The sequence below is a fragment of the Neopelma chrysocephalum genome, unplaced genomic scaffold, assembly GCF_003984885.1.
Source record: "Neopelma chrysocephalum unplaced genomic scaffold, ASM398488v2 Primary Assembly neopelma1_76, whole genome shotgun sequence".
Lineage (NCBI taxonomy): Eukaryota > Metazoa > Chordata > Aves > Passeriformes > Pipridae > Neopelma > Neopelma chrysocephalum.
Genome location: NW_020897737.1, coordinates 9,331,618 through 9,403,706, shown reverse-complemented (window position 1 = coordinate 9,403,706; position 72,089 = coordinate 9,331,618). Strand labels below are relative to the sequence as shown.

General features: G+C 39.5%; 1 protein-coding gene across 1 annotated transcript; it reads left to right on the top strand.

The window, feature by feature from the left end:
- Positions 1–43,477: 43,477 nt before the first annotated feature.
- TMEM47 (transmembrane protein 47) lies at positions 43,478–67,783 on the top strand. The gene is made up of 3 exons (XM_027689047.1): positions 43,478–44,002; positions 57,678–57,818; positions 64,002–67,783. The coding sequence occupies exons 1-3, from the start codon at positions 43,777–43,779 to the stop codon at positions 64,178–64,180; spliced, it is 546 nt and encodes a 181-aa protein (XP_027544848.1). The 5' UTR covers positions 43,478–43,776; the 3' UTR covers positions 64,181–67,783.
- The last annotated feature ends 4,306 nt before the right edge of the window (positions 67,784–72,089 follow it).

Here is a 72,089-nt window from a genome sequence, read left to right as displayed (position 1 = left end):
GGAAAAGACTTCAGGACTCAGGGAAATGGAATTTTGATGAACTAGTCAAAATAATTTGATTAGTGTCCCTTATTTTACATTCAAAACACAAAGCACCAGTGGCTTAGGGCTAGGGGAGAATTGATGGTTTCAGAAACAAAAACAATACATGAAAAAGAGGAAGTTCTTAAGTGCCTTGAAGCTGGAAAAAACATGGGTTGGGTTCTGTTCTGCTTTACCTTCAAAGAATTAAAAGTCTTTTCCTACAATTATGAGACTGGAATTGAAAATGCACGTGTGTCACAAGCCCTGCTGTTACCTTCCACAGCCCAGCAGAGTGCTTTGAAGGAAGCTTAGTCTGCTCCTGCCTCTGAAGTACAGAGTTCCTTGAATAGATACTTCTCTTGAACAAAACATCCCTGTGAATTAATACTAGTTACACTCCATAAGCCAGCTTATAAAGAGCTTTCAGGGCATTTCCTCAAAAGGACCTCAGTGTGTGCTGTCATGATAAGCTCTGGTCCTCTGGGATCTTGCTCTTCCCTTAAGAATACTAAACAGTGAGCCACCTTATTGTCATTTCAGCTTTTATAGGCAAGCAAGCTAGCAGAGATGATTAAGTTTAGGATATATTCTGTCTCCCCCAAATGCTCAGCTTGTTAATGAAAATGGGTGTTTGAGGATCAATACCCTGAGAAGTCCTCACAGCCTGGTGCTGTGGGGAGGAGGATGGCAAGTGCTGTGTGAGACAGGTACTTGGTCCTCACCTGAGCCAGAGGGAGAAAAAGGGTTATTTTTATTTTGTTGTTGATTCTTTAAAACCCTTGTAATTGCTGCAATGGCTTAATTCTTCCAACACTGGATGCTCTCTTTTATTACTACATTATTAGAACATTAAGAAGCATGTTCAGAGTAAATGCCTATGGGCAGTGGAGAGGCAGATTACTGCAGGGGGCCAGATTCAACATACCTAAAGTTAATCTCTTGTTCCAAATCACCCTGTGAAGGAGCCTTCATTACTTTAGGCCTTAAAAGGAATACAGCAGACTTTCTTCCCAAGGCTAATGTTAACCTTTATGAATATCTTTCTTTGCTTCCCCAGGGAGACAACATTTTAGATCACTGTTTTAAACAGAGGTTGATTTTTTTTGTGTCTGTGAACGCAATGAATGAAACAACCAAGCATCTAACTGCAGGTTTTTTTCCACTCAATGTAAATATTTGCTTCCAAGTTATGCGTTTGTCAGTCAGATTTTAGTCTGAAGAAAATATCTGCAACCAAGATAGGAACTCTGAACATAAATAAGATTTATAATGGAAATAACAGTCCTTACTCTAATGCTATGATCACATACCTACATGAAAAGGTGTAGCCTTACTATTGTATAATCTACTATTGGTCTTGTTATGTGACCTAATTAAAACCCTACCTCAAGGATGTCCTTGTCATGCCTGCCAAAATATTAGGGTAATTTAGGAGCTCCCCAAGGAGGGATCTGTGAAACTGCAGACAGCAATCAAATGCCAGCTTTCACACAACAAGAGGACTTACTTGGAAGCTGTAAGAAGCTGATTTTCACAGTTCAGTGTAGGAACTACTCCTTTTTTCATCAAGTAAGTCAACTCATATCAGATGCTCTGTCGTGGTTTAACCCCTTCAGCAGCTAAGCCCCACAGAGCGACTCAGTCTCCCCTGGTAGGATGGGGGAGAGAACAGGGTGAACAAGATAAAGACAGTTTAACAGGTAAAACAGAAGTGCTGTGTGACAGCAAAGAAAGACAAGGCATTCCTTCACCACTTTCCATGGGCAGGCAGATGTTCCTCAGGACAGCAGGGCTCCATCACGTGTAATGCTGGCTTGGGAAGACCAACACCATCGCTCCAAACATCCCCTCTTCCCTCCCACAGCTCTATACACTGACTATGATGCCATATGATATAGAATATTCCTTTGGTCAGCTAGGGTCTGTTGTCCTGGCTGTGTCCCCTCCTAACTTCTTGTACACCCCAGACTGCTTGCTGGTGGGGTGGGGTGAGGGACAGAAAAGGCCTTGATGCTGTGCAAGCCCTGCTCAGTAGCAACAAAAACACCCCTGTGTTATCAATGCTGTTTCTAGCACACTCAATACACACAGCCCCATACAAGATGCCATGAAGAAAATTAACTCTATCCCAGCCAAAACCAGCCCATGCTTCCACAAAGGATTGTTGTTAGTAATTGACCTATATAATTAAGTTTGTCATAAAGTCTGGCATCACATAGTCAAATGTCCAGGAACCCAGATCCACCCTTTCCAGAATAAAACAGGAGCTGAATTCTGCTCATGGTATCTCTATGCCATAAAATTCCTGCCAGTAAACGGATGCAGGACCTGATAGGGAAGCATGATGGAAGTCCTGGGGACGCATCAGAAGTGCAAGTGGAGTAGTCAGGGATAGAGAGAGGCAGCAAAGGAGGAGAGAAAGAACCAGAGGAAGGTTAGGACTGAAGCAGGAGAAGGTGAAAGCAGTGACAGTATCCTCAAATCATGCTAGTTAAGTGCAATACAAATTCCATAATGCCACAAAGCACCCATTGTTTACCCTGAAGCACCCGCTGGAGCACTTTGCTCTGAGAAAGCAGGAGAAGCAATTTGTAAATACAAACTCCTATACATAAGTACTGTTTTAAAATTTGTCAGACAAACATTTCAGTGCTACTGATGGCTTCATCTTGTGCTCAAAAAAAAGTTTAGTTGGTGAGCCAGTTAAGGCTGCTACCTCACTAATTAAATAAATAATAAATAAGAGGGTACCAGAAGACATGCAGGTACATGACCCCGTGCTAATCATCTGTGTGCATGGAGTGGCTCAGATGAGGAGCTGGAAACGGGCCAGCTGTCAACCCTGTAGTCACTTAAACATCAGGGACAGTGATTTGTGAGTGACCGCTAACCCTTTAGTGGGAAAATCAAATTATAATTGAATTCATTCTTCAAGAAATGGTGGTCCTGAGCAGCTAAAGAGCTTCCCAGTTTCTGAAACATATTTACAGAAGGTATTTGTTGTCACCTTCAAAACCAAGTGAGTTCAGAAAGCTGAAGTTTGCTTATGGATAAGAAGCAAAAGTAGTTAATGTAAATGATCAACAGTAAATGTTCTGGATTGTTTTAAAATGTACTCATTTCTCTCCTTTCAGAAAATCTAAAGAATTGAAAACAACAAGTTTGTTGCAGGTAACCGGTAGATAACATGATGTCCTTAGTGTTGAATACAGAAAAGGTCAGACTGCAGTGAGGAGTTCCAGGGGAAAGAATTTCAGACTTCCCAAAGCTCAGCTGCTGCTTTTTTTTGCCAAAAGGAGTTTAAAATCAGTTTCACACTCCCCCAGAATTCTTTCAGGGAAGAGTAATGTAAAAATTAGGGTGGCAAAAGCAGCTTTGGGAAAAAAGAATCTAATAATTTGGCTTCCCATTCTTGAAAAGATACCATGGGAGTTCTAAATCCTTCAGCTGCTGCATCCTCAAAAGGTGACTGAGTCAATAATTTTTTGAAACTTATTTGCAGATTTAGATTTGTAACATTTTTGAAGTGCAAAATAGTGGTCAAGAAACCTTATCTGTGCAAATTGTGACATCAAATTCTCATCTAGGCTGCTGCCTAGATGCTGCTAACCCCCGGGATTGCAGCCTGCTGGGTTCCAGTTTGGGTTTTGTTCTTTATTATTTTGATGTGGCATCGCTAATGAGTTGTGAAATTTCTTGTGCTGAGCATTCAGTGCCTTTAGCACATTCCTGCATTTGGCAGTTGTGGAAGAGGGTTACAGCAGAACTGCATTTTGCCATCTGGATGGTTTCCTTTTCAGAGGCCCTGCAGGGACAGGGACATTGTAAATCTTTGCTTGGCATTTTCAAAGGGTTAACAAAGGAACTGAAAAGTTCCGTTAGCATCGGAGAAGGATGACAGCCACTGTGCTTACATAAACTGGAGTCTGAGACAATTTTGGCACTAAGGACTTCAGAGGCTGAGGTCAAATAAAATGTAGTACGTTTTTCAGGCAAAGATAGTTACCTTAATGAGTACATGGACAATATTTAAGGATTGGAGTACAGTACATGATTCTTGATAAAACAATCTGGATATGGGAGCAGAGAGGAGAGGTCAGGAGGAAGGAACTAGTTTATAACATTGTGCAGCAATGTTACAAAGTTGCTAACAATGAATTTTGCAGCTCTGATTTGAGTCTCATTATATAGTTTTTGAAGTGATAGATATTCATTGAAATCCCAATCTTATTTTAGACATTCGTAATTCCATGCTCAAGAGCCAGAGAAATTTAAACCATTACTGTGCACACAAACAACATTAAAAGAACGTTATTAAGCTTGTGGAGATGAATAATGTTCTTTAATGTATTTCTGTGCATGTGAGCAATTTACTTTGTGTTTTGTTTTTCAAAACTATTTTCATGTTGTGGATTCATATTGATATTATTTTAGGTCAGAAACAGATTGGGAACCATTAAAACAGCAGAATATGTCACTTAAGCTAATTAAGTAGTTACCACTGTCAGCAACATTTTGGTATGAGCCCACAATAGCTTTGCCAGTGCGTTTCATGAGCATTTATTGGACAGAAAAGAAAGCGTGAGCCTTAGGACTCTGAACTTCTTGTTCTGTCTCAACAAGGGGTGATATATTCCCAGGGACAGAGACTTCCTCATTACTGCTTTCCAAACCCTCACCCTCTAACCTGTCTTGATTGATCTTTCCTCCATCTGAGTCCTGAACCATCTCCTTGGTAGTCCATACTAGCAGGTGGGATTCATCTCACCTAATGTCATATCCTGCAATGCAAATATCTATGTCTTACCTGGTCTTCTAAGCACTTCATATTCAGGTGTAGGAGACTACGTTTGACTTATTTTAAACATCCATTTTAGGCTGAAAAGAACTGTGCTTTGCTAGAGTCTTATTTCTTGACCATGACTATAAAGGACCTACATGACTGGTTTAGTTGAAATAACTACCAGTTACCCCAATTCCAGAACAACTTTGCTACTTTTTAACTCTTTTCCTACTGCATCCTCTGCAAGCAGCAGTTCTTCAATGTCTCCTTGATTCAATTTCTGATCAGTCATAGCCTGAGATCCAACAGAATCATCTGATTTGTACCTGAACTTCCTCCTCTCCCTGCCTTCCTTCATCTGCCCTCATGTGGTTTTCTTTGCACGTCTTGCCCAGGCATCATCCAGAGATGACATTGCCTAAAAGCATCAAAAAGAGAAGATCCCAACTCAGAGACATCTCAGCCCTTTCCCAGAGTATACATTGTAAGTCATTACAGTCAGAGCATCCTCCTCACCTTGGGTATGGGGTGCAAGAGGAGCACTCACGCTCTGCCTGTGGGAAAAAGTATTGTGACAGCAAGTGAAGTGTGGGAAATATGTGCCTGTTCATTGAGGATGGGGATTCAGCTACTGGATCCTAAGGAGGTGTCCAATACTGCATAACCCATTTTGACTATGCCTACACCGCTAAATAAACGACCAGGGACTGATTTCTGGCCCCCAAGGTCTCAGTAGCATGGGCTGCCTTGTAGCCACAACATTTAGGACCACATCCCACTAGAGCAGATAGTTTGGGTCTCTAACCTGTCATGAGGCCCCACCACTCATGTGGTCCTAAAACAAAGCAATTATTTTGTGTATGGCTTTTTGCAGCCCAAAGGTTTGCAAGGAATTGGGTTCTGCTGCAGCTCATCAGGGAATTCTCTTTATAACATGTATTGGAGGAGATATATTGCATGCTGTGGGACATGACAAAAGGATATATAGGTGTGTTTAAGGACACAAAACCTGAAGAGATGTTAGAAGACTTTTTTAGGTGAACAAGACCAAACAGTGTAATCATATGTTTGATACTATCTTTTTGTATCAGTTCTTGGAACAAACAGTCTATCAGATTTTATGTCCTTGTTTGGGTTGTCAATTTGGAGGAGTGGGGTGCAATACTCAGCCTTTCTCCTCTTCTTTTATTTAGCAGTATGGAGATACCCACAGAAACCTCAAATTATTTCTAAATGTGCTAGCTCAAGCGTAAGAGACTGTGTAATTATTTAAGCATGGAACTGGGGCCTTACTAATTTGTTCTACTACTTGAATCAATGTTAGCTTTCCAGTCTATGGGGTTACAAAGCCAGTCTCTATTGGTCATGTGTGGGGAGTTATATTTTTATGTAGTTATCCCTATTTTAATATTTAATAGTAATATCCCTATTTAATATCCCTCTTTTAATATCTAGGCACATACCAGAGGCACAAAACAGCACCATCCATCCTCTGATGAATGTGAAAACCAAAAGCACAGGAACTCCAGATCTTCTTAAAAATCAGAATTTCCAGAAGAATTTTTAGATGCCAAACAACCTTTTCCTGCAGCTTCAATTAAAAGAATTAAAAGAAGCCACCTAAGAAGGTGGCCGTTCTGCTGGGCTAATCCCTGCCCAGTGCTCTCTAGCCCTGCTCAGGATCCCTAGAGCAACAAGTGTCTTCAGCAGAAGACAGTAGTTCAGTGCTCAGTAGGTGAGAGCATGGCACTGGTAAACATAAATCTGTACCAGGTGTTTGGGAAAGAATATACATCTCCTGCTAAGTTAAAAAAAAAATGCTTTGGTTATTCTCCCAAAGAAGGAAAACACTGGACTTGCTGGTATATTGAAACCAAACTGTGATCCAGTTCCCTAAATTGACCCCAGTAGCCTTTGATTGTCTCAGTTTAGTCAGATCAAGTACTGGAACACCAATGCTTGTAACACTGGAATTAGGCACCTGTCTCTAGCAGTTGCCAGTGCTTTGAAATCCAGAGTCTTTTTATGCAGCAAGAATAAAGGAGGAAAACTTTCCTGGAAGACCGTCCTGGAAAACTCTCTCAATAGTTCCCTTAAGCTTCAAACAAAAGTATGAAAAAAGTCTACTCTATGCTCTCAAGGACTATTTTTCACTCAGAATTTTTTTTAACATTTATTCCAGAGATTTTGAAATTTATGTTTTAAAATTTAGTATGTTGCAATAATAAATCAGAACCCTATGGAAACAAATTATGAGACATAGTTGTACGTCAAAAAGATAAATCAGAACTTAATGGCTGGGATAGAAGATATTTTCTAATCACTCAACTAGAGAACTAATTAATGTTGTAATTTGTAAACCAAGCAAAGAAATGCAGCCATGTTCTTAGTTGGAATGCATAAATCTGATGGCAAAATTAACACTTATCATTTGGATCATTTTGTCTAATGTTTATAAATCACTCTGTTAAATAAGATTTGAGCAAGATCTATAAATTAACACACTAAATTAAAACTGTGTGGTTTCTGATGATAAATAAGGACTTACAAGTGTCAGAGGTAACCAAATAGACCACAAATTCACATTCCTTGATTAGATGATGGTTAACCGTTATAAATCAAAGCTGCAAATAACATTTATCTCCTCAGATGTTCATGTTTCAGAAAGCCCATTTTAAAGAAAAAAAGAAAAGCTCTGAATTTAAATTCAGTCTCCTCTTTAGCATACAAATAGAGTACGTAGTAAAGACTGAGAGAAGCATGAGTAGATTCTCCTATTTAAACTGCCACAATACTAGCTTTTGTTCTGCTCTGTTTCCAAGCTTTGCAGCAGGAGATAAACTGTTATATGACTTGCTGTAAGACTGTGGTTCATACTATTAAGCACATCTGCAAATTGGAGAATGACTGTTTTTCTCCCCAAAATGAACATGACCTGACAAGACGGAAGAGTATCAGACTTCCCTCTGTGGATTTTCATCCTTCCCCTCCCCTGCTTTGACTGTCTGTGCAAACAATGGGAAGCTGAATACATCTCATGCCAGAAGGCAGCAGGTTACTAAAATACCCATGACATATTTATGCAAGAAACATGCTGTAGAACATATGGTCCTTGGGAGCCTTTCCCACCTTCTGTCTCTGTGTATTTTTTTCAGCTGTGAGAAGGCCTGATGAAGAGATTCACTTAATTGGGAAAATGAATTTTAGGGCAGAATAAGAGAACAAAGCAATCAAAATGGGTGACTGTAGATATGAGCCTGGACTTCAAGGCACTTTACTAGTTCTAGTAAAATAATTTTTGCAAATATGAAGTCAAATGCCTAAGCATAATCCTGAGTTAACAGGTGGAGAAACCTCAGCCTTCAGGAGGCTAGAGCCAAAACATTCAGCAGGAGCCACCAATTTTGAGTGCTTCACTGGACAAATATATGCAGGGCTTCAAGCTGAACATGAGAACATAGCAGCAACATAAATCAATGATTTCTTTTGAAAATTAGGTCATAAATTGAGGAAGGCTGGAAAAGCAGTAGTGTCAAAACTAGAGGTCAGTCACCTCTGACTCCTGGTGTACTGCTGAAACCTTATTTTCTAAAGACCTTGTCTCAAAAACCTCCACTTAGCATGAGAACTTTAGGGTTGTAAAGAATCGCAGAATGTTGGAAGGAACTACAGTGGGTCATCTGGTCCAACCTCCCTGCTCAAGCAGGGTCATCCCAGAGCACATTGCACACAATTGTGTCCAGTTGGTTTTGGAATATCTCCAGTGAAGGAGACTCCAGAACCTCTCTGGGCAATGTGTTCCACTGTGCGGGCACCCAGACAGCACAGAAGTTCCTCCGCGTGTTCAAGTGGAACTACCTGTGTATCAGTTTCGACCTGTTCCTCTTCTCCTGTTGCTTGGCACCACAGAGCAGAGCCTGGTCCATTCTCTTAACAGCCTCCCTTAGGATGCTGATAGACATTGATGAGGTCCCCTCTCAGTTGTCTCTTCTCGAGGCTGAACAGGCCCAGCTCCTTTAACCTTCCCTCATAAGAGAGATGCTCCATTCCCTTAATCACCTTTGTCACCCTCTGCTGGACTAAGTCCAAGAGCTCCATGTCTTTCTTGTACTGAGGACTCAGAAGTCTGGACACAGCACTCCAGATGCAGCCTCAGCAAGGCTGAGCAGAGGGGCAGGATCCCATCCTTTTATCTTCCTAGACCACCCCAGGATACCACTGGCCTTCTTGGCCCCCAGGACACACTACTGGCTCATGGACAACTTGTTGTCCACCAGGACCCCCAGGTCCTTCTCCTTAGAGCTCCTTTCCTTTATTGGTACCTGGGGTTATTCCTCCCCAGGTGCAGGACCCTGCATTTACCTTTGTTGAATTTCAGACAGTCCTTCTCTACCCATCTCTCCAACCTGTCAATGTCCTTCCAAAGGGCTGCACAGCCCTCTGGGGTATGGGCCTCTCCTCCCAGTTCTGTGTCATCAGCAAACTTGCTGAGGAGGCATCTGCCCCTTCATCCCAGTAATTGATGAATAAATTAAATAATGCTGGGCCCAGTATTGAATCTTGGGGGACACCACTCGTGACAAGCCTCCAACTAGACCTCATGTCACTGATTACAACACTTTTTATGGGGTTGTAAAACAACCCTGATTACAAACCCCAGTTTCCTGCAAATTTTTAGCCTATGAAAAGTTAGAAGCTCTTCCTTGGATACTTGGCATGGGATCAGTTGCTGTCATACAGAAGACCAAGCGCAATAGATGAATATCTGAACAGGGTTGGTAAGAAATTCAACTGTAGCAAAGTGAAAGTTTCAATTTTGCCCAAACTTTTGCTTCTTTTACTCCTTTGCTGTATCTTAACCAACAGATAGGGTCTCCATCTCCTAAATTAGGATTTCATGTCTTTAATAGGATAGAGTGTAAAATGCCAACCCTTATTATCAGGTTTCATAGATGCCAGTCCTACAATATCACACTCTGGTATCAGTCAGTTCATTTGGGGTTTGCATGAGCACAGTTAGCATAAGACAAATTAACCTAATCACTAAAAGTAGTCTCAGTAAGTAATTTTGAACACAAACTTCAACAATTTGTTGGACACATGGGAATTGAGCCTTGAAAAAAAAAGGACTGTACATACGCAGAGAATTATCCACTAGAAACAGAAAAATAGCTAAGTGTATTTTATTTTTAATATTTATTTTTATTTTATTGTTTAGATGCTAACATTGTGTATTACTATTATTGGTTAGATTGTGGTAAACTAAAAAGATTATCCATAAATGGGTGTTTTTTCTTTCCTCTTTGGAGCTGAATGTGTTACCATCAGTGTCTGGATTTCACCTATGAAACTGGATAGTGTACTTAATTTAAAGGTTTCTGAGTAGCCATGTGTGAGAAAACACATTGGAAAAGTTACCATTTACATTTATGCAATCAGCACACATGGATAAGTGTCCCTATTCAGGCAGCAGGAGATGTACTCTCTACAAACGGGGTAGCCTCGCTTCACTGGGAGAGCCATTCGTTCCTAATTTAGCAAGCTGATGGCAGCTTTATAATCCTTACTTCTCTCAGTGAAGGGGGCAACCAAGGTGACTGGTGAAAAAGTATCTCTTATTGGTGATGTTAAGTCTGTAGTGAGTCTGTCAGCATCTAAGCCTTTATGAAACTTCCTTAATTCCTTGATAATCCAAGCAAAAAGACAGCTTTTAGAGGAATACATGGTCTCTGTCTTTCTGGATCCCATGTGGAAGGGTCAGGAGTGAAAAGGGTAGTGAAGAAAAGTAACAATCACAATATTGACACTACGCAGTTCAACATTTAAAGTAAAATATTAAAAAAATTAATGAAGAAAGAATGAGGAGAAGAGAAGAGGACAGTGAACCTTACTCAGAGCAATCTGCCAAACAGTCGACAGATTTGCGCTTGGGTAATTGCTATCTGACAAAACAGGTTGGTTGATGCACTTGTGATGGACTTTTAGCTCAGCTCTTCTCCAGCAGAGATTGGGAAAACACTCTGTTAGATACCAGGAAAAAACAGGAGTTAATACTGCAATAGCAACACAACTAATGTACTGCTTCAAATCCCTGAAGTCAAACCATGAATCTTACAACATCATGTAAATTTCTGAAGCAGTAATTATGTCAGCTTTAATGCAAGTAAGGCACTGTTATCTTCAAGGCTGAACCTTTGGCTTTCTGCATTGGGTCACAGTATAGCTGCTTCAGTGAGAGGTGAAATATTGTGCCCAGTGTGTTTCCGTTTATTCTTTGGTTTTTGCAACAGAGAAGATGACATGGCCAAGCTCATAAGGAGCAAATATTTATCACCAGCTTGAGGTAGTGCTGTTGATTTCCATCAGAACAATACGACATATATAGAGATATCTGCTTAAAATCAAACATTGTCCTCAGAGCCAGGGATTTGAATCGCCGTAGGTGTGGCTGAGAGTCCCTTCAACTCCCCTCTCGGTTCTCAAGGCCAGGCACAGTGCTGGGCTACACGGTGTCACATCCCATTAAGTCACTTCACATATGACACGATGCAACCTGACATAACATGTTTGGAGGGTTGAAAGAACGTTATCTCTGTGTCCACAGGCGCTGAACGCCAAGCTACTAAGCCTATGCACGCAGGCAGTGATTCAGGGAATCAGTGAATAGGGCTTTTCTTTTCTTTTGGGGAGATTACATTAAGGCATAGTCATGAATCATTTTTCACTTACTTTACATAAGTTATGCTAGGAGTCTTAAAATTCAGATTTTATGCCTTTTGATATATTTTTGCACCTCACAAGAATCAGCAATCGTGCAGAGAACTTGAGCAAACCCCAGGACTCCAACGCCAGTACAGAATGTCTGGGTTTGGAAAAACACTCCTTTTGGCATTAGATTTATGAAATCTGGAGTTGGTGGATTTCTAATTTATATTTTTTACTTATGTTAGAAACTGGTTTATGTTCATCTAGTATAGGCCCATGCACAGGCATAGACCTGTTTGTATGATGAGTGAGGAGGGCACAAGGGACTGAGTGGAGTGGTGACCTACTAAAGTTAATAAATGTAGATTCTGTTTCCATCTTTGTCTGTCACTGAGTATATGATACCTATCACCTGATTTTTCTCTCTGGGCTACAAATGGTCGAATAGTATCATAAAACAAGATCACTAGATGTCTACTGATTTAAAATATAAGAATCCTGCAGTCATATTTTCTCTTCATTGATTTAATTCTCACTATAAATAAACTTCAAAATAAAAGATAATTTTATTTTGAATTAACTCAATTTTTTTTTCCTTTTCAGAAAATGACAATTCAATATACTTTGACAGCTTTGACATTTTTACCAAATGGAAATTACATTAAATCAACCCTCTCAACTGATGTATTCTGATCAAAAAGACAAGAAAACTAAAAGTAACGTTCCTGGTCAAGTTAACCTGCTAAATAGCTTGTAATGATTTATTTTTCTCCAATGAAGGCAGTTAGTTTTACTGACTGTTGAACATATGCCACATTTGAAATTTAGTTGCTTAAATACGTTTGCATTGAAGCCCCATGCAGAGACTAGATTAGGAATGTACGCATCAGCTTCCCACCCCCATCCTCCCAAATTTCTTTCTCGATAGACAGGCACATAAAGAGCAGTTTCCAGCATGGCAATCACTATGTCTAATCCTGTTTGGGGTGGGTCTAGTTCTGTGGCTCCAGCTCAGAGGGACAAGTAAATTCCACATGGGACACAGGTGTCAGGTGAAGGAGGTCTTGTCCAAGCAATGCCCGCTGGATGCAGCACTGTCCTGGGTGACTTTGCCAAGAGCTCCTCCAAGATGCCCTGAGGCACAGCAGCCCCAGAGGAAGACAAGGAGCTGGAGGGAAAGAGAGGGGCTGGTGTGAGGCTTGGCTGCCCTCATGTCCGGCGTGCTGTTATCCCTTCTCTGTACACAATGGCATCGTAAAGCAATGTCCCTCCCACTCTGTTCGCTCTGCTTTGTCTGGGCCATCTGCCTCAACACTGGTCACAGCACCCTAATTCCTCCGGTAATCTCTATTTGCAATAAGCCTAAATGCTTCCATACTACCTGCAAGCAAGCTACACAGAAGAAGTGAGCAGGCTGCCTCACAGCCAGGGGAGCCATGGTGAAAACTAACCAATTCCTTACCACAGGAGAACAGAACCATGATTGCAGTGCTGTGAAGCCATGGGGTGCAACAAGTGTCACTCCTGCTCTCCAAAACCCTTGTTTGTGAAGTTGTTGAGTTCAGGTGTGAATTCAGAGGTTTTGAGAACCAGGCAGATTCCCTGTTTGATTCACCTCTCTCCCTTCTTGTGTAACATCCATGTCTTTTCTACTTACAGTGGTGTACGTGCTGAGAAGCATTCCTGACTTAGAGTGAGATGTTTCAGTCCAGAGCCTCCAGAAACTCACAACAGATTTCGTTTGCTATTTGCTGTTACATGATTCCTGACTCTTTGATCAGTCGCTGTCACAAGCTCCTGTGTGAATCTTCTTGACTGAGCAAGTGAGCGAACGTGCCTCAAGAGACAGCTGGTTTTAGGAGAAGGTTGCGATTCCAGCTGAGTCAGACCAAATTTACTGTCACCTTTTATCAAAGGCAGAAATCAAAATTTATGAAGGAAACACAGGTAAGCCACACGATGCTGAAAGCATTCTTTTATATACATGGGCACATTTGCTACATGTGAAATACAGATATACCTACACATCAGCTTATCATAATATGTAGGCATGAAATATAGGGGGTTTAACTAGTTAGTTCAATTCATGATTTAACGACAGTTATATATTCATGAGGTCATTAATTTAACAGGTTAACTGGAAGAGAAAAATTATTCTAATTTCCTCTAATCACAAATAGTTCCTGACTACCCATCTAGTGACAAGAAAGGAATTGCATTATTTTCTTTTAAAGATGAGGGATTCAATGTACTCTGACAAAACATGGCTTGTATTGTCACACTGAAATCGTCATTACTGTATATTCTTCGAGCCTGCATTTTCACAACCGACAGCTCCGAGACAGCCCATGTAAAGAGCACCATAAATAATAGCCCCAGTAAGGGTCTATACGACCTATCACTGTCTCTTGTTAGTGGAGCATTTACATTTTGCGATTCAGTAGAATAAAATACTTTTAACAGTTGACTGAAGGCTCAATATTTCTTAGAAGTGCCAAGATTTCATCATGTCTGTGAAAGCCAGCTGCACGTGCTTTGCACTTCTGTAATGCCTTTACTGTGCTTTCCAAGCAGTTAAAAAGACAGAGGGAAGAAACGGAGACGAGTTCCCATGTACTGAGCTTCCTGTCATCTGCCTGGCTGAAAAGGTACACTGATAGATGGTGAAATATAGCTCTCATAAATTTTTTAACATGGAAGGCAGAAGATGCAATAGCTTTTAGACTACACTTTAACCTAACTTAGAGGCAAAATGAATAGCACATAACTGAAGCAGTACAGGGAAAGAAAATGCAAATCCCCCAAGCCCCTGGATAATTAGTAACTCATCCAGCTCTGCACTCTTTCTAAATGTTGCATTAAATAAGTGCATGAAATTCTGATTAACTGTTAGATTGCTGCCTACATTTTTCTCCATTTGACTGGCGTTGGATAGATTTCTGCCATGGAAAAAATGTTTCAAATACCAAAGATCAGTCTCTGCTACTGCAATTTTCTGCAATTATTCTAAAGTCAATGACTTTAAACTGATTTTGCTACCTAAAAAAATATGACCTCAAAGTGAGCCTAATGGTATTTTGATAGCAGGAAAACATAAAAATTAGAAATACAAGTAACCAACTTTACATTGTAAAGGAAGTTGAGCAAGTCCCACCTTTTGTGTTTGGGAAATCAATCAATTTGCCAAGGGAGCTGCTCCAGACATACCGACATTGTTTTTGGTTTGTTGCTGGTTTTTTTTTATTTTTAATATGGTATTGATTTTCTCAAGAGATGAGTATGTTTTATAATAGCAATAATTTGCATGAAGCCAGCCGTTACACAGGATAACACCTAATTGATAGAATGCTAGCTTTTCCCTCTAGTAGTTAACTGAGAAACTAGATTTAAAGGGGGGCTGATAGTTTTTCTTTGTCTATTTTGCTATTTGTAATGACTGACATAAAGGCGAACACTACTTGAATACTTTCATGTGCTTTTGGAATGGGGGGAAAATATAAATGATCAACTGTCCTTTTCTGTTTTTTTTAAGGAATTAACTGGCGAGTAGTTTTGCAACTGGATCACATACAGGCTGCATTTCATCAACTTATTTAAGCATGTGTTTATTCCCTATCAGAAATTGCATGCACTGAAAGATAAACATGCATTTAAGGGCTTTGGCTGAATTAGGTTGTTCAAAAGAGAATTGGTTCCTAAATGAGATGGGGCAAAGGCTTATTTGTATATATCCTGAGTCAAAAAATTCGAACCTGGTCTTCATGTTTTCCCCTAAAGCAAGTAGAATACTGGCCAATTTATCATGTGCATTAGATGTGAATACTTTGGGGTTGTATTCAATTCTGATACTATTAAGAAGCCTTGATATATGAATGTTAAAACTATAAAATACATAAATTATTACAAAAGCATATTGCAAATGTACCTCACTGCAGGCTTTTGCTGTCATCTTCTCATGCACTGATATCTGCCCTGCAGCACTATTTACTGAACCCACCTCTTTCTCTATTTTATATATTTTGTTACCTTCTTTTTAATAAGCATATTGCTTTCTAACACATTTAGCATGCAAGTTTAGTGAAAAGATCAGGTTAGTTATTGACGCTTGCAGTTAATGTATTTTTATTCATCTTGTTACAGAGAGTGAAAGTCAAAAATTTTTAATCCTGTAACCACAAAACTATTTATGCTATGGTGTCATCTCTACTACTGCGTCCTAACCCATTTCCAAAGAAGTTTGAAGTGTTCCAGAATAATTGTGTTGGTTTATATCTCTATTGATTGTGTCATTTTAATATACATATGGCGATGTTAATAGTTTTGACTAAAAAAAAAAGCCAGTCATTATACAAAAGAAAATCAAAAATACAGAATCTCATATTCCTTTTTTTTGTTTAAAATATGTTCAAAGTGACAGACAATTACTTACAGGTATAGACTGTGAAAAGGTCCAGGCTCAGATATCCTCTGATCCATAGATATGAACTACTACAATACTAATAAAGATAATTTGCAAAATTTGATTTCAGTACTTCAGTCTGAGGTGCTTGGTTCAGACCTCTAAGCTCGTTTTTGTTTAATCAGAACCTGTGCAAATCTATAGGTTTAAGGGAGACATTATTCGTAGAGATGGATGTTCTTTGTCTTAGAAGCCTGAAAATTGAAACAGCAGCCATACAACACCAACATGTGCAAAACTGAAACATTTTGTGTGTTTCTTGGGGAGTGGATTGGGCTTGGGGGTTTTTTTTGGTCCTGTTTTCACATGAACACATGATATGCACAAGATGTACCACTCTTGTAGGATATATGGCTGAAAGAACTATGAAAGCAAAGACGCAGTAAGCTTTTAGGCTCTGTCTATCAAGACTGATACTTTGACCACTGTAAATTGTAGTCTTCTACTTTTGGCACTATTTTCAGTAACTTTTCAGACATAATTCAGTGGATTTACAAGACCTTTATCATCCAAATAACAGCTTCAAGATAGGTAAAATCTAAGCTCTAAATAATTTCATTCTGGTTGCAAAATAGTTTATTATGACATCTCAAAAGCTGTGTTTGGATGAACTTAGTGGAGCTACCAATTACTTTCTGTACTTATTACTATTAATATCATTGCTATAAGCTTTGGAATTAAAAATGTAAATAAGATATTAAGCTGTCTGAGTATTTAAAAGGTTTAAGGGAAAAAAGGCTTACGTCCCCCTTTAGTGCTTAAGTGACCTCCAAAGGACAGAAAACAGTGTAGACCACCAAAATCAGACATTCCCTGCAAAATAATTTAACTTGTTATTATCACATATTAACACATTATATATCTCTCACTCTTCCACATTCTGATTATACGTCTTGAAGAAGTAAAAATATAATGAATTTCTCCTTATTTGTATTAGAATGAAAATATATTTACATGGAAGTAGGGTGATTTTTGTGGCGGGTGGATATCTTGATTTCTTTTAGACTGCAGAATGAAAGCACAGGAAGGACAGGAGACAGGACAGACAGCACAACAGAAGCCACAGAGTTAAAAAGAGTAGAATGTATTAAACAAAGATATCTAAATCTATAAAGGTAAGCTTTGGTTAGGTCACATTAGGTTTTGTTGTGAGCATACTGTACTTTCCATATTGAATATATTTTTTTTAGTCTGTCATTTTCTTCATAAATTAAAAACTATCAGCTTCCATATAAACTGCCCTAAAAATAAACCAAAGAATAAAACTCTAGCTTGAAAGTTAGCACTGGTGCAGCAAAAAACAAGTGCGTATTCTGCAGCCATTTATTTCAGCAGAATTCCTTAAGTATCATGACTTCAATGGGCTTTGCCTTGCACTGAGGTCTATTTATATGTTCTCCATAAGAGTTTTAGCATTTAATATCTGACTACAAAGTTTCAGGCTTACTTAATACATGAAAAAAACTTAAGTGCTGCATGCTGCATTTTTGAACTGGAGTCTTTTTTGTTGTTAAAAATATTTCACTATTTTTTTAAACATTTTTTGACTTAGCTTAGTTGTGCAGTAGAAGGTATGAGAAACTTAAAATATGATTGCAGGTTGCCTCATGGCACAGCACAGTATTGTTACCCCTTTGGGCACTGTCCCCTCTTTGAACTGCCCTATGAACTGGATAGTAACAATATTATGCCCTCAAGAAATGATTGCTTCTAGGGGAAGAGACTGAACCATGACTGTGCTGTCCTTTGAACTTGGCCTCACAGAGGAAAAGCTTGCAAGACCACTTGTCACCAAGTCCCTTCCTCACCTAAAGGCTGAGCTCCCCATAGGATGCTGGCCAGCATTGGACCCCAGGCTCCAACCACACTCTTGCTTTTCCACCACCCACCCAGGACACAACAGGTCCCCACCCACACTGTTGCTCTCGCATGCAGTAGAAAATGCAGGGAATCAGCAAACTTCTTCTTTTGCCTTTTAGGCCCACCCCCAGTATTTAATTTTCACCTGCTCCCAAGGCCAGGGTGGCTGGCAGAGCACTGACCTGTGATGCTCTGAGCTACGTATGGCAGCAGTGAGTGGCAAAGCTCAGAAAGCAGTCAGCAAAGCTGCTCTGTAGATCATCCTATTCATTAACAATTTGTAGTTAAGGAGTAACTCTACTTGCATTTCCCTGTACAGCCTCACATGTCAGCTGAGCATTGTTAGATTGCAAAATCCTCCTCTTTCTCTGATGTCTACAGGATAACCCCACACTTCGACCCCTCATACTTGACTCATGGCAATACCCAAAGTAGCAAAGTCAGGCTTCTAGTCAAATGCTACTTTTATACTTGGCTGATGTTCTCCCAACCAGTCACAAGTATAAGGCATTAAAGGGTGTGTATTTTAAATCACTTGCATGGTCAGTCCAAACCTCATGTGCGTGTTTTACATCCCTGCTTCAGAAGTCCTGCTTTCTTATCTTGATTTGGGATAGCTCAGCTTTGTGTCCTGAATGGCCTCAGTTTGATTCCTGGTTTGTTATACAGTAGGGATATGTTTAATTAAAAGGCGATTTTCTACTCTTCCAGATGGTGTGAGCTTGGAGAATTTCTGTTGGTCAGAAGAAATATAGCTCCCACTGGTGTATTAGTGTGTGTGCCTGGGCAAGCCTGCTTGACAGGCTCCCCACAGTGCCTGAGCTGCATGGCCTAGGAGGTCCACTTGCACCTCCTGGATTTCAGCAAAAGCCTGTGTTAGGAGAACACTAAGGACTCACACCAGTATAGAGATCTTTTGTGCTATAGCACATTTACTACTCACAGTGTTCTTCATCAGAAGCAAATAAATCTGTGGCAACACCTCAGTCTCCTAGAAAATCAGCTGAAGTCACACCAGCATCAGTGTTTTCACTACCTGTCTTATATGGAAAGCATGAGCTTGGGAAGCTCTCCAGAACTGTGTTTACACTGAAATCAAAGGTTTTCCTTCTCCTGATATGTACCTGAAGGCTTCATCAGTACAGAGAGAAGACCAGCCAGTTGCAATGGCTGCGCTTCAGAAACACTGCATCCCAAAACTGGAGGAAAGCATTGCACGGTCCAGCTAGATTAAAGCAGAATAAAAGACATGTCTATCAAGTAGAAAAACATTTGGAAGCAAATTTCAGGATAGTTCAGTAACAGCTACAGGAGGCCCTGGTTTAAAGACCATTTATGCAAATCCAACTAAACCTGTGACGGTGAACAAACAGTGTGTACGCTGGAATTGGCTCATGGTGTTGCTCTTCGGAACATGCCACCTGCTGCCTGGCTGTGGTCAGGGAACTTGTATGTTCTCAGCATGCTCCCACCTCTCTACAAAGGTGCCATGCATGTCACTTGACATAGACCTGATGTGGGCTGTGAAGTAGAGGGTCTTTTCAGCCATCCAGTCTAGGAATGGTCATGTTGAGAGGGTACTGTGCAGGATCTAGAATTCTTTTATAGGTAGCCAGTTCTTTTCATTTCACAAGCACTGGAATCTGTCTACAGAAGTTGTTAGAGTCTTATGGACGAATGTCTTGTTCACTGTAGATGAAAATTCTGGTAAACTACAGATTTTGAAAATCTCTTGCCTCTGTTTTTAAATATGAAGATAAGAATCTAACTTTGGATTCTTAATTTGAATGGAAAAGATTAAGGGATTTCAAATCTTACTTACCTTTTCAATTTACAAATCAATTTTTATTCCATATAGTCAAATATATAGATATTGTAAAATCAGGTACTTAATTGTAATTCTAAACCAATCTGGAATGTTTATTAATTGCCACATTTGTAGCATTTGAATTCATCTGTCAGCATATTAAGAGAAAAGGGAACATTCAAAGGAAGAATGGAAAAAATACACTGGGATTTATTTGCTTGCGTTAAGAAAACAGAATGCAATCTGCGAACAGGGAAAACCAAGGCTGAAGTAAATTCCCTGAAAAAAACCTAAAGAACTCAGTGGCAATACAGTTACATTTCATAAAAGAAAATATTGTCTCTTACTGAATCTGGTGTATAATACAAATACTAGAAGATTCCTTTAAGTGCCTGGATATTTACTGTTCTCAACAGCTGTAAGAGAGACAGGTCTTTGTCTCTTGATCTCATTGAGGACACTCCTGGTTTTGCTCAGTCCTTGAGAAAGGAAATATTTTAGACTGCTCTGCCATGATTGTTTTATTGTCTGTAAGGACATTTGTTTACCTGAGATTATATTTTATGCAGTTGTATAAGGATATAAGACAAGATACAACATATGTTGGAGATTTGCAGTTAAAATTTGATCATGTAAATAAATTGAGGCATGTGGAGAACTACATGGAGAATGTTGTACTTTTGGAAGGCCCAGGTTTAGCTATGCATTATTTCATCCCTGTTTTTTTGTCAAAAAGACTCAAAACTCTTTTCATGTACTTCTTTGGTGCGTAAATAACAGCAAATCAACATCAACCATCTGTTGCACATTACCAATTTTAATTTTAATGCATTCAATGATGCCTGGCTTAATGGTCTTTCTGACTTAGTTGCCAAAATCAGCAGGATGAGCTTGATACTTGACAAGGGTATATAATTGATTGTCACAGGTGGAAATGTACCATTTACTACTGTATCCACAGAGAAAAGTGCCTTCAGAGACTGTGGGGTTTGATCTCTAAAAACGGAAATTGTTATGGCTTTGAACAATGAAATTTGCATTCTGAGGTACTGTCAAGGGCTAGTTGAAACAGAAAAAAGGGTCCATTGAAGAAAATAAAATCTGAGCAGTGATCTAGCTATAAATTTCTGCCAAAATACCTTTTCTTCAGACTCAGTTTTCAGCAACAGCTTTGACAAAGGACACTGAGCAGCAATGGAAATTCAAGAACATAACAGGTGCCTCCAAGAAAGTGTCAATGCTGTCATCCAAAAGCAGTAACCAGGATCTTGTATCTGATGACAGTTGAGAATGCAGTATGGAAAAAAAATTCTTGTCAACACTGGAATTGCTTTTAAACATGATGTTTGGCTTGTTCCACAAGGACAAAGAGGAAATAGCCATCATTGCTCATATCCCAAGCTGAACAGAAATGGGAAATTCTGCTACTTTTTGAAGGGAAAGTGTAGGCTTTCAACTTCAATACAGCCAAATAAAAGAATAACTGTGCCTTATTTTTCCTACCTTCACAAATGAAAACTTGAAAGAACAATAAAGTAGTTTTCTTAGAAATAAGCTGGCACAAATTTTTGCACCCATCTATTAAAATTAGTCTTTCTTCTAAAAGAATCAGACATATGTTATGCCCTTTCATGTTCAATGCACTTCATAATGTTCAAGTGGCTGAAGGCAACCATTTTCTTCAAGATTTTCACCACAGATAGTTCACCTATGGAAAACATCTCTCATTACTACTTGAAATTTCCCCTCACATAGCAAGATGGTATCTTCACAGTGGAATTCAGGAGCTACAAATTACAAGGGGAGACAGAAAAGGTCCAAAGATGCCAAGGCAGCATTTGTTCTGAAGCTGGGAATAAGATATATGACCTTCCTGTCATCTCCAGGAATGATAGATAAGTGAAGTGGGCTAATGGAGCGACACAAAAGTGCACTGTGAGCTGTTCATCCAGAAAAATGTTATCTGCATTTTAATGTTATGGGTGGTGGCAACCTTTGAAGCTGGTTTAAGAAAATAAGTTTTGGAAGTTTTGTTACTTTGTTGTAATAGATGACTCTGCAATAAAGTCAGAGCTATTACAGTACTGGGTAGTGATACTACCCTAAAGTTGGGCAAATACAGCCTGCAGGTTTTTCTGAGCTTTTTCTTTCCCGGAGTTTTTGTGGCACTCATCACTGGAATATCTAAGCATTCTCTGGTTAATTATATATGCATGATAAGTTCCTTACTGGGAGCCTGCTTCCCAGTTTAGCAGGTTTTGCTTTGGGTAAACATGGCATTTTTACTCTTCTCCATCCCCCATTAACTTAATGATGGTGAGAAAGCTGCTCTGAAGAGAATCCTGCAGCGCACCCAGAATGTCATCATTAGTCTGAAAGTTCATTTATCAGCTAAGTATTTCAGCAGAAATAATATATTTTCCACTCTTGCATACTTAGATGTAGGCTCCTTAGCTTAACTTTTTCCCAAAAGACTGCAACTACCTTGGCAGATTATGGCCAAAGACTTGGCTGGTTTGACCCTGACTTGCTAAAGATGTTGAAAGTGAACCTTATGTTGGCACTAAAAGTCTGCAAGAAGCTCACAGAGCAATCAAACACAGCAGCATCCTGGGTCATTGACATGCCATGTAAGAACTTGCTTCCACTTCCATCCCTGATACGGTAAATGTCACCACTCAGTTTGATACTTCTGGTGCTGGGATGTGGACTTGAATGGGGGTCTGTAAGGCAATCCCAGGTGCCTGAACCAAGAGACTTGTGTCTCTTGTGATAAGTGAAAGTCTAAGAGTACCCCAGAGCTGTGCATAACTCTCACTGTTCACAAAGAGCACAGGTGCAATTACTTCAGATTATTACCCTGTTGCAACTCTTAGTGCTCCTGTCTTGCCCACAAGGGGTTCTGCTCTGGTCTGTATAGGTTCTTACTCTGTGTTGGTGTCCTGTACTTCTAATGACAATCCAATTGCTTCTTTTTCTTGAGACACTTTTGTGGCTGAAGGTTGTGAATTTGCTTTACTGAGTTTACCACTTCACTGATTTATCTCTATATACTTACTCATCTTAATCTGTATAATAATAATAATTTTTAAAGATATTTTCTTTCTAATGGAACTGCCCTCCAAAAATTGCTTTTATCTGAGAATTTTGTGAACAGCGGAAAAAGGAAAAATCTTTTATTTTAAGCTATAAAATACCATAAGTGGTCACATTTTTATAAAAGCTGTCAAAATTTTGTGAATCATGAAGAATTTAATAAGACTACAACCTGTTTGTAGATGGCTTGTGTGGATCATTGAATATACTAGTTTTAATGGCCAATTTTACCACCCTTAGCTCAATCAGCACAAGAATTATATTTCTGAAAGCTAACACGACTTGGACATATTATCCAAATTTCTTTCCAGCACGTTGGAAGCGAAGCAAACAAAACTGCTGTGTTTACTGAAGAGGACAGCTTTCCTGTGAAAGTTTATTTTTATTCCTCTTCTTACTCAGCTATAGGGAAAGATCCTATAATTATCGACTATCTTTTAGTGGTGATTTACTTGGCAAAGATTGATTAGCACAATCAGTCACTCTAAAGCAATTTTCATCACCAAATATTAGAAGGTTTATTTTCCTACTTGATTAGCAGTCCTGACGCAGGTTACATTGTAGATGTAACTCTATAAACATGGCTTGAAAAGTGTTGTTATATGAAAAATCCACATCTAAATATAGAAAATCTTAAATATTTATGGATACTAATTGTGTGCATGCACATGTATACATGAGTGTGTGTCAGTGTATATGCATATGAAGCAAATCTGATAATGTTGATTACATTCTAAATATGGAGCTGAAGATTTGGATTCAGAGATTAATCTTCCATATGTATATATGAATAACATTTTTGTTTCATCTTATCATTCTGCCCCAGCATAATCTGGTTAAAAGAAGTAAAAAAATCCTTAGATTTGCTTAGCAGAAAGTATTTCACATTTGTCCTTAAAAGTACAGTTAGTTTAATACATTTTGTCTCAGGAAATTTGTCATGCTGGTTTTGGCTGGGGTAGATTTCTTCACCCCTTATTCTGTACCATTTATGTCATGCTCAGGTCCCACACTATCCAATACATACTCATTAATCACTACCCTTTTCCCATCATTTGATACAATACACAGATATGGTTATCTTAGTTTATGGACCATCCCTGTGAAAAGTCTCTTTGGGTCACGTTACGGAGTTTAACATCACAATGAACTCCTCACATCGATGCTTTTATTGTAATTCCCATAATGCTCTACTCAAATCATGAATTATTTTCAACCAGAATTAAATTACCTTGAGGTATACATTGGACTCCCCCATCCTTCTGTATTATCCACCAAGTGCACCCAGGTCCTTGAGCAAAAATAATTCCATGTTTATCCTTTCCTGAGGAACAAATAACCCTGGCTTTTTTTCTCAATGGTTCCTTAAAAATGTACTCCTGGCATCCTACCTCCTTCCATAGTGTTGCAGGGGTGTTGTTTGGGCAAGGCCAAGTAGACTGGCAGATCCTGTGGTGTTAACTAGCCAAGTGACTTCTGCTGAATGTCAGAACTCCAAGAAAGACCAGTGATGTAAATGAAAAACAATTGCTCCCCAACAACTGACCACTGTCAAGCCAATCTGCCACCAGCAGCCCCTGACTAAATTTCCTAATAGTTTATATGCTGAGCATGACCCATATGGTATGGACCATCCAGCCCTTTGGTTAGTTGGGGTCAGTTATGTCTCCTCTCAGCTCCTTGTGCACCCCGTTGTGCTGGTGAGAGGTGTAAGAAGCAGAAGCAGTCTTGAATTTGTTAGTCAATAACTAAAACAGCAGTAACTAAAAGATCCCTGAATTATCAACACTATTCCCAGGACAAATCCAAGACACAGCCCCATACTAGACACTATGAAGAAAATGAATTCTATCCCAGCCAAAACCAGCACCTACTGTTCAGACTGATTTGGTGGTTTTTTGGTTTGTTTGTGGGTTTTTTGTTGGTTGGTTGGTTGGTTGGTTGGTTTGTTTCACTAAGTTTTATTTTTATTTGGAATGTTTCCTTGTTGAGCTATTCTGTTTTAAGCTTTTGTCTTTAAAGGCTGCACTGTTTGGGTCTGCTGTCTAGGGATGACTTGGGTGAACTGCTACTACAGCTGAAAAAATCATATGCAATTCCTATCCTGAAATCTTCCTCAGGTTGACAAGAAAGCAGAAGTAACTATGTTCAAGAACAGATTCAGCAGAGCTGCTGAAGTGTCTGCAACTCTAGGTATTGCAAGGCAACGTGTATGGTATAGATCAAATAATGCAGCTCACTCTCAGAGAGACGTAAATAATACATTTGCCTATAAAAATGTTATATGTGCATTAATAAGAAGCCACATTTTATGAGCAACTGAACAACATTGATTTTGTGTCTTGGTGCAGTTTCCTATGCAGCATGAACATAAGGGCAAGCAAACTGCAGGTACACACAGAGGAGGCACCGAATATCTATCAGATGGGGGGTTTCATTGCTTTGAGCAACTTCTTATCCTGGGGCTGATGTAGAAAAATGAAAGAGGCTTCTACTGCCAGACCATGGCCTGGGGCAGCAGTCTTCCTTCAGTAAGTAGCAGTAGTTGAGCTGCAAAAGAAGAGGCTGAATGTGAAGCCTATGTGGGGGATGTAGGACTTGGGAGAGGAACGATTTCGACAGGTAACTGCAGTAGGTCCTTGTCTCCCACCAGTGCCAACAGCCAGTGTGAGGAGGTTCCCAGTCTCTCTTGGTGGCTGAGATGAAATTATTTCCTGATTTCCCCAGAACTGATTTTCCTGCTGTAAATTCAATCTTTCATTTGGTCTTGACTTTCCTTTCATTGCCAGCTTGGCTACTCAGTTCCAACAATGGATACAGGATTTTAGACCAAAATTATTTTACATAGTGAAGCAGGAATGAAACCTTTTTAAAGCTTCAGTGCACTTTCTCAATCTTCAAATGGGACAAGTCTTAAAGTCTGTAGTTATGCAGAAGTGAATGTACATATACATGTATATATATATACACATATATATATATCCTACTCTCCCGTAAGTCACAAAGGCAGATAAAACCAGCAAGACAATCTTGCAGCAGATAAAACCAGGAAGACACTCTTTCATTTAAAAATCAAAACTGAGGAAGGCTGCTGTTTTTTTCTTGAGTTGATAAATATACAACCCTGTTTGTAGTGAAAACTTAGCTCTGTTAACACCTCTTATTTCTCTGTGCACTCATGTTGTATCTACTGTAACAGTTAATGGAGTTGCAACTTATCACATACAACAAACGAACATAAGGAAATGATGTCTTCATGCAAAATCACATAATACCTTATAAAATACTGAGGAAAAAAGTTCATATTTTTGCAAATATATCTGGGCTTTCTCTTACATAAACACACAGTCCTAGAGGAAAGTGTTTAAAAATGATTGCCCCCAATGTGAAGACGAAAAAAACATTCCTGATGTGAAGACAAAAATTGCATGGAGTCCAAGTTTGAATTCTTGCTTACCAGGTAACAGAAAAGAGTAAAGAGTAAGTAATCAGGCTAGTAAACACAATTCATTTTTCTAAGCATGGTACAAGGTTGTAAAATTCATAGATATACAAGTCTGAGGAAAGAAAAGCAAGATTTCTAAGATTTTAGAAATGTAACTCTGTTGTATTACTGTAACACACAAAAAAACCCCTCCCCATGACAGTATTATCACAAGAAAATCTTATTATTATGTGTAATTTTAGCATTCTTTCTATCAGACAGTGTTAAGTGACTAATGTAGAACACAAGTTAACAAAAAGAATAGGAAAATTTCTTGAGTCTCCAGTTCTCCAATTTTTCCCACTTGTAAATGCATGGGATATCAGCAAATAGAGCACTTTTTATAAGTTAGGAGATGTCAGTAACAGAAATTGCTAGCATATTAAATTTTAACTGTAATCTCTTTAGAGAATTTTTTTGCAGACTCTCACCACTAGAAGTAGTGATGGTAGCAGGCAGTGTACAGCATGGGGAAAGTTTTCATGTTAGGTCATATTCCATTTCTGAATCATCTCTGTACCACTAGTAGCATACACATACCACAGTTTATAACCCCTAATTTATGTCAGGAATTTAGGTGAAAGCTGCCGATTCATGTAGAAGGACTGCAAAAGTTTTTAATTAGCCAAAAGAGAGATGTTGAGATTATTTCAAGTAGTATTCGTGGCAAATCACTTTATTCCAGTTGAACAAAAATGAAGAAAGCTCACTGATCTGTAATGATTTCTATTTCTTGCAAAAACTTTGATTATTGAACTGGAGAAGCTCTCTCAGATCATGCGGTGTGACCTCCTGTGGGGAGCATGATGTTCCTGTACAGCAAGCCAACGAGAAATGTACCTAACTTATTTTTGAACACCATTAGTGAAGGCAACTCAGGTTCATCAGTAGAAAGCATTTTTCCATTATCTAATTGCTTGTCTTCTAAGAAATGTTTCCTTTTATCTAATTCTGACCTTTTATTTTTAAACCATTAATTCTGATTTGATTTCTAAAAAGAAAGCAAGCAGTTATTCCTTTAGCTTTCCTTCAGATGTAAGTAACTGTTAAATAGCTTCAAAGGCAACTAATAATGCCATTAGTGCTCCATGACATATGATCATCACCTTTGCCACGTCTGAGTTTTAAATGAGACCAAAAAAAAAAAAAAGAAAGCAATCTGGATGGGTGTTTGCTGTAAAAAAAAGATCTCCAAAGTAGTCAACATGAAAATATTAGACACAGGAACCAAACCCAGTCTTTTATAAATAATGTATTTTCTACTGAAATGAGAGATAGATTTAGTTTTTGTTAGATCTGAATGGGTACTTTCAGAATGCTCTGGCAGACAAAATATTGGAAATCTCAATTATGTATTTGAACTGAAGAACATACTACTGAATTAGATTTATTAGTACAAAATCCCATGATAAGCCCTCAAATTCATTTGAATCCTCCCGGTAGCTATTACAATTCACAAAACAGGAATTAGAAAGTGTGTAACCAACCTTTAATTCGAGTCCTAAGCAGTCTCTTTGAAATGTGTGTTGTAAATAGCAAATGAAAGATGATATCAAATCAGGAAATAGTAAGAATCTTTTATGATTGGTTTTCATTGTGATGCAAGTACAAACTTTTGCAGGAAACCTTAGAAATGATAGGCAGGAAATGAAGGTTTTCTGCTGGAGAACATTGCAAATTCCCATCTCAGTGAGTGATTACAAGTATTGCCTGATGTCAACAGCCAGTGTGGTTGTTTATACTCTGCTCAGTCCTCCTTTGAAGTCCCAGGCTTATATCACAGTATTTTCTCTAAACTCATTATAGTTGGGACTAAAATGTGCTGATAAGTCATAACATTTTTCTAGAGACCATCTGGTGTCCAAAGTCATGGGAATGTTGGCTGCTCTGCCTGACCTCACATGCAGTTAATCTTAAATGTATTACCCTTCATTTAGTGGAGAAGAAAAAGAAGTCAAGAGTGTCTCCTTTGGTTTCAAAGAAGAGAAGTTTAAAAGAAAAAAAGAAACATTTGAAATAGATGCCAGAACAGTAAGCGATAATACCTAGCCCTGTGGAGCTGAGTTTGAGTGCTTAAAAAGCTTGTTTCTAATTTTCAGATGAAGGATAATTATTACACAACAAGATTTAAATTAAAAAAAAAAAACATAGTAAAAGTTGCAACATGAGAATTGAGACAACAGACAAGCAGCTTCAGAGAAACAGTCATTTTATTTTGGTCACAGTTGCATTTTTAAAACAGATCTTCCTTTCCAAGTAGTGAAAGTCCTGCCTGCTACTGTGGGGGGTTCAGTCCTGCAACCCCTGTGCTGCTGGATGCTTCCCAAGAGCCTCCTTCCCAGAGCTGGTGTGACTGCTTACCTGAGAGCCCTGCGCTGGGGCTTGCACCTGAAGGACACATCTCCTCGCCCTGCTTTGGGAAATGCTCTGTCCCTCCAACAATAAGCTGTCTTTAGCAAGTGCAAAGTGGATTTATGCTTCTTTCACACGTGCGACACCCTGAGCCTCACCAGATGCTGCAGCCATAGCCACCAGCTCGATAGCCAGCATCTGCATCTCCTGAGAATAATAAGTCTGCAGGGCTAGATGGGGATGCCTTCACCTCGCACTATTCCTGGGCCAGTTTTCCTCTTTCTCTTCAACACAAACCTAACCCATAATTGTAAAGCTGCCCAGAGGGGTGGTGGAAAATTGTTTCTTCTTTAAGGAGAATCCCAACATGTAGATGATGCTCACAGCAAATTCTTTGACCACATTTATCCTCATTCTGCAGGAAACTAAATAGAGCCCTTGTCTGCCAGCAGTAGTATTCACATAATCAGACATGGTTACTTTGTTAGAATTTACTTTTATCCCATTTAATAAAATAACATTCTTTTTCCAGAAGAGATTAATTTTATTCTACTTTGTTTTTGAGAGAAAGCATCATATCAAATTGGAAAATGTACACTTAAGGACATTATCCCACTGGAAATAGAACAGCAACCACTAATCCAGCAAGAAGTCTGGGGACTGTTCTTAAAGACAAATAGTAATACACCATTTTACTGGTGATGATGCCGGCTCTAGACAGACAGCGACAGCTGAGCATCCGTGATGGATGAAGCAATTTCTGTGTGTGTATACATAAGCTCTAGCAAAGCCACCAGGACTTGGTATTCTTTCCAGTGATGTCAATTGGGGTTTTGCCATTAAAATTAGCTTGAGCAGACTTAGACCCCTAATTGTAATGAGTCTAATCGTACATATCTGCAAGAAAGCATTTAAGTAAGTAATATTTTTAAGCCTCTCCAGCTATATAAATTATTATCTAACACCCAATCAAATGATTTTGAAGTGAGATACGCAGAGACCTTCCAAGCCTCTGCTAAGTGGTGCTTTTTAATTAAATAGCAGATGTGTGAAGACACAAAAATATTTAGGACATTAATAATCTTGAAAAGATATATTAATAAGCCTACCATTGGTACTATATATAACTACCACTGGTACATAAAAATATATGCATACCCTATTACCTGCACAAAATTACTGCCATTAAAAAAACAAGTCCAGATGAGGCAATATCATGACCCTCTTCATCTGTGATCAAAGTATTTTTTGTTATATCTCTGGCTTACTGAATTCTAACACTGGGAAAAGCACTTAAAAAGGACTCTAGTCTGAGAGCCACAAACGTTTTAGAGAGACTGATGCTAACAAAAATGGCAATTAATTTTTTCTATGGCAAATATCATAGTTAAGCACAGCAATCTATTTCTTTATTGCAATCATTTGATAGCAATCTATGCACAATGTTCTGGTCTAAAATTACTAGTTCAACTAGTATATAGGAGGTTTGGCTGACAGACAAAGTCTGACGGAAGATAACAATACAAGGATTCCTAGTAATAGTTGTACTTCCTGTAGCTAAATTTGTCTGAGTTGGATTAGAATACCAAGGTGGTCACAAGAAGATATACTAATAATGATTCATTTAAAGTACTGAAGTTCCTCTCAGCTTGTCCCATGGAATGTGCTTTCCATTTCACCCCTTTAAAAATGTGCAGGAATAGTAGCAACTCAATGATAATCCCTCTTGCAAGAAAACTAAAGTATACTTTCATTTCAAAGTGATCTTTTTAGAGTGCTTAAGGTATCTGATCTTGCTTGTTTTAGGAGTTCCAAAATAATACACAGTGTTACCTATTTTATAGTCAATTTGTGGAAAGTTTTGCCATTTATATACAGGCCCATATCTTCTGATTTATTTATCTTGAGCTATATCAATGTTAAAAGAGTTATCCTAAATCTCATTGCCCGTGAATGGAATTACCAAAAATTTGACATGTAGTTAAACAGGAGCCTTTAGCAGGTCCTGCTGCTGGATACATGTTGCTATATTAGAACCTCCCTGCTGAAATGCAGACATTCATTTTTACCGGTGCTTAAATTAAATGTTTGATTCTGAACCACAATAAAGTAAATTGAAGGCAATAGTGGGGATCAAAGCTATTCATATTATTTCTACATTATGCATATATACACAACTCGTGACAGAAGGACATGAATTTCTCTCAGTTACTCTTTTTTTCCTCCACTTAAAATATGTGGTATACATGTGTATTTATAGACAGATTATAAGCATAATACATGTATGATATATTTTGTATGCATGTGCATACATACTTTAAGAAGTAAAGTAAAACCATGAAATAAGAAATTTTCCCTTTATTTACACTGTTTTCCACAACCAATAAGTGTGTGAAAAGGTGATTAAAAACCCACTGTAATTTAAAATAGATTATCAAGCAGTTCCTTCATCTAAATGAATGCCTATATTTCTGGAAAAAAATAGATTGCCTTTTTAAAACTATGAAGGTACCTTCTGCTGTGACTAATCTTATCCAACCATCTGAGAAAGGCATAGCAGGAAAGAATTTATCGAGTGTAATTATTCAGCACGCAGGTAGCAGTAAATAACAAACACGAGCCTCTTAGGGCATACAGTCAATAGAAGAAATACCTATTTACCGAGGATTTTCACAAGTCTGTTTTCAGAGCAGAGTCAACATCCAGCTCTTAGGAAGAGTGCATCATGATCTACTGTGGAAAGGCTTTGGACAAACAAATCAGCACTGGTTATTGTCTCTCTATTATCACTGCATAATATAGCAGAATATGGATAATACAGCGGTCTCATTTTATTAAATATAAGAATTCATAATTATTCAACCAAGTTGTTAATACAATATAAACTAATTTTAATTAAAAGCTTCTGATGCATTATCATAGTCTCTGGCTGTATAAGATGTATATTGTTTCAATTAAAATCTTTTGGAATCTATCAATTCATCGTCTTCTAGACGGCTATTGTCAGAAACTTTATGAGCTTGAGATATAAGATAGCTAAAAATGTCATTTAGACTTCATAGTCCCTCTGAAAGGAAATAAATTATTCATTGTATTGATCTCTCTAGCACATAGAAAGGGAGCCTAAATATGCTTTCCAGAAATTTGGCATATGCAACATACAGAACACCAACACTTATATTCCTTGCTTCCTATTATTGTATTCCCTTTTTTTCTTCTTTGGCTGCTTCAAACAGTGAGATGAGTATTCTGGTAAGAGGTTAGTCCTTATTTTTTGGCCTCATTCTGATAAGAAGTTCCTGGAAACAGTCAGAAGCTGTTATTCTCCTGAGAAAGAAACTTTCTATTTTGGTAAAGGGTTCCTTCCTGTGCCTCACTCTGTCAATGTCTATCAATCCCAAATTATCTTTCAAGAACCTAAAAAAGCCCTAAACTTTTATAATTTCTTTTTAATCCTACAAATATTTTTACCTTTTTTAAAGTCCTCCATTATGCAAATGCAATAAATGTGTTCTTTTTCTAATAAAATATTTTTAAAAAATTAATTTCTTAGTACTAAACTCCTATTCCAAGCACCTTTATTATAAACATTAGGGAAGTTTAAAGACAGTGCTTTTATCATCACCTCTGTTTTGTACTTCTTCTTTCAAAGCCTTGAAAGATTTGCGCATATATCACTTCGATATTTTGCTTTATACTGTCTTGTAGATTCTTTGGGGGATATGTGAAGAATTTATATGGCTGATAATCCAACAGACAATGCCACATTGCCTAGTAATCTGAAAGCTTGACAAAAAATTTAATGTGTTAATGGGCCAGTGAATAGTCACATTGGGGTTTTACATATTTTCTTCCTTGTGTGCTGGTTTTTTTAATAGTGGTTAACAGCTGTTCAGTTGCATTTTTATATTTTAAATCAAATTTAATCACCTTTACCTAAACGGAGACTCAATTTTGTCATTCTTCTTTATTGCTGATACCACATCAAGAAATATGGAATAATCCACCAGTAATGGCATTTTATTCACGACTGTTCAGTGGGTTTCTGGATGACCCGGGTGCCTTATTGCATGATATTTCATCTCCTTCATTCTGGCTCTCTTGCACGACATATATATTATTTAAAATGTAGGCTGCTGTCTTCCCATATCTTTTGCAGTTTTTGATGTCTTTCCTCCTATAAATATTCTTTGCCCTCCCACTTTATGGCTTTTCATTGCCTTGATATGAGCTCAGTCCCATTGCTTCTCTCAGTTTTGTCATTCTCATATTTACAGTATTGGTGTTATCAGATGTGGTATCTCCTCTGATGCTAGCATATAAAATCTAGTGCTGTATTTTTATGTTGTTTTGGTTTATGTTATGCCTTGAATTGAATTACAGCTTTCACTAGTGTTAGACTTTATTCTGACAACTTAGGATACCTTGCATCTATTATCTATTCTAGCCTTTATTCTTCCTAAAGCTCGATACTCACAGTTCAATCCCACTATGAACTGCATCACAAAAAACCTCCATGTATTTTCTTTTGCTCGTTCCATTCGCCTTTGAATGTTACTTTTTTAATATGATATGCCTATTAAATGAGCACCAATTTTTGCATCTTTATGTGTAGTCCATATTTTCCATGTCAGTCATAGATAGCATATAGACTATGAGTTATCCAAACCTTTGAATTCAGTAATACCTGAGTGTATCTGATTTTCCACAGCTGACTACTCCTACCATTGTGATGGGGATTACAAATCCCATTGTACTGCAGTGACATTTCCGCAGTTCCACGGTAGCACTCCAACCTTGCTGCTGCTTCTTGCACATTCTGAATACCTCCTTGAACATAATAATTCTTTTCATCACTTTGTAGGTATTCCTGGTGCTCCCTTTTTTTCTTATTTTTACAATTTCTGCCCAGTATCCTTGACATTTAGTCCCCACCCATCTTCAGCTTCCACTCCAGGCTTCTTAACTTTCCATTACATTTCTCCCTCTTACCTCCCCAACATTTCATTGGCTTTCCTCATAGCTAGAAGTGCAAAGGGATTTGTAAGGCTGCTGTATTTTCTTTTAAATTCTCTGTACTCTCTTTCGAAAGAAAAGACACATAGTTCCAAATTATGGAAAAGGCAGAGTTCCCAGACACTTAAATATGAAAGGTCAGTCTGATTCAGGAGCTTTCAGAAAACATTACTAAACCCCTGCTACACATTAGATTGTTTTTTAAAGTTTCCAAATGTAAATATAACAGCTACCAAAAGCTAGAACAAACCCATATGGCTCATTATTATGAGAAATAAACCAATGCATAGAGTAAAAGTCAGAGTCATCATTTCAAAGGGATGGGAGATTGGAAGATTTGAATATTGGACAGAAATTATTGTCTGCAAATTGCATGGCTATTTCTAGTTCACATAACAGTCCTTTGCGTCCTCCCCACAAGGGGAAGTTCTATTATTCCCATAGAATTCCTCAATTTTAACTAAGAAGTGAATTTGAAAAAACAACAATTTTTTTGCTACTACATTTTGAAATCCACTTTCGTCTTGCTTCTTTCTTGTAGTGGGAAGAGGAGAAAAATTCACTATGACAAACCCAAATTTGCACAGTTTTGAAGCCAGGGACATGGAGTCACTCCAAGTCATTATGGAGATGCTAGTTTATCATGTCCACATGCGCTTGCTCATACACAGCACCATCTGATGCTTGTGTGAGAAACAGAAATATTGGCGTTGAGTTAAAGTTGACACAAAATTCAGCAAGTTTTGAAAATAATTATGGCAGACAGTTTGGATCTGATCCCAACCTTCAAGGATGTCAAACAATTTCCATAAAGCTGTAACTTATTAAAAAACCCAAAAAACAACCCCATAAATTTAAAACGTTGGGTGGTCATAGACAACAAAACAGAGTAACTCACTTAAAATAGCAAGGAATGGAAAATTATGGGCAAATACTTTGACATTAATTTCTGTTTTCTTTGGTAATAGTCAAGCCAAAATCTGCAGTTTTTAAAAGTTTCTGCTCTCTGCTAACTTTCCTCTGGCAGCCTGTGAGACTGGTTCCAGCCCTGTTCTCTGCCAGATGGAGCACAAGGAGGGAAACATCTGCCTCCGTCTGCCAGGGCGCTGAAGACACGTCTAACCTGAAGTATGTGAATACTCCTTCCAGAGTGGGAACTGGTGCTATAAAGCACAATAGAAGCTAGACAGTATTTTCTATCAAAACAATGTAAAGTGAATTTTCATAGATGAGAGGGTGACCCGACACTGATGTGAAATCATTGGCATTCACAGAGAGAACTTCCCTGTCAGGCACACTATTTCAGTGGGGAGGCAGGGCAATGGGATAGGAGCTGGTGTAGGCTGAAAAGAAGATCAACTTCTTCCAATCAACTCTCATCTCACACCCTTCTTTCACAGTGCTGGGAATTGATTTGTTTTCAGTACAGTGTCACTATTTCTAGTCAGTTTTTGGATCCTAAATGCCATTTTTAGAGAGCCAGGCATAAGATGTACCAGGGCCAAGGAATCTGTTCTTCTCAGACCCCAGACCTGCACTGCCAAGCTGCAGCTGTCTTCATGCAGAGGCAAGCACCCAGCTCTTGGCTCCCCTGCTTCCTAATGCTCTTTGTACATTCAGGCTGCATCCGTTTGTGAATTGATTCCTTCATTCTTCACACCAATGGGGCTCTTCAAACAGATGAATCCTATTCAAAACAGAAGGGTAATTTCTAACCCACATTTTGGAGACGGAGTGATGCACAGTGCAAAAGGTCTATAATGGTTCAGCTCAAAATGAGCAGCGTACCCCAGACATCTGTTCTGTGTGTTCCTGCTCACAGCCAAGACTTCAGCAGCAGGGCAACACCAGCCACGCTGCTGCCAGCAGCTGGCTGTCATCCCACTGTGGTCCCACAAGGACATAAAGCTTTCGGGGATAATATAATGTTTCTGTAAGTGATAAAAGAAAAGGGAAAAAACCTCAGTGCACCCCTGCACTCTCGAAATTGAAAAAGGACTTGAATTTTTTAAATTTATTGATTTATAAAAAGCAACACCAAAACACAAATGTTTCAAGGGACTGTGAGGGGGAGAAAGGGGAGTAAAATGATATTGCAGAAGATATAGGTTATTTATTACCAATGCTTGTTCTAAACTAGTCTGCATTCCTAACATATTCATCTACTCAACTCAATAAGAGATTGGGGTATGCAAAGAATCTGGGACTGGGTTTAATTTTCATGCTAGTCAAAGTGATTTTTCTTCAATCTATCATATACTGTATTTGACATATGGCTTTTCCCTCAATCAGTAATTGGCTGGTACATGCTTTGTACTCCAGTGAAGGGAGATTTAATACACTGGACATCAGAATGAGCTATTTTTGTCTTTTGAATGCCAAATTTAATTTTTGTAAGCTGTATTGTACCATTGTTTCTACTAATTTCTCATTCTTCACCAGCTCTTTGGTCCATCATTTCATAACTAATACTTTACTTCAAGTGAACAAGGATCCTGAAAACATCAAAGGTGTCTTGACATCTCTCAATAGACCATGACAGACTCTTTCATTCTCCATATTTTTTAATGTGGAGACATCCAGTGAAGGAAGAAACACAGGACTGTGGTAAACAGACTTAGGAATAGTGACTCACTGTTTTTTTCAGTGATGTTAATAGTGAATTTTCATTGCTTAGATTAAGTGGACTAGGGGATTGAGCAATTTATCTAACCAGCAAGCAGAGAGAAGCAAGAAAATTAGCAGTCATCTTCCACTAGAGATATTTTTGGTCTCAAACTGATTTTTTTTTTAATCAAACTTAAAGTAATTTTTTCTGGTTTCATTTTGAAACTTGATTTTGTATGTATTTTTTCTCTATGAAAGCAAAGGACTTTGATGAACAAAACCCTTAAAAATAGATCTAGAGAAAAGTTCTAATTAATATAAATTATTTTCTCAATCTTCTGAAAAGATTTGCTGAAGCTTTGTTTTTTATTCTCTTAAGAATTAAAGTTTTTAGGATTTCTCACTGCAAACCTTTCTTGGCTGTGTTTCTCACTGCAAGCTTCCCTTTGCTTTTATTTTCACTACTTGTATGACTGACAGGAGCCAAATGAAACTCTTTTACTGGCAGTCTTAATATGAACAACAAAGCAACTGGAGCTGTAAAGCACCACTTCTTGGTTAAAAACAAGCAGTGAGTGTACAATGTGGAGGAAGGAGCAGGAGGAAAGGGAACTGCTAGGTCTCAATTTTCTTTTTCTGAAGTGTTAAACATGAATGAAGGTAACCTGACAGAAGAGGAGATTACAAGTAATAGGACGGGTCTAAAACATGTGTTATAGATTCTCAGGATATTAAAAAAAAATCCCAGCCAGGGTTTCAGAAAAAAAAAAAAACACCAGGTGACTGTCCTTTCCCTCATTTAGGAGAAAGATCTGAACAATTTGCTTGAAGGCAGCACAAAGACTGTGGCTGCAATTCTCCCATATTATAATAATACAATAGCCTTGCTAGACTACTAATAGGATTGTCCTCAACAATCAGCCTTCCCCTTCCTCATCTGCATTTCTACTTAAGGGCAATACAGAAAGAGAGGAAATGTAAGGAGACAAAAGGGCTGGAGCTTAGGAAGAGAGAACTGCAGGACTGCTGCTGGATGACAGGCCTGGTGCCTTTGTCAGATGCCAGAAGGTAAAAGCCTGAGGGAGCACAGACCTGGGATGGGTCACACCTGGCACAGCAGCAAAATTTTAGGCATGACTGTCCTTCCCACTAGCAGAAGAGCTAGAACCACAATATGGATGCTGGGTAGGAATGGTTTTCTGGGTGACCTTCATGTTAACCAAAGTAAGCCAAGGAGTACAGCTATAGTGCAAATCCTGACTTCTTGCTGTGTTTTGTAAATTTCCATATATCCCTTTTCTCAAATGTTGAGTATTGTCATTAATTTTAATTAGATTAGCTCTAACATTGCACTTAGAAGCATTCTCTTAATATAGCAGAAGAAAATGAACCAGCTTGCTCTCTCTAAATACTTTGTCATTTTAAATGGAGTACCAGGAGGAAAAAAACCCCACAGAACAAAACAAAAACGAATGTCACGTTACAAATGCAATGAAAAAACAGCAACATCAATTCAGCCAATGAAAAATACATTTCTGTTGATGCTCGAGGGCATATGAAAAGTGTTAAAATATATGAGTGAGGAAATGCACTCAGTCAGATGTACAAATGACAACGATTTGGGGAAAGATTCAAAACATTGTGAAAGAAATTCCAACAGGCATCAACAAGCAGAACAAATATACTTTCTCAGACATGATGTCTGGGAGGTTTCACAGTAGCTCATTTGGCCATATGAGGTGATGATATATCAGGAGATAATGTTTCTACAATCCCAGCCTCTGCAGAAAAAAAAAAAGGAAAAGGATGTTAAAATTTGTAGCAATGATGCTTCTCTTCTTGGTTTTGGATGAATCAGTCACATTGAATTTTCTGTTTGTCACTAGCTTAACCACACATTTCCCCTTGGTATGTGTCTGCCACCTGTTGCAAAGAGTAGTTTCTACTTACCTCTTTTATTTTCTTTAATATGTCATATTCAGTTTCATCACAGTTTTCAAAACACATTTTCTTTTCTTGTATAGACATAACACTATTTTCTATTCCTACTAATATAAACTTTTCACATGCTTTTATGGTATCTGCCTCGATTTTTTTCATAGTGATGGTGCACTTTACATCACAGCCAGAACTAAACTACCAAAAGTTTTCTTCTGCTGCATAGTGACAGGTTCACTGTGGGTAAGGGAAATGCAGTAGCTCTTAGATGGTGCTGTACTTCCCAGTTTGGGCACTATTTGGCTTTAGAATCTAATTTAAAACCAAGCATGTTAGCAGCAGTGACCTCAGCCCATGCATAATTCAGACCCTACCCCACTTCAGGGAAACGTAAGTGAACTGCTGCCTCAGTACTACTAATATTATCACAGGGTATGGTCCTAAGACAGTATGTGTAATAGAAGAAGCCCCACAGAAATCAACATCTTGCTTCCTTGGATATTTTTTAAAGGTTGCAAGGCAGGAACCTTCTCAGAGGACCTCTGTAACATAGCTTTTCCTGTTGACTCTGCAAAAGCTTACCAATAGAGGTAGCTGGCAGCTCGGTACATGTGGTACTGGGCTTTGTCTGCTTGTTCCTGCTCTCATGTAAGAGACTTGGTGTCTCATATTCAGATCGGTTTCTTCAGCTCTTTGACTTGGAAGGATCTTTGACTGTGTCTATGGTGTTGCAGCTGTGAGTTACAGCAGCATGAGGAGCTCTCTCCACAAATTTGCAGATGGCACTGAGCTGGAGGGGGAGCAGCCAGTGTGCTGGAGGGCAGGACTGTGAGTCTGAAGAACCTGGTCAGGCAGGAACCTCACAAAGTCAAGAGTGCAAATGAAAATCTTGCACCTTGAAGGGGATTATCCCATGCCCCAGTAAAGGCTGGGGTATGACCAGCTAGGAAACAGCTCTGAATAAAAACAACCTGGTGGTCAAGGTGGACAGCAAGCTGAACAAGTACCAGTAATGTGCCCTGGCAGCAAAGAAGGCCAACAACATCTTGGCTTGTCTTAGCAAAAATGCAACCAGCAGGTCCAGGAGGGTCATCCACCACCTCTATTCAGGATTTGTGAGACCATTTCTGGAGTGTCCTGTCCAGAATTTTGGCTCCCCATTGCAGGAAAGGAACAGACATACCTCAGTGAGTCCTGAACAGGGTAAAAAGGGTCATCAGAGCACTCTTATGTATAAGAAGCTGAGAGAGATGGGATTATTGAGCCCAGAAAACTAAAGGGTCAAGAGGATATTACTACTTCTGGACCAGAAGACACAAAAATGGTGGTGCCAGAAGCTTCATAGAGGTGCATGGTTTTGGGACATGAGATAACAGGGAAAAGTTGGAACAGAGTAAATTCTCATTAGAGATTAGAAGCTTCCATTACCAGAAGTGCATTCAAACACTCTGGTTCCAGGGCACCAAAGAGATTGTGAGATTTCCATCCTTGGAGACACTCAAGCCTTAAGTGGACATGGCCCTAACCAATCTGATCTCATTAGATTTGGGTTGGAGCAGCAGATTGGACTAGATGACCACTAAATTACACTTTCACACTAAATTATTCTTTGAGTCTTTGGCCTATGGATGTAGTGGTACAATGGATGAGGAAGAAAGTGATAAAAGAAAAATAGAGAAGTCAGATAGGAAAAAAAAGGGGAAAAAAGTTATAATAGTCAAAACATAAATTAGAGGAAAAAAACAACAGAGAAAGGATAAATGCTGATGCTAAAGTGTTATTCTAAGAATACCTTTGCTTAGATCTGGGATGTAATTTCAGAAATTAACTACTACAAGACTCATTTTTATACCATCTTTAAGTATCTTGGAAGAATATTACTCATTGGAAATGCTTTTATTTATAATTCCTCTATTTTAATTCTATATGTAGAATAATACATTGTACTTTAAAAGATACTGTTGTTGCAAAGTGTGACACTTAGAAATCTGGAAATGACAAGATTTAGACCGATTTAATTCAGGTGTTTCTACGTATGTTCTGAATAATATAAATGGTGGCATGCTAATTAATACATGACCATGAGCTATGCTTCCAGAGGATCCTTACTTCTCCAAGGAAATGAAGCAGGCAGGCAGTAATTCTTAGAACCTTTACTATTTATTTATTGCATTTTGCCTCTATACTGACTTTTTATTGAATATAACAGTATTAATTCTCTTGGGATACTTCTATGGTCTTTGTGATTTTAGCATATGATTTCTCATAAAGAGTAATGAACATCTCTGTTAGATTTAGAGATGATATATTTTTTCTCATTTTGTAAGAGAGATTTCATGTACAGACTGATCGAGATCCATCAAAACTGCCCACTTATGGTAAGAGATATTTGGGTGCTTTGCATCTGACATTTGTCTTTAAGAAGCTTTTGATTACATGTTAAAAATATCCTTGTAATTGATTTAATTTTCCAGTATGAGTTCCCAACCTGAATCCAGGCAAGTCATTCAGACATTTCAAAAAATTACTTATTTGTACAGAGGAAAGCACAGTGTGAAATTGCACTGAACCACAACTCATGCCATCAGCAAAGGTCAGGTCTGCATAGTGACACAGAGGAGATCCTTATCACTTGAACTAATAGCTTCAGTAGCCATTCCTTCTGTGGACTGACTGCCCAGGGAGGCAGAGCAGATTTTTCCAGTTGATTTCATATCCATTCACCATAGGAAAAGAGATAGTCACAATACTTCTTAAGTCACAGACAGATTTCCGAGGCAATGGTGCTTGTTACTTTGTTATTAGCTCTGCTATTTCGGCTTTTGCTTGCTGTCTCTTCCCATTTTGCCTCTGTGCACTTAATCTTGCTTGTACGTTCATGCTGTCTCTGCCTTCTTTCCAGCTCTCCGTGAAGCCCAGGCTGCCTTGCTAACCCTTGAACCCCCAGTGTTGGATGGTGCCTTAGGACTGAGCAGTTCTGCCACGTGGGCTGTTTTTCCTATACTCCTTGAGCACAATATCTTTGGGATGGGCAGACATCTCCCTGTTCTTTTTCACTCCCAGAGCGGGCTCTAGCATGCTCTCCCAGGTCCATTGGGAACAGTGGGTGGCCAGAAGATGGAGGCTGGAGAATCACGGAGCATCCATTTGCTGGTACATTGTTCATTCGGTCACAGAAGCTGTAAATGGATGCAGCACACTCACTACAGATGAACTCTTTGGAGAACGTAAGATACAAACACATCTCTCCTGAGCATAGCACACGGTACTGCAGTGTGCACATTGTGGTTGGGTTTGTGTTTGGGGGGGCTGTATGCCAACTTTCTGCTTCTCACTGGGAAAAATGTTGAAGTCTTTGGACTTTTTTTTTGTAGACAGTGAAAATGTCTATTTTTTCAGACTACATATGACTGAATTTTAGCTGGAACTTTTAAACAAAAAAAAAAAATCAACCCGAGGAAGGTATCTGATAGAGGCAACTCCAGCCCAAACTGCAAAGGTTTAAAAAAGTAAAACAAATTGAGCCTTTGTTATCAGAAAGTACTGGCAACATTAACTACAGATACCAGTGTTATTTCTGCATATATTATCACAAGTTTTCATATATTCAAGTAAACTGTTTACATTTTTTTGAAATACTAGAACAGAACCGTGATTCTGCACTTCATGCAGTTTTGAAATAGATGTCTTTAGCATGGCACACCTATGCTCTTTATCAATTTTTTAAAATCCTTTCTCATTTTTCTTTAAATTGTACTTGCAACATTCTTCCAGGAATTAACATTTTACATTTGGGAGGCAACAGAAACACGACTCAAACAAACAAATTGACTAATGTATTAATGTCTGGTATAGACATACTGAAGTAATATCAGACATTAAAAAACAACAAAAAACCCCAACAAAACAAACCCCAAAAAACTCCACAAAACCTCAGCCCCAAATTTCTATTTTCCTTCCATGTTCAAGTAGGAACAGGTCAAGGAAATGCATTTCTTATTCAGGATTAGTGACAGACTGGTGTTAGTTGATTCACAGACATCTATGACCAAAAGCCCTTCAGAAATACACTCAACTTTTGCTAACATCACACAGTCTGTTTATGTACTCTCAGACACCTACTGTGGTATCAGGGTACTGAGCTTTGGTTCTTGTGCTTTTAACAGAGGAGGAATCTAAAGAGAAAAGGAGAAATTGTTGCAATATGTGCAAGTGTTCTCACTGCTGGGAAACCAGGACTAGACCTCGTACGCTAACTCCTATGAGCAGCTGTAAGAGCAAAGGTGTTTGTGCTCCGAGAAGTTTGCCATGTAAACTTTCTTTCTGTTTCAGCCTTGAACTGTGATCAGGGTGGAATGAAACTTGGAAGAAAGTTGTGCAAACCATTAGGATTTAATCCCATACCTTTTGAAATTAATGTGAACATTCCTGTAACTAGAAGAAAGAAAGATCAGAAAATTAGAAAGAAAACTGAATTTTTGAGGGAAAAAAAATAAACCCAAACCCACAACCTAAATAATACTAATAGGGATACAATAATTAGCACTTATGGAAAATATTTTTCCTGTTTCTTCACTAGATGATGGCTATTCTAGCTTGATTTTTCTGTTCCCACTTCATAGTTCTCCCTCAAATGTAAGTAGCAGCATTCTCTTTAAAATCTGTGGGTTGAACATCTCTCCTCTTCCTTTTTTAATAATTCTTAATGGACATCATACTCTACCTTCGTGCCTATGTGTGTTTCTATTTTATGAGGAAGAGCTGCTTTAGACAGTGAATTATACCAGTACCCTATTTAATAACTAACCTAAACATTTGCCCTTGACATTCTCAGCACCTCAGTGCTAATTAAGCAAAATAAACAGAGACTAAATGGAAAGTGGGTGAAGTACTTATCCTTGGCTCAAAGATTTAATTTGGGATCAGCAACGCTGCTGAGGGGAGAGGGAAGTGGGAATTGCAGGTAAGTTCGCACACGAATAATGAAACGCCGAATTATTTTTTTTTTAAAGCCTCTGTTAATAACTTGTGATTTAAAGGTCACTTCAGAAGAAGAATCAAGGTCAGGCACCGCTAATCCTGCATCCGAGGCAGCCTTTCCTTTCCCATAGTCTCTCGACGAAGCCGGGGCTGCCGAGCCCGGGACACCCCGATGTCCCAGCGGGGACGGGGGAGGCCGCTCGGGGGCGGCGGGACTCCAGGCAAACCGAGCCGAGCGCTTCCCTGTGGCGGGGGAAAGTTCCCCAAAGTTGGCCCCGGCGGGGCGGAGCGGAGCCCGCAGCGCCCCCGCCCCGCTCCCGGCGCGGCCGCTCCCGCCCCTTCCCCGGCGGAGCCCGGGCCGGGCCGCCCCGGCAGGGGCGGGCAGGGGGAGGAGCGCGTCGGGCCGGGCCGGGCCGGGCGGCGCTGGAAGGACTGGGGGGAGCTGCTGCACCTGATACACCGGGGCGGGAGCGCAGGGAGGGAGGGACCGGCGCTGCCCTGCCCGCCGCCTGCGAGAGCCTCTCCCCGCCGTTAGTCAGCGCTGGTCTCGCTGCCTCTCCCTCCGCCCGCCCCTTCTGCGCGGAGCTGGGCTCTCGCTCCTGTTCCCCTCGGGGCCGGCGGCAGCGCGTCCACCTCCTCCTCCTCCTCGTTTCCCCTGGGCCCCCATGGCTTCGGCCGGCAGCGGCATGGAAGAGGTGCGCGTCTCGGTGCTAACCCCGCTGAAGCTGGTGGGGCTGGTGTGCATCTTTCTGGCGCTGTGCCTGGACCTGGGAGCGGTGCTGAGCCCCGCCTGGGTGACGGCGGACCACCAGTACTACCTGTCCCTCTGGGAGTCCTGCCGCAAGCCCGGCAACTTGGACAGCTGGCTCTGCGAGTCGACGCTGCACAGCGGTGAGATACGGCTGCCCTGGACCCCCCCGGGTACCCCCGGTCCCGCTCCGCTCCCCTCCGCCTCCGGCGCCCCGGCCGCGTGCTGCCCTCTCTCTGCGGCCCCTGCCCCGGCCCTCCTTCGGTCCTTGCTGCCTTTCCCCCCTCCTCGGCCGCTTCCCGCTGCCTTGGCTGCCCCACCAGCGTCCCCCAAGATGCCTCTTCTTCACCCTTGCCTCTTTCTGGACTGTATCGCAGCCCCTTCCCGGGGTCAGCCACCCCCCTCCCCGGACGGGAGCAGTGCCCGGGGACCTGCCCCGCCACCCACGCTGCCCCTGCTGGTTCCCCGCCTCGCCCGCTGCCGCCCTTGCTCCCCGCGCCGGGAAAAGTCACCGGCACCTTTGTCCTCCCGCCCTCCGCACCCCTCCCCTTCCCGAGCCTCTTCGTCCGTCCCCATCCTCCTCCTCCTCCTCCTCTTTCTCCCTGCCTGCCCGGTCCCGGCGCTTGCCCTCCCCAGGCTGCGCGACTCCGAGCCCGCATCTCGCCGGCCGCGGGCTGGGGCGGAGGCGGCGGTGGTCCCTGCGAGCGGCGTGTGCTGGAGGGGGAGCGCCGCGCTCGGCTCGTCCCTCTGCATGCGAGATGGCCCAGAGGGCAGGAGAGATGCGAGGCTGGCTTCTGTGAGCGAAAGGGATGAATGGTTCCGTATCTGACTCGGTGTTGTCACAAAAGATCCCGAATTTGGACTAGTTTTGATTATTTTTCCGTGTGGCGGCTTTCCTATACAGTGAGAAGCTGTTTGGGATCGAGTATCTTGTAATTCCCCTCCGCCCCCATCCCCTGAAGTCCCTGGTCTTGGAAAGTTGGGGCTTTCTAAACCAAAACTGGTTGTTTGTCCAGAGTGGAGACGCCTTGGTTCTGACTCTCTCCATCAACTCGGGTGTGCTTGTGTGTGTCTTTCTCTAGCAGGTACTGATCTTCCCATCGTCTTTCATGCTCCTTTGCCTTCATGCCACACTCCCCGTTGTGATTTCTTGATGCTCATTCGCTCTTCACCTTCCTAGTTCTTTGATCGTAGCTTGTTAATTTTTTTCATGTCATTTCACTATTGCTTGGAGTACTTCAAAAACAGGTTGTGAATGATAAAAACAAGCTGCCTGTTGAATATTTTTCGGTAAATTCTTTTGTAGTATGATAATTGTTTTGGTTTTCATGGGCGGTTTTATTTACTTTATGCCTGATAGCAACTTCTGGAGCCCCAGTAGAAACGCTGACAAATGCAGCCAGCCTCGCCCCACGTCGTTTTCATCCCCATCCCTGTCCTCCACACACACACGCTTGCCTTGCTAAATCATCCATTTGGATGGCTGTGCTCTCTGGTTGGGTAAATCGTTCAGGGACAAGATGTTTATCTAGGGAAGGAACACAAGGGACTGACTATATTCTAGATGTGTTCTGTTTTCCTCTCTTTTCTGAAGTCTGTGTATAGGTCCTGGGAAATAACTGATTTCTGCTTGAGTAGGAATTGCACAGGTTCCTTTATTGCTGGGCTTATTTTTTTTTTCTGTCGTGTGCAGTAATATTTGAGGGTTTGAATGTTGTTTGGGATTTTGTTTTAAATCACATAACACCAGAATGTATTGTAAAGAAATGTCGGTTTCAATCAGTTACCGGGGTATCTACGAAAAGTTTGGAGTGCTTTCTTTTTCTCCCCTGGTATAAATGGAAATTTATGTAGGAATGTCAGCTTCTACGTGTCTCCTTAGCAACGTGAATCCTTTGCCCCTTCTCCCTGTCTCCTGAAATAGTATCCCCTTGATTGCAGAAAGACTTTTCAAATGGCTTGAATGAGAACCTGCTTCAAATCCCTCCCCCCCCTCGACTCTGCACACACTTTATTGGGCTCCCCCCTCGATCCATCTCCCTGTCACGCATGCGTGTGTAGACACATACACACAAAAGTGGGACGTTAAGAAAAGCAGGACAGCTTATGGAACAGCATAAAAGGACAGTAATCGCTCGTGTTCCTCTATTGGTCACCTGTCTGTTTGTGGGAAGGTGGAAGATGAATGGGTGAGGATGGATAGGAATGAAATGTAGTTTTGTTGGATGCTACGTGTTGAAAATCTGTCCTTTCCTGGTGCTTTCTACTATCATGTGCACAGATTCTTGCCTGTCCAGTTTTATTCAAGCTCCTTGAATGAGCTTTACCCATTTTTCTCAGATACTTTCCAGTCTAGTGGAGGCAGGTTTCACAAGGTGCTGGTGAAGAAGTGAATGATTGTTTTACTTGAGGTGACTGGAATAAGCCCTTCACTTTTCTCGTGTTTGGCACACAATGCTGCATTCTGAGCAGACCTGAAATATGAGAAACTGCACCGTTCTCCCTTTGCCTTCTGCTGGTGTGTTGCAATGCCATTAAAGTCAATAGGAGGACTCCCACTAAGTTCACCAAGTTGGATTGGGCTCACATTTGAGACCATTTTGTGTGCTTGCCTTCATATTTTAAGTGCACTTTCCTCTTACATTGAGAATCTAGCAAGCAGTGTATTTTGGAGATAGTGGAGAGCTCCCACTGGGAAAAGCTCTTTTAGTTTGATACTGGTGCAGGCAGCTTTGCAGCTAGCTAGCTGTGAAAAGCAGTAATACACACAGGAAAAAAGGCATCTTCACCCATGGTTTTAAGAGATTTACTTCATCATCCCTTGAAGGAGAGCACCTCAAGTGGCATCATCAAGGGCAAGCTCCTGGTAGAAGCTGTTAAAGCATATTTGAGGTTTAATTAAAACCTTTTGTTGTAATTAGATATAGGACCCCTGACTGCTGTCAAAAGGGCAACTTGGTAGTGGAGAGCAGAAGGAAATGTACAGAGCACAATTGCGTTGGCTGTTATAGCCAGAAATAATCCCTCATTTTTCCGTGAGCATTGCTAGTGTTTGGACTATGTATTCTCACATTCGTTCTTTCACTGTTCCAATGGCTTTTTTTATAACTTGCAAGCAATTTTTTTTTTTTGGTAAGTGCAGGAGCTAGAAAGGTATTCTTGCATAACCCTTGTCCTCCTCTTCCCTAGATGAAATTCTAAAATTCCCGCTATCAGCAGCTTCAGGAGCTGAAAAACTAGCAAAGTTGCCAATGTGGAAAGATTTGTGATAAAATCTTGAGATCCAGAAATGCAGCTGTAAAGCTGTAAAGTTTCACCAGCTGTCTGGGCATAAAAGTATTTTCTATGATCAAAGCTTAACTTGGCTAATGCACAGGTTGTCTTTAGGTCAGCTCTATTTTAAACTTGTGTCTTTTAACAAATTTTTTTTTAGATCTTATTTGAAACGCATTATATCTAATTCATGATGGTTCATTTACAGATTTATCAAGAGTTATATAGGAATATTTGTCTTTCACAGCATTAAAATTGAATGCATCCCATTTACAACTGCTTGGTGTGTCTCTACCTGTACAGGTACTTGTCTTTTTCCTGCAGAATTAATAACAGTAAATTTAAATTTGTGCAATAGACTACAGCCATTATAGCTCTTTAAATCAAAAATACACATATATGATGTGGAAGAAATAAATGGCTCCATAGAATCTGATCTGCAGGTAAAGATTGTGTATTTTGACTTCAGTACATTTATATGCTATTCATAGAAAACAGTGGCTCCTTTGGCAGCATTTCAGTTTATTGTGAAAACAGCATATATAAAAATACATTTGAATGGTTTTGTACTGATTAACTGTATTCATTCTGGTGAATGTGGGGGTAAATGGCTTTGTTACTTTACAACCTGTGTATTTCCTTATGCAATGTTCAGTTTTCTTTAAGAATGTTGTGCTCTTTTAGAACTGTCCATGAGTGTTTGAAAGACAAAACATTCTCGAGCAACAGGGTATCTGAATGTATTTAAACTTTGTGATGAACAAACCATGAAGGTAAACTTAGCTTACAGCACAGTGCAGTAAACAACTTGAGTCTAGTTTTATGCTTGTAATTTTGTTCTAATTTGTTCTTAAAATAAAAATAGCATCAGAGGCTGTTCATTCAGTAGCACTTCAAGGGGCTTAACCTTAATTATACATTAGATGCAGATATCCGAATTGACATGCCTGAATAGTCTTGGATGATATCTCCTTGTTTGGAATTTAAGGAGTTGTTCTAAGGGGAAATTGCTAGCTCAAAAGCAACTTCCTCATTAGAAGATCTGGATCATTGCTCAGATTTGATGTTGACATGTATTTGTAAATAGCTCAGCAAGGCTGGTAGTTTGCTGTAAAATAACATAAGAAGAACTAATGTAATTTTACCAACCTGAAAAAAGTGGCTCATACAATGTAAAGAGGAATGAATAAAACATTCCTTCTGGTTTTGAAAACTGTAGTCTGTCATTTTGTGTATTACTCTAATAATCATCCCCAACACTGTCTCTGAAAATGGATGTAAAATCAAAAGCCATACTACTTCAAACTTAGGTTCTAAGACTGATTAAGCTGACCTAACTTTGAAGTTGAGTGTACCTTGGAGATTGGCCCTGCTTTCCATAGGGAGCTTGACTAGATGACTTCCAGAGGTCCTTCCCAACCTAAATTATTCTGCGATTCTATGATGGCTGATACTCTATACCTGATGTCTACTTGGCTTCTTCAACATGTGCAGAATGCCTTAAATTGGTTAACTACCCCTCACAGTAGCCCTTGACAGAATATTTTAAAGTCTGCCCCCTCTTTTACAAATGGACCAGTTTTTTTATCCTTAGACTTCCCAAGGCCATGCTCTGTGGGTGCAGCAGATCTGTCACTCCTCTTCAGCAGGTCCGGACCTTTTAGTATGATGGAGGCTTCCACTTCAGCCACCCTTCTCCAGCCAGCCAGCTGTGGTTAGAACACATGTGTGTGTAATATATGAAGTTTGTGTGAGTTTATCTGATCAAGTCAAGAGCACCAAACACCTTATCAGTGATAATACTCTTAAAAGAAAAAAAAAAAAGACTTGTAGCTATAATGGGTTGTTGTTACTGCTGTTGTTCATTGCAGTTGTAAAATCAATAGTGTATCCCACTGTGTCAAGATTTATTAAATAAGATGTTCCTTCTGTTAGGAATAATACAAGTAGTTTTAATATTTGATGAGATTTTTCTATTTAGAATTGCATAGAGTGATCTTGCCTCTGTTACTAATTTGTGGCGCAAGCTGACCACATAAGATTCAAGGTAACAAGCAGGAGGAGGGGTAAAGTCCACCCAGCTGTATTTCTTAGTGTTTCACTTATTCCAGTTCTGTAACATGAAGGCCATCATTTTGATGGGAAGTACTCCTGGCACTCTTTTAAATACTAATTGTTTTTCTTAAGGAACAATGGAATGAGTTTTGAAAATTGCAGAGGATTACCAGTTTGCTTGAAGAACACTGGTAACTGTGGAAAATAATTACATTCCTGTTCAATTGCAAAGCACACTACTTCAGATTGCTAAAAAGTAGTAGCATATACAGAAGAGGTCAGAAAAGCTGGGCTTTTCATGAGAAGCTTGTATAACACATCTCCCACACTTCTTTCCTAATGACATAATTCTAAGATTTCCAGGTTTATGTGAAGTTCTTGGAGTTGTGGGTGTGTGCAGTTGTTTGGGGTTTTTTTTGTTATTTTTATTGAACGAATGAATAGCCAATAATTAAAATGGCATAGTAGCAAGCTAATCTCAGGAGAATGCCATATATCCAGTGGAGGAAATGCCTAAGTACATGCTGTACTATTCTGTGAATGAATTACAGCTTACATGATTTTCTGTAATGCTGTGCTTGTCTTGAAGACCTTTGTTGGCAAAAGTGGTATACAATGCATATTGCCTTTTAAATGATAAAATAAAGCTCTATATAATGGCACCACTTAATTCTTTACTTGAAGTTGTGCTGTGTTTTAAGGATTTTGCTCCATGATTTTGGAAATAAAGGCAGGCCACAGCTCAGAGCAGATGTACAACACGCCCCACCCCTCTGCAAGGTGTATGTCATGGCTAGGCTTTGCAAATGAAGATTTGGGAAGGGCTCTACCCACGTTTGTTACAAGCATGGTGGTGGCTAAAAAGGCCAATACGAGATAGACACGTCCGGTTGCAAAAGGCACAGCAGAAAGACTCCTTAGCTGGTATATTCTGCAAGACACGATTCTTTCTGCATTGTCTTTTCTCCTCAAGGGTGATCCTGTGTGCTTTCTCAAAAGCATCAGCAGCGTTATAGATGGTGTGTCTCCAGACCTCCCGATTGGAGGCCAGAGTAGACCAGTTATGTTGATCAATATGGCCAAGGCTGAGATGTTGTTTCAGGGAGTCCTTGTATCTTCTCTTTGGGGCTCCTCTCTTGTGAAAGCTGGTGGCAAGTTCACCATAAAACATTATGGCTTTAAAGTGTATGTATTTTGTATAAATAAGGAATGCAAGCTTTACTTTTCAAGGGAGATGTGTGTCCGTGGGCAGATGAGCAAGCACCTGCTATGTTTCAAACTGCTCATACATCTGTAACCCCCCAGGCACTAGACCATTTTGTTGTCTTGCAAAATCTGTCCCTTTTACACAGCAGTAAAGTTGCTTACCATATCTTTATTGCTTTTGTTGTACAGTCTGATCTCCTGTAGAGAGCGGAGATATAACTTGGGGCAGTGCTGAAGCACACAGGAAGTTTTGAGTCCTGCAGTCTCAGAGCCACGCGTCTGATGAACATGGCAGCTGAGATGGCGACATCAGACAGGTTAATGCAGTCTGTATTTCATGCAAAGCTGCTGTAGAGACTGTCCTGAGAAACGAACCATTTCTGCTTTGTGTGCTACTCACTTATCTGGGAAGCAGACTGTCCCCTGCACTCTCAGTGCCATCTTTGGGTGATGGCACAGGGGACTCCGCTTTCCATTGCAAAGTGACTGAGCGGAGTCTGCATAGTGGCTGCCTAATTATTCCCCAAACTATCAAGCATACCCTTCCCAGGCTGAGGAGGTAGTTGGCAGAGTACCTACTGCCTGGAGCATCCTGCTAGTAGCCTGTTATCTTGCCTGGAAAAGAGTCAGCCTCTTCCCCTCTCATCACAGTTATCTTGTTGTGGAGAAGAGGAAAGCCACAGGAGGAGCCCAAGCAAGAGGGATGCAGCTCTGTAGGTGGCTGCTAAGGACTTTTCCCCTCAAAGGTGAGAGAACCCTGAGTCTCGGCTGCCTTACAGTAATGGTCAGTGTTGTATCTTAGTGGAAAGGTGCATAAACAGCAACAGAATGTGGGAAGGGACCAGTTAAGTAAGAGGCACTCAGAAGCAAGACTCAAATTTGGGTTCCCTCACATCTGTTTGCTCATGGACCTCATAAATCTCATGCTCATCTTTTTCAGGCTTAGGTCTAGCAGACAGAAGAGGAGAGTAGTTACAATCTACCCTAGCAGTTAAGAAATCCCTCTGGGAAATGGAAGCAGAGGTTTGAGTCCGAGCTGGAGCTGGGAAGCAAAGACCTTGCAGCTTCTGAGAAGCTCTCTAACCCCTGGTAAATGGCAGCCAAGGAGGTGATTGCCTTTCCTCTTTTATTGGTCGGCTGCCATTGTTATCCATTAGCATTCTGCATTTCTGTAAGACACAGGCATATCTGGGTCTGCCCCAATTAGGTGTTTTTTGGATGTCTCTGTGCTTGTTCTCTTTTTCTTTGACTGATTTTAAGTGACTCTCCACTCGGCATCAGGAACACTAAATCATCCTACAAGCATCTTGTACAGTAAATGGAAAATGACTGATGCCTTATGTGGAGCCTCTGAATTATCCTTAGGAGGCACTTAGGGATTTTGGCACCCAGAATAAAATGCTTAAATTTCTCTTCGAGTGTTGTCAATGTCCTGGTGATTTAGAGCTATGGGAAAGTCTTCCCGTTAAGCCCACTGGTGTTGTGTGAGACTCGGGTTATTGAGGGCTTTGTCCCATGTGTTACGTGTGGATGAAGACTGATTTCTTAGGGAATAGCCTAAGTAAATTTCCTGTTGAAACAGCAGAAAATGACATGTCTTCAAAAAGCTTATTTTTAACATATTTGTGACCTCACATAGCTATTTTATGTGTTCAAATTTATGGCTTTTAGAAGAAAGCCTTGGTGTGAAGTGTTTGAGTTCTCTCTTAAGGAAATGATGCATTCAGCCACAGCTGGCTATTTCCCATAGCTCTGGTAATGCTTTTAAGTGTCTGAGTATCCACATGCACAAGTAATTTTCATTCTTTAGAAAAAACCTTGATCTATAAAATAAAAAGACAATGTAAAAGGCAGAGTATGTCCGTGCAGCAGCCAGCAGTAGTAAGCATAGTACACTAATCGACAACAAGCAGAAAATACTTGTGATTTTTGTGCAAGGCTCCACTGAAGTAAGCTGTGGCTAGAGCAACTTATGGAGGATTGGTATGGATCTTGTCAGAAAGTGCTTCTCTCTGCAGTGTGCAGAAGTGTATGCTATGGAGTCTCAAAAGACTCTGCTTGCAGTGCTGGCTATACAAAAGCAGAGGAATACGGGCCAAGTAACTTACGGACACTGGGCTTTCCAGCTTTAGCCAATATCCCTTTCATCCACAGCTGAATTTATCTGAGAATCTCCTTAAAAGCCATAATTATGACTCAGGTGAGGCTCCAAAGGACTGACTTGTCTGTGGAGTAATTTGATGTGAGAACTTATGGCCACTGAAAGCTCTTATTTTACCTCAGCATTTCCACCAAATTCCCTGGAGCTTCCCCTTCCACTGATGGTTGTGCATCTGATTGTGCTGAAGAAAGAGAAAATCTTACTGGTTGTGCAGTGCACTTTTAGAAACTAGATTCTACCTTTATGGTTTTATGTAATCACTGCACTTTTTAAGCTTCTGTTGGCTATTTGATGGCTAAGTTTGAATATGAAGCAATTAGGAATATCTCTAACCATCTTCTTTATCTAAATTGATTGTTATGATATTGGGTGGGTTATATTTAATTTCTTATGTGTGGGTACCTCAACTTTCTCTGCTTGACACATTCTTTCAAATTGATTATTCTTTATATTAAATGCTATATTACAATTTCTAAGAGTATTTATTGGCTGAGGGCAGGTACGTGAAAAGTAGAAGCTTTGCAATTAATCAGAAAAACTTCTGTGAATGTTGCATTTTGTTCCCTACCAAGGTTTTGCTTGGTTCTAGAAGAAGATCAGGCATTGCCTTCATGATGTAACAGCTGCATGTATTTTCTTACTTCAGCCTCTATGAGAAGGAGACTTGGTGAAGAGCCACTGTATGAAAGAAAGGAATATTTGATTGTTTCTTAAGAAGTTAATTCAGCTCAGATACGCTATCTGAAAGAGCCCTATACACAAATGTTTCACATATTCCACAGTATATTTCTATGCCCACCACTTCTTTTAGTGTAGAATACCATGCAGATAAAATATTTAATTTTGGGGTACATTGCTGCAAACAGAACATCCGTGACAATGCTTGCTTTTTGCATTGCTCTTTCTCATGTTAAAGAAGGACCTAGTTATTAAAATAAAAATTTCAGAGCTTTGATGAGTTTTCTTCTCTTTTTATGGCTTTTTTCTGATTTTCTCCTAGTACTGAAGTATTATTTTGTCCAAGAAATGGAGCAAATAGAGCTACTCTTAATTAAAAAATACTGTACAGCTTAAAGCCTTAGGTCATTTCTTTTGAGGGAAAGAAGGGAGGAGAGTCACATATTTCAGTGTGCAGTTGACACTGGGCTTCTGTATCACTGAGAAACAGGCCGAGTTTCCAAAGAGCAAGGAGACCAAGCTGTCCTTACAAAAAGGCCCTGACTGATGTATGAGCAATTAGCCCCCAAACCGCGATGATATTGTTTCAGTTTTTGGAGTTTTTTGTTTTTAACTGAAGATGGTAATTTTAATGAACACTGTACATGTTTTGGAAATATGTGTTAAGTACCTAGGTTCATATTTATATATATATTTCCAAATATTGAAACCCACATCCCTAAACTAATAGGCAGATTGTTATAATTACAAATATGCAAACAGTGTCATCACTGTCAGAACTGCAGTATATATTTCTCATGGTTGTGATGCTTCTTAGGGATTTGCAGACCTAAAAATAGTATATATTAAGTGAGGCTTTTCTTAAGAAATCTCTGGAGTTACTTAACAACTGTCAAAAATGTTTTAATTCTAGTTGTTCAGATGGGATAGGTGGTATTATCAGTGTAATTCTTAAAGTATTGCTAAAAAGATGGAACACTGAAAAAATCTGAAGTTATGTATTATGTAGACTTTACAGTCTGAACCAATAAAGCAACTTATTTGAGGCACGACTATGAGATTTTTTAAAAGTTTATTAACATTTGTGTGACTGAAATGTTACTAGTTCCTAATACTTTTCTGAGATAGATGTGTAGTGTAGAAAATCAAAAATGTACAGTGAAAAATACTGATGTGCACTCTTAAAGCGTAACCATGTTATGTTTTGAATACAGAAAACTAATAATTATCATCTCTCAGGTCCTATTTTGCTCATGTTTATGCATGTTTCTATCTCTGTGAGAACATGCAGTCTAGCTGAACTGCTGAGGCTCCTGAACTGAGCATAGTGACTTATTTGCAAGACTGGTGCATGCCTAGAAGTGGTCGAAGCGTATTTTGGATATTCTAAAGTAGGCTTATGATGTTTATGTTCTGTGTACCAGTAACACTATGTAACAGAGCTGTCTGCTGATCCCATTTTGATGCTGTGTGTTATAAATCACTCTTGGGTAGTCTGAGGAACAGTACTGATTTTTATTGTAGAAAACTGTGTTTGCTGTATGTGGTTATATTGTTGTAGCTATCTGACTTATAGGGTGTTCTGCCTTCAGAGGTAGTGATTCAATTTTCTTTGGATGTTTCTTTTATTTTGTGTAAAGTACAATGGCCTGGATTTTTCGTCAAAAAAAATTAATTGCTGTCAAGTAGAAGACCCAGGCAGAAGAGTTTACTTCCTTAATCCAACATAGGCTTTATTTTGTCATCAGATCAAACGGCTTTCAGAGTTGGAAGTTAAGATATTTCCAAGGTGACAAAGAATTTTAAACATGTAGTTACCATGGTAGGCAGTATAGGAAAGCTTAGTCCTGTATTCTTTGTGCACTAGTGTCTGACCTTCACAATGTTCTTCAACCAAAGCCCCACTCACCTGCAGCTCAAGGCAAAGGCTGGTAGTGTTGTATGCTTCTCTGAAGGGAGGCTGGAGCTAAAATAAATAGGCAAGTTCAGGCACAACAGAACACAACATTCACTACCTGATCCTCGGCTGGTAGTGTGAAACAGTAAGAGCCTCAGTTTTGTGCTGCTGTCAGCATCACTGAGTAGGTTGCCTTACTCAAGAAATTAATTTTGTTTATCCAAGTCATTTCTTTTTTAGTTAGCAGTGTAGGTGTCTTCCAACACTCATTTGTCCTTCTACCTCCCACATCAGTACTATAGTAAGGTGTTTATTTTTTAACCTTTATAAAATTCATATATGTCTATCTGTCCTGGAGTCAAACTGTATTTTAGCCCCATGCTTATATTATCTTTGCCTAGGTTATTTTGAGTTGTTTGGTGATCTGGCCAATGTACTTTTGGAAAGTAATAGGATACTCAACACTTTTTTCCATTTAGCTGCTACTCCAGTGTTGCACACCTTCCCTTTGCATTAGACTTTGGCATCTGATCAATGCAAAGATAACATTTAGTATTTTATTATTTGTAGTGGCTGTCAAAAATCTTAGTTTCTGAGTTTTCCCATCTGGCACTTTGATTTATTTCAACAATTTTGTGTGGCTTTTAACTTTGGTGCAATATGGATTTATGTGTCTAGTCTTTGTATCTGTGTAATTTTCTAGTGCAAGGATTTCTTTCATATTGTTCCAAAGTGGTCAATTCTGTTTATTTATTTCTGTATTTTATATCTGTAATGCACTCTGATATTGGAAGAATCCTTTCTAAATCATCAGTACACTAACCATTTGGTGTTTCTGAGGGATCATGTCAGCATTAAAACCAACTCTCCATAACATTTCTATCCAGTACTAAAATCATATTTTCATCCCAATCATAATAGTATAGCAGTGGGACACATAACAAACTGACATTAGAGATTGCATGCTGACAGTAGGAGAATGAGAGATTGTTCCCAGCCTTGGGTTTTAGTCCAGTAAGAAAAGAAGGAGTAAAATAGCTTGGAAGGTTGAGTACTTAATAATTAAAGTATTAGTAAACAACATGCCTGGATTTCTGAAAAGAATGAAAATAAATGTGTGTACTTGCACAAACACATTTAAAGTCACTTTCTTTCTAGCTCTTCTATTTACTTTCTTCTTTCAATCTCTTTCATCCTTTTTCATGTAATATATGAAGGCTTTTTGGTGGTAACTACCAGCATTCCATTCCCAAACTCCACAACTTCACTGTCAGTATCTTCAGCAGATTAGATTAATCTTGAAACTGGATGCATTGCTTTTTAAAACAGTGCTTTTTACTCTTTTCCAAAAGAGCATGTGCATTTTTGTTGTTGTTGTTATTTTAGTAACCTTAAGATCTCTAAATTTATTTTGGAAATAATTAATCTTATTTTCTTTGAACTATATAATTAATTTGGACATTTTATCCTGAGTATCACATGGGTGCTAGTATTTTCAAAGTAATGAGATGCATAGGATCCATAGGTCCTTCTCCCACAAGCTGATTTTATGTCATCTTCCTTTAACTGGTAAATAGTAGTGATAAGTAGTAAGTAATGATCTGGTTCTTTTTCTTGATGCCTGTTATTGGAGAGAGGCAAGGTCTTAGATATTTTTCTGCAAAAAAGAGAGCATGAAGCCTGTACCTTTCTAAAATCCCACAGAAGCTCTTAAGTTATATCTTGGATGTTGTATAGACCCATCATGGCCATCAGCTTACAAATGGATTTTGGTTTATGTGATTTAAGACTGCAAGAATGTTGTTTATAACTGCATCCATTATGTATGAGAATAATCAAAAAATGCACTGGGCCAAATGCAGAAGTTGCTTTTGGGGGAAGAAGTGACACTTGAGGATAACTGACATTTTAAAATGGGCTTGAGATTTGACTGGGTCTGCAGCTAATGATTGTTACTGCCTTTATAAAGGCTTGACTTCCAGCTCTTTTTTAGTGTTGAATATTTTTTTAAAAAACTCCTTTGAGTATCTCATTCCTTTACCTCACTTTTGTTATTCATATTAAGTGGCCTTAGTGCTTTCCAGGTGACCGGTGTGTGTGGTGAGGGTCCATGCATTTCCCTTGATATGTCATCCTAATCAGCTCAAGCAGAGGTTTGACTTTCACTCTCTTTTGTGACAAAGTTACAACAGACTGAAGGTCAGCTAACACACGCTAGCTAATCCTGATCCAGCCTTGCTTTCTCATTCTAAATTGGATAAAAACCAGGAGACCAAATTATTCAGTTTTACTCAAGACAAAATCCCAATGAGGCCAACTAAGCCTTGAGTGAGTGTGGGAGGTTGTGGCACTTTGCTTCTGAGTTACATCTGTTTTATAAAGGTGATTCACTAATGAGGGGAAAAGAAATTCAAGGCACAGCTGTTTATTTACCTGAGCCTTGATGCAGCCTCTGTGTTCCTCATATTTTGCTGTTTCTGTCAGGTCTGTGGGCTTGTTTTGCTGAAGTTAATTTTTTTTTCCTTTCTCTTTTTTTTTTTTTCCCTAGATTGGCAGATAGCTACTCTGGCTTTGCTGTTGGGCGGTGCTGCCATTATTCTCATAGCTTTCCTGGTTGGGTTGATCTCGATCTGCGTGGGATCTCGGAGGCGGTTCTACAGACCAGTTGCAGTCATGCTCTTTGCTGCAGGTGAGCACTGGCACCACTAAAATGGTTTCACGAGAGCAGCTTCTCTTTTGTGAAGAACACATGCCTTGTTCTGCATACTAATTCAGAGATGTTTGGTTTACTTCTGTGTTAACTCCGGTGAGATTTTGCAGCATATAGGTTCTCCAGAGCATAAATCACTTTTGCAGTTGCACTATTATTAGTTCATAAACAATTATTTATTTGCATTGTATTTATTGTATTGTGAATTTCATGCAGCGGGGGAAACTACAGAGGATAAATCTCAAAATACCCTTTTTAATCTGTGACTTTGTTCTGTTTGGTGTCCCCGTTTTTATTCTTCATGCAAAGCCACTTCTATCTTAATGTTTTTCCTTTTACAATTTTAAAACAGGGAAATTAATGCCCGAAGATGAACCCTGGAAGCTCTAAATAGGATTATCTTGCAAGGTGTTTATATATGCCCCTGTGCCATAAGGAATTAATTTCATAGTGTCATCTTGCTTACTTAGTGATTAATTTAACAAGCTGTCACAGTGTAGTCCCTGCTTGGTTTAAAAAACATAAAAATGGAACAGTTTATGTAAACTATCGCAAAATCTTAAGGGAGACCTGTGAATCTGAATTTTCTGTAAGATTGGTCCAGTGAGGTATAATTACAATATCAAATCATCTCCTTTTATACATTTTGGTGTTCTGGGGCTTCATCAGCAAGGATGTTTCAGATTCTCCTGAGATTCACCAGGCATGGTCTGCCTTCATCCTGTCACTCATATCTGCATTGGAGGCAGCAGCTTAAGCCCCTTCTGATAGCCCATAATGAAGAGGATGACAGAACCTAGTCTTGGGGATGTATTAAAAAAAGCCACTTACAAGGATATGAAAGGATAAGAGCACAGAACTGCAGGGTGTTTGGGATGAAGCAGAGCTCCGGGGAAGGCTCCTGCTGCCCCCTGGTGTTAACCTTACCTTGATGGAGCTGCTGAATCCTTCAAGATGCACTTTTATGTGCATCTTGAGATGCAGAGATATTTGTAGATTACATTTTCTTTTCTTCTCAGAAATGAAAGCAACCTTGGATTAGATTCCCTCGATGGAAATGGTCTGGTTCTGTTCTATGTGTCACATTGGTTTGGTTGAATGAGTAAAGTACTGATACCATTGTTTTAAAATTTAGTGTTAATTCTGAGATTTTAAAGCATGCTTGGCAGTCAACCTTGAAGGAAATGGGATTATTCAATTTCTGTAGTGGTTTTGTATTTGGCTTTTGACTTTATTTCTCATAACATTGTGTAGTAACTTGGTAATTATTCAGTCATACTCTGCCTATCTTGCCATCTTGCTCATTTAGTATGTAGTTAAGTTTGTATTAAGAAAAAGAAATAACTTTCCCTAAGAAAAGATTTCCCCAAATTCTACTGTTTGTCTTAAAGTTTAATCTGTTTTCCTCTGCATAAAATTAGTTCTAGTCTTTACTACAAAAGGTTGGTGGTAGAGGGGGTTTAGTGCTTACTTGCATCTAAGAGGAAAATATATTGGTCGTTTAGCCCAAATATTCTATATGACACTGGTTAGGAGTCTACCAGCTGCCTCTGGAAAAATGACATAGTATGAATTGCCCAGAGACATTGAATGATCTGTGTGGGTGTCAGGTAGAAAATGTCTCTGAGTGGAAGAAAGGACAAAATGGAAAAGTGGTTTCCAGGTGCTTTAGAGTCCAAACAGTTGGCTCTGGGATTTTTTTTTTCCTTCAATGTTTGATTTTTTTTTTTCTCCCCCTCAGTTTCAGATTTCAGTTAGCAACTCTGTAGGTGAGGGAGAAGATTGACTGACTAGGACTGGAAGAGATGAGAAAGCAAATGGACAAAAAAAAATTCGACCTAGATACTGAGGACTAAGCCAGCAAGTAATGAACAGTTGTGAATGTATTTTCGCAGAAGTGGCAGTATGTATTTTAATGGTGAGAGGAACAGGAATACCTCAGGTAATGGAAAAATGTGGAGTGCACAGAGAGGCAGTTGCAGGATGTTCTGGAGCCGCCTTGGCTCAGACAGCTCTTTGGTCTAGTAGAAGTCACTAGCTTATGTACTTGCTGGGATATCTTAGTGCTCATGAACCAGACTGGCTCTGAAAACTGCATCCTCAAAGCACCATCTCACAAACATGTCAGCATAGGAGTTTCATGACACACTTACCAGATAACTAAGCGCTAACTGAGTCTTAATTTTGGGTCAGAAAGAGAAAGTCTACCTGTTGGAAGTCCATAACAGAAAAAAAAATGTTTGCCTTCTGGCACTTAACAAATGTAGCAATGTTTGGGAGAATAACCTGTTGAGGTTAGTAAGCTTTTAACACATTTCATAAGATGGTTTTATATGCAAGCTAGGGAAACAGTGGCTAAGGGAAAGTACTACAGGTGAGAGAGTAATAAAAAATGGTGGCAGATAATGTTTGGAGAATATTTAGAGGATGTAGTTTTTAATTCTGACAGAGAGTCAGAGCACAGTCCAGCTGGATTGAATCCTGAGTTCTGTGGTATTACCTATTGTCATAAAGATGTGGAAGATAGATTAAAAGTTTATTTGTCAAATTTTACAGTGAAGCTAGAAAAAGTTGCAGATGCATTTGAAGACAGAATTTGATTTTGAGAAGTTGATCAAATGATCTGAAAGAGTAGGACTGACTTAAGTAGGATGTAGTGCAAGTTGCTACAGGGCAGCAAAAAAAGTCATAGTATCAAAGAAATACTATTAGGAAAAATACTCTGTAGGTCATGTAGTCCAATCTCCTTGTTGAGGCAGAACAGTCACTAACAGCGACAGAATTGTCTGGACCAGCTTTGAAGAAATTCAGGCATGAAGATTCCACAACCTTTCCAAGCGTGTTCTCCTTGGTCCATACTACCCTCCTTATGATATTTTTTTTTTTGCTGATGTCCATCTAGAATCTCCAAAACCGAGATTTGTGTCCATTTTCATTATTGCCAGGTTGCCTGATACTAAAGAAGACGGATTTTTTTCTGTCACTGTTGCAGCTACATTTTCTGGTAATCTTTGAAAGTGCAACACCTATTAGTTATTAAAGAAGTTCTTCACTCTCAGGAGGAATGGGAGGAATGGTGTAGAGAACAGAAGTACAGAACTTACTAGCCAGAACCACCACTTTCATAATTACAGATCAATTAGAAAGCTGCACCATAAGTGTGTGTGTGTGTGGGGATTGATATCAAAAGTGTTGTAGTCAAACATTTGAACAAGGAAAAAAAAGATGACTGAAATTGTATTTTCCTAGTTTTAAAGCATTTGTTATGACTTCCGCATGTTTAGTGTAGTGAGAACATATAATTGCTTATATTTCATGTAAATGGAATAAAACTAGTATTCCTGTTCCCATATCGTAAGCATCATAGTGCTAGTCATAAAAATGGGTCTACATTTGAAGTGAGCAATCCAGTTTGAGATGATCAACCTTTCTCAAATAGCATTTGAGTAGCAGATTTTTTAAGATTTCCTTTGCAGCCCATTGTTTCTACAGAAAAAGACTAGTGCTTCTGAAGAGAGTTAGTACACGCTTCCCTAAAGCAGGCCAACATAGCATGGAGTTCCTTTAAATTCATTAGAAACAGGTCAGTAGTTGCAGGCATTGGTTTCAACATCTTTTTGGGTCATACTGGTCATTTCTCATAACTTCACTGCCTGTTGTTTCTCGCTTACACAGCTCCCTTCCCACTCTACAGGGAAAAACAATGACAGAAGGCAAAATTAGTGCAGAGTGATGACAGTGCTCTGTAGTGTGGCTGTTCCCACCAGCCAGTTGCTGCCAGCACTTCCTTTGAGTTTTGCAATAGTGTAGCTGGACCAGTAGTAGCAAAAGCAGGAACTATAAAAATGTCAAAAACCCCTTTTGTGAGTGTTGCTGCTTTAGCAGCATGTTCCTCTTCCAAGAGAATCACTTTTTTGTTGTGTTTTGACAAGTCCAATCTGTAGATTGAAGTTAAGCATACTTCATATGTTACACTGGGGAAGGTGGAGAGTTGTCTTGGTTTGCACTTGACACAGACACAGACGGAGCAGTTTCTGTATTGACTCAGCAGAGATGCTGCATCCCAGTTCAGGAAGTCACTAAAAAAAGTTGTTTATTTCCATACATCTTTGGAAATCCTTATTGACTTTGAATGGTCTTAAAGATGTGTTGAAAGCTGAGCATATGTTGAGGTGCTTTTGGGTATAGTGATGCTGTCATTATACAGAATTGGAATGCATAATCTTTTCATACGAGTAGGTGCTTTCTCTAGTGTATCCTGCCAAAGTTTCTCCAGTGTTGCACAGTATTTTGTTAGCTGAGGAGACAAAAAGTTATATTAAAATGGAATAACATAAAGTAACACTTCAATAACTGTAGAATTAAAAAAAAATCCTGTGGATTTTGGTATCCCCATCAGAAAATCCACTAAGCAAACATTATTCAGGTTGTCAGTCTCAAGTAAGAGTCCAAAGATTAGTCTGCAGGCTAAGGTGGGGGGAGCTGGAATTTCCAATGAGCGTTTTATAAAGTATTAATGAGGGTCTAATGAACGTGGGAAATCATCTCCCCGTACCATCCTGTCTGTAGGACAGCTTCAGTTTCCGGGGCTAATGAAAGGGGCCAGTTTGACAACACTGAAGATGCATGTGGGAGTGAGAAGGCAAATGAGAGATCTTGAGTGTGCAAGGTGTTCAAGCAGTGGGAGAATATAATTACTGCTTTTTTGTTTTCCTGTAATTTCTCAGTGTAATTTCAGAAGGACTTCTGTGGTTCAAAGTAGTCTTCCTCCCTTTTATCCACTGTCACTTTATATTGGTGCTGGCTTTGTAACGCTTCTCAAATTGCATCTGTTCCTCTTACAACACCTAATAAACTGTAAAAAAATGATCCAGGAAATGTTAAAGAAAGTAGTCATTGTGGCATTATATTTCATACCACTGAACTTTAATCAGAGCATGTGTCAGGCCTGCAAATACTTCAAGCACATGCTTAGTTGTGTGTGTATTCCCAGCCTGGCTGTAGACAGGGCCTGGGGTGGTTTGCAGGGATGGTCATATGCTGAAGTCTTTAAAATTGCTACTGTTAAATGGTGGAAGGCAGCATTGTGATAGGACATATCATGTATTTGAGGGGTAAAAGGGATGATTCCTGTGATGTTTGGTCTTTTGTGGGTGGCAGAACAAGAGGCCTGAAGAATCACTACATCATACAGCTTGTTCTTGTCTTCAGAACAAGTGTGGCTTTCACCTGCTCACCTTGTAAACTGTTGTCTCAATATTCTGTTAACAGTGAGTCTGAATTTAAAAGAGAATGGATGCCCGTGAAAATTGAGGTTCTTCATCTTTGTATTTTTCAAGTTACTGTATGTGGGGTTTTTTAATGTAGCACAATAATTAACAGCTTTGCTGAATTCCCCTGCAAACGTGTGGATCAGGCTGCAGCAGATCTGGCCTCTGAGACAGTGCTATAGGAAGTAATGATTTTGAAGGTTTTTTATTGCCTTGGATTTTATCTTATTTTATTAGCTTTTTTCCATCACAAAACATTTCTGACTCACCCCCTAAATCTGTAATATAAGGCAGTGTTTTGCCAGTTTGAAGTTTAGTGGCTGATCAAACTTTATAGATTCCTTGGTATTGTGTGAGAACGTCCTTAATTCTGATTATACTATACAGTAATGCATATGAAATATGTAATTCTGTGAATGTCTACTGAGCATAAATATGTATCACCTGCCACAGTGAATTATTTCTAGGCTAAGTAAATTATTTGATTCTCAGCTATATTTCTTAATATTCGTTTATTCTTGTGTCTCATTTTGACTTATTTATAATGGCAATAGAACAAGTTTTGCTATTATGGAAAGAATAATGACTGCAAACTAAAATAGAGAGACAGAAAAGAATACAGAAAATATTCCTTTTGCTGTTTATTTTGTGGACATTTGAAGGATTGTCATTATACCATAGCAGTAACATTTGTTCATCAGCGAGGGAATATGGAAGAGCTGCTGTGTTGCCTGTGAGTGAAAAGAAGGTAATTCAAAAAGAACAGTACTTTCAAGCTAAAAACTCTCCAGGAGCATTTTATATGTTAATTTCAGATATGTGATGTTTTCCTTGTTTTAGGGAAACAAATTTAGGCTTCTTTTGACATTTGTATTATTTTTTTCTCTTCCAGTTGTTCTGCAGGTCTGCAGCTTAGTCCTTTACCCGATCAAATTCATCGAAACGGTCAGCTTGAAAATATACCATGAATTCAACTGGGGCTATGGCCTGGCATGGGGTGCAACTATATTTTCATTTGGGGGTGCCATTCTTTATTGCCTGAACCCTAAGAACTATGAAGACTATTACTAGAATCATTTAATGAGAAGAAAAATTAAAAAAAAAAAAAGGATTACCCCATCTTTTCTAGCTCACAGTTTTTTTAGAACACTCGTGGAGCACCAAACAGTCTGCTCTGTTGATAAAATAGCCTTTGCCTTTTGGGTGTGAACACTGTAACCAGCTTTTACAACCATTTAAAAGAACTGCAAACACTAGGATTACTGATCTTACATAGGCAGATGCTGCGAGCTGCTGATACGAAAGCTTCATTTTTCCTGACAACAAGCAAAAGGATCTACGTGACACAGCGATCATTGTGAGAAAACTAGTTGGAATGAGAATGCAATGCCAGCATCTGCCATTGCCTTCAGGGGAGCAGCTGGTATAGGCTCCATTTAGAAGTTTCCCTGTATCATAGAGGATTCAGAGGTCTGATAAGCAGGCAGTGGCATCTTGTACAATAGGCTGTGTTGGCCCCTTGTTACTTGCTCAAAAACACTCTTAAGAAATTAATTTGCAAGTGACTGTGTTGAGGGAAGTGAATGTAACTGGTTAATGACTTGTGTAGTATCTGCATTCAACAGTCTTCTGGGAGAATAATAAAAAAAAAGAAAAACCCAAACAAGCCACCAACCCGCACAGGATTTCATGAATTCGACATCACCGTGCCAGCTGTAGCAGATTGTTGAAGGAAGTCCAAACCAGACTTCTGACTGTGTAGTTGGAAGTTGTCTCAGCTCTTGAGTATTTTGCTGGAGGGGTGGAGGTGAGGGGGAGTAGGAAAAGACCTGGTCTGTCCCTCAGTCATCTGAAATGTATGAATGAATTGCAGTTGTCCTAAGCAACCATTTAACTTCCAAACATCGTCGTGAAAAGAATGCATATGGAACAAGTTCAGTTATATTTTTGAAAGGTATTTGTTAGTATAAATGAATATATATAATGCAGATATTTATGCAGAGGGAGAGAGACGATTTGTTTTAAAATTATAATATGAGCTGTGATGCAGTGGTTAAAATACTAACTTTGTACACATTCTTGAAAGTCTTGGATTGGTACCCCCTATTTTGGTTGGTGTTACAAAATAAACATAAAATGGTTTGTCTTCTGTATATGCCCTTGTACAGACTCTGTGTTATGGGAAATGCTTAGAAGTTCACATCAAGTTAAGGTAGAACTGGACAAAAAAACTACTTGCTATTCCATGTGTAATTTAATACTTACTAAAATTCTTTTCTAAGCCTGTTGCAAATTAAAAAACTGCCATTTTTTAAAAGTCTAGTTAGGTTCTGAATGTCTCTGATCATCAAGAATACAGCTGAGAATCCATCATGTCCATATGAAAACATTAGCACTTCAGGAGGTAATCTCTTGTTTTTAAAAGCTGAATTTATAATGGACTGTTTGATGATTATGTACATCCGATTATTCCTTGCTTAGTATGTTTCCCACTTAAAACATCCAGAGACTGTACTCATGAAATGAAACGGAAGGTAAAATAGGGAGAACTTTCACATGTATTTAATCTGCATCACTTTTATTTTTGTTTACAATTTGCTTATTTGGATATTTTCAATTAATTATGAGCATATTTTTATACAATTATAATCTTCAGAAATAACTATTTTTTTTAATGGAGAAAATAAAATATATTCTATGTGGACCTCTGCACAAGCAGATATGCTGGGGCTGCACATCCACCTCTGCACAAATGGTTTTGCTGGTTCCATGGAAAAGACTCCTGGATTACTGGATGTTAAGATCGCATCGATAGTGTTCATTCTGTGCCACCATTTACAGGGTGCTGAGGTTCTGCACTGACCGTGGGACCACAGGGCTGCCTTTAGGAGGTTGTTGTGCGAGTATTGCTGATGTTTGAAGAAGGTTTATAAAACTCTGGGGCTCTCTAGAGTTCAGTCTTTTCCTACCATGGCAGCATATTCCATATCGGCAGTCTTTGCAGGACCAGTGGTGATTAATTAGATTAGATGGAGCAAAATGATAGCTTGACATGGAAGGGATTGTGTGGCAATGCCTGGAGAACAAAAAGGATGGGAGGAAAAATTATGTCCAGTTGTTTCACAGGCACCAGAGAGCGTTTGTAACTCTGCTTTTTTTCCTGAGACTGACTTAAGGCAGATATTCAGTATATAGTTAACTCTGTATCTTTCTGAACAGCTGTGTAGTTCTGCTTTTATTTAGCAGCATGGAGAACATTGTAGTTTGGCATGGGAATTAGGTTAGCATAGAGAAGCCCACTGTGAGAAGACGTCTGTACCTTTCTAAGAGGATGGTGTTTTGGTGCTGACGAGTGGCACTTGGTCTGTGCTGACAAGAAGGTACAATGCTGAACCCATATCTTATCCAGTAATTTATCAAATTATTTTTCTGTATGTAGAGTTTGAGTGAAAGCAACTGTCAGGCCTAAGGCAAATGCAGATGAACGGCATGTGCTCTGCAAGTCACCGGCTGTTAATGTGAAAGGTGTTCAGGCAAAACAATTTAAAAACATGAATGCCTAAAGACAAAGTTCTTTATTCTTATTTGAGTGAGAAGTTTGATTTTCAGTTTCAACATCTGCTTTTCCTCTTGAAGATGATGCAATCTATCAGGACACACCTCTCAGACTCCTCAGGCCCTTTGCGTTTGGGCATTTAGTAAGTGGACATAGGTACCTACCTTTAGCTTAGGTTGCTGCTGCAGTGTCTTTATTTCCCCTTTACCATTGCAAATTTTGGCAAGCATTCTGTTTCTCAGCACTGAACTAAAAGCAAATACAACTTTATGCTGATTTTTTTTTTAGCCACAAAAAGATGCATATCTGTGTCTTGCGTGTACGTATGACAAATTAATAATTTTGTATGTTGTGCTTGTGTCATGTCACCATTATTTCAGCTGTTGGACTTTATCTCACTGGCAAAATGATTCTCTCCCACAACAAATCCATTTTTTTTCTTCCAAATATATATGAATAAATATATATATAGCAAACTTGCAAGCAGGGCTAGTTATTTGTATTTTTTAAGCTTAAAGTATACCGTCCAGTGCTGACAAATACCTGGCACCTCTTCTGGATTTCTTGCACAACTTCGTTTAGCTTTTGTAAATTTTAAAAACAAATATAGAGAGACCTATGTGTTTGAAATATAAATGATATATATGGATTAGCATGTAACTGTATATTATTAAACATGCAATGAACTGACTGGTAAGTGAAGTCTAATCTTATGGCTAGCAATGTAATTTATTCAGACTGTATTTTTGTACAGCGCAGTGCACACTAACCTATTGCCTCTGTGTCCTCTATAATGCCTAAAACTGTGCCTAGAAATGTCATTTATGTCTTTCAAGGAAAAAGAAAATTACTAAATGCTTCATGTTGTTGATAGTATTGGTTTTTCTGATGTTGTTCTTTATTTATTTTTGAGAAGTGTATGGTATGTTTATTAAATGAATCCATCACAATATGGTTCGTTTTAAATGGTCATTGTTAGCAGGGAAAGATGGATGTTTTTTTATCTGAACTTTTAAGTTTGCAGTTTTATTACCATTTCTGCATTTCACGATTTTTGTAGCTTACATAAAGTTTTATGTGAAAAAGTAACTGAAATAAAAAAAAAATTGTTACACTAACAAAATGTGCCTGTTTTGCTCTGAGTAGAAGATATATGCAGCTGAAACGCTGTGGTTTCCTGTTGGGCAGGCTGTTGAGAAGGAACAGTCTGCTTAGGCTAATGAATATGCCTGGTATTCAGTTTTCCCATGCTAAAGGAGTCTTATCAAAATACACAGGGGGGAGAGAGGGAGAGATGGAGAGATTTCATTGGCAAGATCCTGCATCTCACCTGGCCGTACAGCAGTAGCACAGGGCAGGTTTCTGGGTGTGACAGAGCCCATACTGCTTTTATAAAAATGTAAGTATTGTAACATCAGAAACCCATAATGTTTTTAATGTAAAAACCAAGACCACGTGTTGAAATGGGCCTCTATAGTGAGCATCTTGTTTCAGTGGGGGAACGTATTAATTTTATACAGGTTTCTTTTTCACATTTCCAATAATTAATAGTTTTTTTTGATTCTGAAAGCTGGGTTACTTTTCATCCTGAAAAAAACCAAAAAAACAGGTGCTATTTTTGAATCGGAAATGTGGTGTTTCAAAAATGGAAAAGCATGTTTAAAATACTAAAGACATGATACTGTGTTTTTTCTACTGTTGGGTTGCGCTGTCATTCCCTGCATGGCTGGATACCTCTGAAGTAGGCAGGCAGCAGCCTGAGGCTGCCAGCAGAAAGCAATAGGAGAAAGGGAGTCAAAATCCTTGGTTGGCTTCAGTGGACTATTGCAGTGAGCGAGTGCTGAGTGAATACAGGCACAAGGGTGGGGTACACAGGGTGGAAATCAAGTGATGGAAAAGGAATTCAGAGCAGGAAGCAAGCATGATGGGAGTGGACAAGGATGGGAGGTGTCTGAAACTTTGTTTTCTTTTGAAATGTAAGTGCACTGAGGGAAGAAGTTTATAGGGAACTATGAATCCACAGTCACTGGGACTGAGGGAGCAAGCTGGAGGTGATGGAAGGCTTATTTCTTGACATCTGCATTAAATTCTTGTAGTTGTGGCTTTAGAGTGTACAGTGCCCAAGGGTTTGACCTTGTCTTAATGCCCAGATTTATCTGTGTTCCTGCATGTTGGCATGAGGTCAGAGAGGCCCACCGGCTTCAGGGAAAGAAACGAAGCATAGGGTGAGGGTACCTTGCTCAAACCTTGTCTATGCAAACATACTGAATGATAGGAACACTGGCTGGATGAGCCCTGGCAAACCCTCAGGGCACCAAAGATGCCTCAGCAATCTTGGCAGTCTTGAGTGGCATCTCACAATGTGTTTGGCATCCACCACAAAAGGAGGTCTGCACTCTGCTGCTGAACCAGATGAAGTGTTTCTAGATGCATGGCATGTTGTAAACAAGAGGAAAATGTGTGAAAGATGGTGTACAAGCCCAAGTTTGCTCCTACTGAAATGCAGTTTGAACAGGAGCAAGCCGCAGAGCACTGGATGGAAGCAAGTGGTTTGAGGTCTGCATGTGATGATGAAAACTCCAGCATCCAAACTTGGGCAAACATAGCCAAAGTGAGACTTTTTGGGACTTTACAAAGTCTTGTTAAGTTGATATTTTGGGTTTTTTTTGTCTGTGGAGAGGAAGTTGCTTGTTTCTGTACCTTTCTGTTGTTTTAGTGACTTCTTGGCACTCTCTTCATTGGAAGCAGTGGGCTTTTCTATCAGACAAAGGTTTGAAGAGGACTTTAAATCTTCTGGGCATCCAGAAAGCTGGGTGTTTGTCTGGAATTTGATGCAACAAGCACTGCAACCTACAGAAAGGCTGAGTTTTGTGATTTTTTTTTCTTTTGTTCAGTTAATACTTACATCAAGTTTTTTGATTTGTGAGGAGAAACACTGGATGCAGACAACTAGGTGAACAACAGTAGTTCAGTGTCTCATTAAGAGCATGGTTTGTACATAATTCCCCCACAATAAACCAATGGGTTCTGCAATCCAGTAGGCCATTGCCCACTCTTAGAGCAACTGGTTTGATCATTATATAGAAACCTCATCATTTCTATGAGGAATATATACATTGAAAGTGAGTGAAATACCAATATTCAACTAAGTACTGAACTGTAATAACAGAATCACAAAAGATATTACTTATTTTGCTCTTGCCTTCCTTTCTCACTCCATTTTCTTTTGGTTTTTTTTCAGACCCGTATCATACTATTTCAGAATTACATAGAATCACAGAATGGGTCAGGTTGGAAAGGACCACAGTGGGTCATCTGGTCCAACCTACCTGCTCAAGCAGGGTCATCCCAGAGCACGTTCCCCACAGGACTGCGTCCAGATGGTTCTGGAATATTCCAGTGAGGGAGAGTTCACACCCTCTCTGGGCAGTCTGTTCCAGTGCTCGGTCACTTCACAGCAAAGAAGTTCTTCTTCATGTTCAGGTGGAACTTCCTGGGCATCAGTTTCTGCCTGTTGCTTCTTGTCCTGTTGCTCAGCACCCCCGAGCAGAGCCTGGTCCATCCTCTGATATCCCCCTCTTCTCGAGGCTGAACAGGCCCAGCTCCCTCAGCCTTTCCTCACAAGAGAGATGCTCCAGTCCCTCAATAATCTTTGTCACCCTCCAATGGACCTGCTCCAGGAGCTCCATGTCCCTCTTGTACTGAGGAGCCTAGAACTGGACACAGCACTCCAGATGTGTCCTGACAATAGTGAGTTATAAGTTGATACATAAATGAATGAATATATTAGGCCTGCCACTGCAAGAAAAGATCTAAATGGACACAGTTAGACAGCAGGTGTTAATGGTGTACAGGAGCCAGGGACATGTTCTTGATGGGTTCACCTTGGTGGAAGCACCACAGCCCAGGACAAAAGGAATGGTCACTTCCACATTTCAGGAGCAGTGTCTGAGATGGGTTTGATTCCTGACTGCACTGCAGATTCTCTGCCTTGCAGCGTCCTCACCCTCTCTCCTATGAGAGGGAATGTAATAATTCAGCACCTTCCTGTCATAGATGCTGAGTAGTGATATGATTTAAAAACCTGGAGTGTGAGCATTGGGACAGGCAGCTGAACTGGTTTGTGTATCTTATTGTGGTTACTGTAGTGGTACCATGTATGTTATGTCACACTGGAGAGGCTGTACAACAGGGCAGCAGGGAGAAGAGTTGACTGCTTACCTTTTGCACTTTGGAGGGGATCTAATCCTCTACTGAAAGGAGACTCCCCTTCCCTGTGATTGACCAAGCATACTTGACATGGATAAAGCTTTGGAGTTCAGAGTAAAATGAACAGAGACAAAGTACAAGTGAGCGTTAAACAGGGAGCCCACTGTTTAGGGTTTACTTGGGAGAAGTAAGTGACTTTCCTGCTTGCAGAAGAAACACTCCCAGGGCCAAGCTTCAAGGGTGACAAATACCACAGGACACACGAATGATCTGTACTGTTTCAATTCCCCAGGAGATGCTGGACTGCAAAGCAACTTTGTAGGTTTTTGTGAGCTCAAACCCTGAACTCATTCCTGCTGAATGTCCACTTCCTGTGATGCTTTTACCCTGGTAGGTGCCTTTGGTCACTATGCACCTTCTGAGCATCTCTCTGTACAGTACTGTGCATCACAACTAAAAGCTGTCCTGAAGGCAGATGTGGGCCACTGTGCAGTGGCACTAAAGCTGGGCAGGGCACGGAGGCATTTGGGATGCTCCTCAGTCCTGCCACAGATCAAGATTAGATGCAGACAGCTGTGTCTTGGTGCGAATATGAAAGTAGCTGTAACTGAGATAAATCATAATGGTACAGTGGGGTACAAAAGAATTTCTACAATAGCAGAGAAGCCTTGGTATATAACAATGATGAATGGATTAATAAATGCCCTCCTAAATAACAGGAGTATTTTCTGACTCAGAGCTGCTGTGGGCCTAAAATACTTACCTTTGTCTCCCAGTTGCTGTCACTGGAGGCAAAATCTTAAATTCTTTTCCTTGAGAAAAACTCATGGTTTTTTATCAGGAAATTTAATAATATTAGAATTATTTAAAATACTTAAATGTATTCAGGTTGTGAAGCTTCAACTCTGTTGAAATCATTTCTTAGCTGGAACGTCTGTTTTGGGTTTTGGTTTCTTTTTTTGCCTTTTTACTGCTTATCTATTTTTCACATCAATAGGAAAAAGCTAAAACATTTGAGCCAGTTGGAAGTTAAGAGAATAGGAGGGCAGGCTGAACTTGATACTTATTTTGGAATAACAGGATTGTGGGGTGACTAATTTCAGCTCTGTGAGCAGATAGGTCTGTAATGAAAATGTCTGAAAAAAGTGAAATTATTAGCAACTGAGAAATAATGCCTCTCTTTCCTAAATACACACACATTTTGTTTCTATCTGT

Excerpts from the sequence above, each read along its gene's own strand:
- TMEM47 (XM_027689047.1), top strand. The coding sequence starts at position 43,777 with ATGGCTTCGGCCGGCAGCGGCATGGAAGAGGTGCGCGTCTCGGTGCTA. Across the intron at positions 44,003-57,677 it reads CGAGTCGACGCTGCACAGCG|ATTGGCAGATAGCTACTCTG; the intron begins GTGAGATACGGC and ends TTTTTTCCCTAG. Across the intron at positions 57,819-64,001 it reads AGTCATGCTCTTTGCTGCAG|TTGTTCTGCAGGTCTGCAGC; the intron begins GTGAGCACTGGC and ends TTTCTCTTCCAG.